Source organism: Euprymna scolopes, chromosome 23 (genome assembly GCF_053919585.1).
Source record: "Euprymna scolopes isolate OS-2025 chromosome 23, ASM5391958v1, whole genome shotgun sequence".
NCBI lineage: Eukaryota > Metazoa > Mollusca > Cephalopoda > Sepiida > Sepiolidae > Euprymna > Euprymna scolopes.
In genome coordinates this window covers 56,060,436-56,132,524 of record NC_136504.1, presented here as the reverse complement: position 1 = coordinate 56,132,524, position 72,089 = coordinate 56,060,436, and the positions used below count along the sequence as shown (strand labels likewise).

Genomic DNA, 72,089 nt, shown 5'->3' with positions numbered 1-72,089 from the left:
AAAGAAAAGGGTAAAAACTGTATGTTTAGATAGATTTTTTAAATCGGAATCGGAATCAGTAATTGTATAAGAATCGGGAATTTGGAACAGAATTGATAATAGTATCGGAATCGGAAAAAAAACCTATTAGAATTGTATTATTACTACTCTGTATATTTCAAATTTAAATAAATAAAACAATATATATATATATATATATATATATATATATATATATATATATATATATATATATGCGTGTGTGTGTTAAAAGAATATTGTAAATAGTATTCCGACGAAATAAAGACATAAAAAGGAACAAACCAAGTGATGTGGTCATTAACGTTTCGTCTTTACCACGAGACTTCCTCTGGATGAATTCATCCAGAGGAAGTCTCGCAATAAAGAAGAAACGTTGATGAATTCATCCAGAGGAATCTCGCAATAAAGAAGAAACGTTGAAGAATTCATCCAGAGGAAGTCTCGCAATAAAGAAGAAACGTTGATGAATTCATCCAGAGGAAGTCTCGCAATAATGAAGAAACGTTGATGAATTCATCCAGAGGAAGTCTCGCAATAAAGAAGAAACGTTGATGAATTCATCCAGAGGAAGTCTCGCAATAAAGAAGAAACATTGATGAACGATGAACACATAACTTGGTTTATTCCCCTTTTATATCTGATGGCTGTCTGTCTGTCTGTCTGTCTGTCTGTCTGTCTCTCTCTCTCTCTCTCTCTCTCTACACACACACACACATATATATATATATATATATATATATATATATATATATATATATATATATACATATTATGTATGTATCAATTTAAAATAATAGAATTCTATATCTATTATTTATGCCTTGATTACGTTTCTTTTTATTTTTTTCGATTTATCATTTTTTTTTACTTCACCCTAATATTTTTATTTTTGTGTTTCAGTATACTTCCTTTTTTGGCACAGTTTTAGCGAATTGATGTGACACATGTTATGCAGAAGTCTTATTCAAAGCATGTCTTGCACCTGGTACTATCGCCTTATAAAGAAGGATGAAATAACGTGACGCTTTAAGACTTTAACAAGAACACGTACGACTGACATCACGCAAGTATTAGAGGCGCCTTTTTTAAACTTAGTATATGGTATATACTCCATAAAGCTACCCTGAAGCATTCGACGCTAAAGAAGAAAAAAGTTTTCTTTTCTTTTTTTCTTAGCGTCGAATGGTTCAGGGTCGCCTGATGAAGTCTCATTGACTGAAACAGATGGTTGGCTGAAGCGATTAAATGTAACTGTTTATCTTTGAATAAATAAAAAAATATGTTGCTCTTGTTATCTTGTTATATATATATATATATATATATATATATATATATATATATATATATATATATATATATATATATATATATATGAACATTGTCTGAAGATAGCGGTTTCAATCCCACCCAAAGCGTGCCAGAGGTTAATTGGCCAAAATGTGGTGAGACGACAACAACTACGGATGGCAGTGATGGCTGAGAATGCAGTTAGGAGATTCGAATTCCTATCCGTCGCGGTTACCACCTGACGAAGGCCAGAGGAATAGTTGGCCGAAACGTTGTGAATAAACAAAACCAATAAAAGATAAAAAAAACAACAGCTAATAAAGATGAGAATAATAGTCCAAAATAAAAATAAATTAATATATATATATATATATATATGTGTGTGCGTGTGTGTGTGTGTGTGTGTGTGTGTGTGTGTGTGTGTGTGTGTGAGGGCACTTTTCAACCTATATACTCAAAGAATGTTTTATCTATAGATTTGAAATTCAATACATAGGGCAACGTGGAAAACTTTTTAATCGGTTTTCATCCGGAAAAAGGGCTGCTAAGTAGTCAAAATTGAAAAATTCGTACGTGGGCATCGTCGAATTTTGATTTGTTTGTCAGCTGGTTCACGTGTGCGCATGCGTGAATCATTCAGGTTACAAATTACTTATGTTAAGAATGAGTATGTTTTACAATAATTCTTTAAGATTGTGGCTTAATGGTTATCATAGTTGACTTTAAGTTTTGATGTCAGCTCGAGTAGATTTTTATTAACAAGAAGTGACCTGTTTAGAATAAAAAACCTGATAAACGCATGAACATGCCTCAGTTTCTTTATTAATTAAAATATAATATTTATACGTATTTTACCGCCGGGCAACGCCGAGCGGCTTGTTAGTATTTCTATAAAAGAGACATCGTTATCGAAGTTTTTGTTTGTTTGTTTCACTTTGAAGATATGCATTTCAATAAAATTTAATAAAATGTACAATTAATCATCGGAATGCATTAAATATCATAAACTTTTGTTAAATTTATGTATATTGTTTTGTTTGTTGCAAGTAAAAACAAATAGAGGAAACTATTAGTCAGAAAACCATGTTTAATTCACGCAAATGAATTTTATTTGCTATAATAAAAACGTAGCTTGCATGAATCAGTATATTACTGTTTGATTCTGTTGTTGGCATTGGTTAAGGGATCACGAGTAGGTCGTAAACATGTATAGTGGAAGTGGTACTGTGGAATCAACATAACTCGAACGAAAACTAGTACACCGAATCGTCAGTCCACCACGGTATTCATTCACACTACTTTCCATTTCACAAAACAAAATATGTAAATTGAATGGATAATAAACAGAATTTTTTTTAATTTACTACTTATGTAGGAGGTTATATTCCTCTATACACAAAAGTACTCCTCTCCACTCTTATATACCAGAATATTTTAATTAAGATTAATTTAATCGAAATATGGTTAATGTCTTTCTTTTTTATTGAGACACTGACTAAGTGGGGGGTTATATTCCTCTACCGACAAAAGTACTCCTCTCTCTACTCTTATGCATCAGGATAGTTTTAATTCAACGTAATTGTATCTCAGCAATAATTATCATTTTCAAATAATTTTAGATTGGTAAGAACTTCTTACACTATTTTATTTTTTAGATAATGTAATAATTTATATTTAACAAAAAGAATAATTTTAATTTAAATATTAATTATCTGATGTATTATATAATCTATATGTGTGTGCATGTTTGTATGTCCACTAAACGTCTGGAAGTCATAATCGACAATGCTAAATTATACTTCAAAGAGAAAGTAGCAATCCAAAAATGAATTTGGCGGTTTAGTTTCTATCTGTTTTGATAAAAATCCTTTGATGGTGAGCCATAATCCAAAGGACTCAAAATCTTAAATAGGAAGAGCCCGTTTTGTAGTGTCCTGGAAGCCTATTTGATTTTAAAGGTGCTCAATGTCTTAGACAAAGCATATAATTCTAAGAAAGAAGCTTTCTCCATGTAATTTACGTTTAGATTTAGGCACAGAGTGGGGGAAATTATTGATAGTGGTTTCAACTAAACGAGTGTTTTTCGTGAAAGTCAGGCCAAGGGAGACCATAGATTGGAGCTCAGACGAGCACTTGCCATGAAAATAACGATAATGCAGAGACAGGCTTGCAACGTCTTTTTTGTGGGAATGAGGTTGCAAGGAAGAGAAAAGGGCATCCCCCACTATGCTACAAAGTCTATTCTGAAATCTATCAAGGTATTTCTAGCAGCTCCTGCCCAGACGTGGCCAACAGTACTCTATTCTTAGACGTACCCGGCTCTCATACAGCTAGAGAATTCCATCAGTAGTGAGATATTTACTGGAGCATCAGAACGAATCCCATCATTTTTCCAGCAGCCTTGGCAACGGATTTGATTACGTATTCCATCTCAGATCAGAAATAAAAGTCAGACCCAGAAGCTTGTCAAAATATGGAGTCTCTCCAAGACGAGAGCCATGCATGTCAATTGATGCCAGACAGGATCAGAGTGCTGATGATGGAATGATAAAAACTTGGTTTTAGATGCATTAAAATTAACCAGACACCTCTTTCCCCACTGTACCACGCGATCAAAATCAGAGGAGAGAGAATCAGAGAGAACTTGGTAGTTCATGTCCGTTGAAGTTTTGCCATAGATGGTAGTGTCATCATCATAAGTGTCTACAAATGATCTTAGGATATGATTTGGGAGATCATTGATGTAAATTAGGAAGAAAGTTAGGACCAGGATGGATCCCTGAGGGACTCCAGCATTAATACTGTAAGCTTCTGATTTCTGCACATCAACCACAAGTCTTATGAGCCTATCAGAGAGAAATGACTTAATAATTGAAAAGACATTTCCTTTTTATACACTTTTTGTTTACTATACCACTGTGTTTATCTTGATTATTACGGTTTTACAAGGACACAACACTGGCGACGAGGAATTTGAAACCTACTACTCCACAATACTGGCGAATGGTATTTCGAAGATACAACACTATTTAAGATTACTTTTAAATGCTAAATACGCCACGCATGAATAGGTAGACCAAAATAAATGGCTTTTTGACTAATTTCCTAATTGTATTTTCATTAAAATAATTTATGTAGCTAAAAGTCCGTTTACCAATTTATTGTAATAACTGAAAAATGTTTAATTTTAGCATCATAAGAAAGCGAGGATATTTGACGGAAATTAAATTGAGGCCTCATTAATGCACATCCGTCGTAACAATTTTTCGTCGTCGTCGTTGTTGTTGTTGTTGTTTTTTAATATAAAACTTTAATAATTGTTCGATATAATTTTCCGGAGAACAGTTTATATAAAAGAATACAAATAAGATTAACAGCTGCTAAAAGCATTATTGTTTCCAAATTCTGACCCCTTCTGATGATGGGGGGGGGGGGTGTAAAGCAAAATAGCAGCTGTTCTCGGAGTTATCACAAACACATTCCGAAGCTCACTTATAATATGATCGATTAGTAAATCTTTTATATATTTCAGTACGTCCATCATGCCACGCATGCCATGAACCTGGCCTATGGAAGGGTAAGTTCTATTCATATTTGTCTGGGTTTATAGTTGGACTCGTTGATTTGGATTTTTTGGTGGCTATTTAATGATATAAGACTTTTATGGTTTGTTCGGTCTTTGGGCTGGAATAGGAGAACGATGTGCTTTTGTTTCCTGCACATTGTTTCTTACTTTTGTTAATTTTGCGCTGGCAGCATCCCTTCATTAATACTGTTGCAATATTTTGACTAATGAGGGGGTATATATTTATTTGCTGTGCACCATAGCAAAAATGTGGCACAAGACCGGAAGGTGCAGAACAGGCGAGCTCCCCTAAAGAAGGGGCACTCTTGCCTCAACAAAAATTGCCGAGGAACCTCCGTCGGCATTCCCGGTAGGGGCGCCTCAGGCGACAAGCAATTAACTCTCTCTCTCTCTCTCTCTCTCTCTCTCTCTCTCTCTATATATATATATATATATATATATATATATATATATATATATATGTGTGTGTGTGTGTGTGTGTGTGTGTGTGTATATTAAACGAAAGATGAGGAATAAAGGTTGGATATGATTTTATTAAATCACCATAACAAGAAAAACAAAAGGTTAAGAGGAAAGTTAAAGAAAAAAACTATTTACACCATGGTATTTCGAAGATAAATGTTTCTCCCCCGAACAGGAAAAGGGCCAGAATTACAGAAAATACAAATAAAAATAACTAGCTTAATGACATTTAGATATGAAGAAAATGAATGAGGGAATAGGATAATATAGTAAGTAGTAAGTAAAAGTATGGACTACATGTGAGAATACATCGGAAGAGTAGTATATATGTAGATAAAATATATATACATTTTCAATAAGTCGTAAAATATGCTTGAATATCTTTTAATCCATGCAGATTACGTATTTATTATTATAGAGAAAATTCTCTATCAATTATTATATTTAACATAATACATATTAGGAGTTATATATCACATGGGTACCATAAGCTAGAATTGAAACCAAAACATAACTCCCCACCCTCGTTCCTTTACCTCTAAGCCACGCCCATACGTATATATATATATATATATATATATATATATATATATATATATATATATATATATATATATATATATATATATATATATATATAAAGCTGAACGTCTCTGTGTGTGTCTAGTCACGAATAGGCTCCTGTATGGTTAACTATTATAGAAAACTGATCATATATAATGATAAAAGATGTATTGAGACACAGGAATGGGTATGTTCGATCTGGCATAATGATGATTCATTAAAATTGTGGGGTCTGCATACGCACCTGGTCCACAAAGTATAGAGATAAGAAATTTAAAAATAAAAAAAAAACGTTTACAAGTATTTTGATATAGATGTACATAAGAATACTTTGATAAGTATGTTTTAACTTAAATAGGGATGATATACTAAAATTGTGGGGTCTGTGTTCGCGCCTAGCCTCCATAAGTATGGAAATAGACACAAACTTTAATAAAGACTTTTCATATATATCTGCGTAAGTATACTTTGATAATTATGTTTCAGTTTGAAAAAATATGGTATAATAAAATTATGGGGTGTTCGTTCGCACCTGATCTCCATAGAATGGAAATATGTCACAAAGTCTAACAAGGTTTTTTAATATAGATCCACAGAATATTGTGATAAGTGTTTCAGTGTGAACAGGTATGGTATAATAAATTATGGGGTTTATCTATTTTATTTTTACTTTCATCAAATTTTGCTTTGGTTTTGATATCTCCAAATTCGAAGCTATCACTTTACAACCCTTCCTTTTCATAACCTATCATACTTTCATAAATCAGAGTCAATTTTCTGTAGGCTGTTTTTGAACCCAGTCAACGACGGGTACTTTTGCTAGTATATATATATATATATATATATATATATATATATATATATATATATATATATATATATATTATCATTACTGTTTATGATTATTAATAATATTATTATTATTAAGATAATATTATTTTACTTATTTGCTAATATTAATACTATTATTACTATTATTTTATAATTACTATTATTATTATTTTATTATTAATATCATCACTATTATTATTATTATTATTATTTATTTTTATATATTATTGATATTATTATATTTTTTATTATAACTATTACCATCACAATAACTAAATAGTTGGTATTTATTTGCTCCCCCACCGAGCAAATTAGGCACAAGGCCGATTTTTAATGTGAGGAGTGAAAGGGAAATGGGGACCAACTCCCCGGGGAGTTGAGGAGCTGGATAGTGACAATTGGTATGAAGGGTTGGTCCTACATTGACCAAGGTCTTATATGTGGGGTCTACCCCACATATGGTGTTTGCTTGAACTTTGGTGTCCAGTCCCGCATGAGGTCCGGGCGAAGTTTATTCCTAAAATAATTACAAATATATTAGGTACTTAGTTATCTCCCTTGGATCATTAAAAAAAATTTATTTTATTTCATTTTTCAAAAAAAATACAGTAATCCCCCTTGGATTTTAAAAATTAACGTCTGATCGTAACACGGGTTACTTTTCCATTAAGCCAGCGTTTTTTAAATTTAAAATAAACGATTAATAACTATTTCAACAATTTGAGCCCAAAACAGGGAGCATGCACGCAAAATTTACTGAAAGAATGAAACTTAATGAGGTATTTAATGAATTTACTTTTTTAATTTTTCTATTTTAATTTTATCCTAATTATTTTCTCCTTATTTTCTATATTCATTACCAACATCAAATTTTAAACTTCTTTTTTTTACATGGGCATCAACACTTATTAAGGCCAAGAGGATAAGGGTTAAAGAGTGTACAGTAGTCAATTGGCAATATAGTAATTGTTAGTAATGGAAATTTGGTAAATTTGTTAAATTATATGGAACAGCTCATCAAAAACTTGTTTATGTTAGACTTGAAGAAAACCATATTGTAGTCAGCTGGAAAGCAGGAAAACGGAACACAATTCCATAGGCGTGCAGTTCTAAGAAAGAAGCTTTGCTCACGGAGTCTACGTTTATGTTTAGGCACAGATAGAGAGTGGGTGAAATTATTGATAGTGTTTTCTGCTAGACGGGTGTTTCTAAGTTTAGCGAGGAGGTACCATAGATTGGAGCTCAGTCGAGCACTTGCCATGAAAATAACGAAAAAGCAGAAATGAACTTCCAACAATGAGAAAGAGGTTGCAGGGAAGAGAAAAGGACATCTCCTACGAGGCTACAAAGTTTATTTTTAACTCTATCAAGGCAGGATAAGTCCTTTCTAGCAGCTCCTGCCCAGATGTGGCAACAGTATTCCATCCTTGGACGTACCTGGCCCTTATATAGATAGAGAATTCCATCAGCAGTGAGATATCTACTGGATCGATAGAAGGATCCCACTATTTTCCCAGCGGCCTTGGCAACGGATTTAATGTATGTGTTCCATTTCAGATCAGGAGTAAAGGTCAAGCCCAGAAGCTTGTCAAAACATGAGGGCTCCTCAAGACGAGAGCCATTCATTTCAATTAATACCAGATGAGGATCAGAGCGTTAATAATGTAAAGATAAAAGATTGGTTTTAGATGCATTAAAAGTAACAAGCCACCTCGTTCCCCTTTCTTATATTTTAAATTACTATAAAATGCTAGTTTTATTTTGGTGTCTTAAATTTCCTCCCCTCTTTTGTGCTGATGAGATGAATATTCAAATGCAACTTTTAATTATGACGACATCCGGCCTTCTTGTTTGGATGGGTTTATCTGTTTTCATGCCCATCTCCCATATTTGGGTTTTGTGATTCTCATTTTCAATTACTGTTGCTGGCTTATGCTTATACCATTTGTCCGTGCGTTCAAGGTGCAGTTTTTTTTCTCAATTCTCAGTGTACTGCCCTTCCTACTTAGTCGTGCCTGTTTTTGTATTCTTTTTGGGCTAGTTTGCTGCATTTACTTACTATATTGTTTCATCTCTTTGTCCACAAAGTCTGCATTTGCTGTTTTCTTGTGCTTTGTCAATCTCTCGCTGCTTTCAATGTTTTTTATTATGTATTTTTCTAGTTCTTTTTTTGGTGCCATTTACACAATCTTCTATACAAACTAGTCCCCTCCTGCCGTTTTCCATTTTCCCGTAGAGTCGGTCAACATCGTCCTTCGGGTGTAGTGCATTATACATGCTCAAGAGTTTCCTGGTTTTCTGATCGAGCTCTCTCAGTTCTTTTTTAGTCCACCATATGAACGGTCCAGAGTATCTTATTAATGATTCTGCCCGTGTATTTATGCTTTTTATTAGGTTTCTGCTATATACTTCAGTTTCCAGTTTTCTTGTTCTCCTAAGATATTCCTTTCCAATTCTCTCTTTCATTTCTGTTGCTTTGACGGTATCTGCTTCCAGCACTCCTATGTATTTATAGGTGTCTTGTTCCCCTAGTGTCCTCATCTACGTTTGGTTGGGTAGTACCATGTCTTTTGTTGTCTCCAGTTTTCCCTTTCTTATAACTAGTTGTGTGCATTTTTCCATGCCAAATTCCATTCGGATATCCTGGCTGAAGATCCTGGTCCTGGTTATTAGTGTCTCTAGTTCATTTTCGGTCCTTGCAAAAAGTTTCCGATCGTCCATGTACATCAGGTGGTTCAATTTTTTCCTCTATATTGGAGAACTTGCGTCCAGCTTGGCTCTTTCTCAGTATATTGTTCAGGAGCATCATGGCTGTGATGAACAGTAATAATAATAATAATAATAATAATAATAATAATAATAATAATAATAATAATAATTATTATTATTATTATTATTATTATTATTATTATTATTATTATTAGCTCACAAGGAGCTTTCACACAGGTAATCAAAGATCTCTCCTTGAAACCGGCCTGTGGTGTGCCCTGGAAGCTGAGTGACAAGTCTCTCCCGTTTTTGTCTGGTCTGCTCTTGTTGCTCATGTGTGTTAGTCTCCACATTTAAGGGGTTTCCTTAATATTTCGGCTGGTTTCATTATTTGTGTTCGTTGTATTTATTATTATTATTATTATTATTATTATTATTATTATTATTATTATTATTATTATTATTATTATTATTCAAATTGATATTAAATATATTCCAGGTTTGAAATGCTGCAATGGTTGCTTTGAGGTTCCAGAAATATTACAAGGTGAGGTAAGTACAGATAAAGTTCATTTCATCAGTAAATGCTTCTATTTATAAACTGTCTGATATATATATATATATATATATATATATATATATATATATATATATATATATATATATATATATATATAGATGTCGGCAACCCGGTGAGTAACATGATCACATTATTTTTTAATATCTAGCAAATTGTTTATAGAAATAAAATGTAGATACGAAACGTGAAAGCTCTTTATTTACCGATGTAATTCCACTAATCTCAACCCTGCTCTCTTAAATAAAATTATAAATTACCAGGGGGGAGGCTTTGCCCAGGCGTAAAATATGCTTAAATATGATATTGTAGTCTGTCCAGATTTCGTATATATCATTACAGAGTTGTGATTTGAAAAGTAAAAAAATGTATTTGGGTGCCATCAGTGAGAAACGAAACCGGAGCATTCAAAGCTGGTGCCGTTACCAACGTGACATGCATATAGATTAACTAAAAATGAAAAATTAACTAAGATGAATGTACAAAATGTATAACGATTTTTTTTCAATTTTTACACATTTTGATTCCTTAAAAACTATTTTAACCGGCTAAAGACCCATAACAGAACGGTCCATAAAAATCCATTCCTTTGCGACTTTTAGTTTCGGAAGAAAGAGTCTGAAAATATGGAGACAGACAGACATATAGCGGTTTATATATTAGATTATTTTTCCTGTTTAGTGCTTCGGAAAAATTCGGCCTCGAATTTACGGCTTTTCCCGTCCCGATCTCGGAAAATAACAAAGTAGCGACAAACAAATAGAATTAACATAGAGTATCATTTTTCCCGCCAGAAGAGTAGAATTTTTTTTTTTTTTTGTTTCATAGCATTTTAATAATTTATTTAAATCAAATCACCTGGCAGTTCCAGTAGTTTAAATAGATGTTTCAGCTTTTGGGATGAAAAACATACAAAGTTCGTTCCAAAAGTAAAGCCTCCTACTTTATTTTAACAAAAAATGCTGAAGAGCTACGAAGATGGAAGTGGTACCATTAAAACTAGCGCCCTTTTGTGCTCTGGAATTTATTGTTTTCATATAGTCACTGTTTATTATCAATGCACTTTTGCCAGAATTTCAATGATGCATATCTGCTTCTGGCGCACATCCATGACTGGAGTAGCTTTCTTAGAATCTCACACTGTCAGTATCTACAACAGAGAAATAAATGCATAGGTTCAGTCATCAATTCAACTTGCAGTCCCCTCTGATCCATTCTGGTGAAATAGAAAATAGGAAACATTACTTTTGGAACTTTTCTCATGGTAAACAAATAACTATCTCAAACGCCTTAAAATTTATTTTTATGTGCTCTCCATTTGTGGTGCTAGATATTCTAAAAATATGCAAAAACGGATCCAAGTTTTCAAGTATTGATATGTAATTATCTAAAAGAAAGTTGAATCTATTTTTACATGTTTTTTTTTGCTCCCTACGAGGGCAAAGTTAAATATAAGATTATTTTTGTGTGAGTAAAATGCAGTTCCCAAAATTAAAATTGTATCAGTCTTAGAGGATTTCTCATTCAATGAATGAAAACAAAAAGTATGGCATATAGTATTAGAACAGATACTACACGTTTTTCCAAGCAAAAAGACTGCGTTCCTAACTTTACCTCTGGAAATAAAGATCACCAGTTCACTAATACTGTCCACTGGTTAGTTTAGTTGATTTTTTTTTAGTTTTTAATTAATCATTTTATTTTATTTTTCTTATATATTGTTATGCCACGGATAAGTTTATTCTGTACATACGGTTGTTTGCTATTTCACTCCTACAGTTTAATAGGTTTTGGGAGGTTTTAAAGTTTAGAATTTCAAATTTCTCATTCAAGCATGTAACACGGGTCTTCTAAATTTTCATAGTACTGGCCTGTCATGCTATTTTTCACTTGACTATACCGTAAAAAATCATATCCCCACCTGCTAAAACTTATCGTTGCACTAAATAGCCTTTAAAATAACAAAAAATAATCGTGTGCATATAAAACCTAGGTATTATCCCAACAACATATATTTTAGGTGCTAGGAAGATAAAAAGTGGATATTCTGTCGGTGACCACGTGACTAAATCAACCTATAGTTGACTGGACCCTTGTCACATAATATGGGATCACACATTATTTTTTCAAAAGCGGCTCTGACACACTCTCAAAACAAGGATTGAACATTTCATAAAATCTCATGACAGACGCGTGACGCAAAGGATAATGACAATAAAAAACTGACCCTTATGAAGGCGTAAATCTTATGGCCATAGTGATCTTGTATGACGTGTTTTGAGTCATGTTTGAGTAATATGTAATCATAAAATCATATGTAGAAGATGCCAGGGAAATGTTAGTTTTGCAGAGAAACAAAAAATCAGGTTAGGTCTCTTGTATTAGGTTGATGCAAAAATAATGTCGTTTTTTATCTTGAAGTTGAATGTAAAAAAACGATAATGGATTTCAACTTTTGAAAAATTGTACGAGATAATCGCGTGTAAATACCGGTACTCGTTAAATCATCGATGTTAAGCGACGTTGAGCCTGATCAGTACCAGCGGAGTGACTATTTGGGAATTCTAGGTGCTAGTATGTCATTTTCCGGGATTGACCGGGATATACATACGGCTAGGGACTGTTTGTGAATGTGATATTCCCTGTAAACGTTTTCCTTTGGAGGCTCACTCATAGCTAACTCAGAGCTAAGTATACCAGGTTCGTGAAATCTCCACTGTAAGAAATGGAGACCTGGAAACTAGGATCTACATAAGAAACGCATATTTTAAATATTTCTACCACAAAATGCGGTTGTTCAATGTGGACACAACTTAGTATTGTTTTTTAAACATATATATTATATATATGTATATATACATATATAAATATATATATATAATATATATATATTATATATAAATATAAATTATATATATATTATATATATTATATATATATTATATATATATTATATATATATATTATATATCTATATAATTATAAAACTCAAATGACCTTGTAACTAGTAGTGTAACCCACTTTCCAGTTTACGACATCCGGTTGCGCATGCGCGCATAAACATTAACCCATAACAACGTAAACAAATAAACACAAATCGCTTCTTTTGCAGATTTTCACCTGCGCATTGAAATATTAACGTTATTATTTCGAAATTATTATTTAACATGGGAAGATTTGGGGTGTTTTGCAACTATTCTTTATTACAACTATACTGTCGCTATTTTCTTACAACTAAACAACTTTAAGCAGTTGACAACCATAAGAACAATTGTAGTAAAGCCAAGACTGCTACTACTACTACTACTACTACTACTACTACTACTACTACTACTACTACTACTACTACTACTACTCTATCCGTCCCTTTTCCTTCCTTCCTTCCTTCATTCTTATTTTTTGTTTACATTTGTAGATACAAAATAGTTGTGTGAGAACGGTGAATTTGTTGACACATTTACTAATCTGTTTCAATATTAGTTTTATTTTATCGTATTTATTTAGGTTTTATTTTTTGCTTTAGCTTTTAATAATTTTTTTTTTAGATTTTAAGTTTCTATAACTTGGTTGAAGGATTCCAATATGGGGTTTTCATTCTTATATTTCTCATCGGTAGGTTCATGTGCGTTTTTGCTGCTAAATGACTTTTGTCGGCATTCGATTCGTAGGAAAATAATGTTTAATTTTCTATTTCTGAGCGATTATTCGAAAAATAGGTAATTTTACACGAATAGGGAGGATTTTTTTCATGTTTGAGTGACCCGTCCGGAATAATCAACCATAAAACGTATTGTTTTAATGTGTACGTTTTCAGCGGCCCAATTGTTCCTTTTGTTCGCGTTTAAATTATCCAAATAAACAATTGTTAATACTGTTTGCTTTTTTTACATCGTTCATTTCTGTATTACGTTTAAGTTATTTTAACGCATTTTTTTTTTACAAATAATCTTCTTTAACCCGTTGACAACCATAAGAGCATTTTACAACGGCAATTTTACCTACGGCTTTCATTTTTTTTTTTTTTACATTTTCTTCTTCATTTTTTAATAAACTTAGAACCTTTTTTATCTACACTCTTAACATAAATACATAAATCCGAAAACATTTTTTTTTTTGTAATTTTTCGTTACAAATACAAAAAACCGTTTCGCCCATACAACGTTCATTAAAATACACCATAAAACGTTCATTAAAATACACCATAAAACGTTCATTAAAATACACCATAAAACGTTCATTAAAATACACTATAAAACGTTCATTAAAATACACCATAATACGTTTCTGACGTCCCAAATCGGTACAATAACTGCATAAACACACGTTCTTTCCATCAATACTTTTTATAATTGTTTATTTTTTTAAACAAAATTTCCTGTCGTCGGCGTTCGATTAGTAAGAAAATAATGTTTAATTTTCGATTTTTGATCGATTATTCGGAAAAATAGGTAATTTTACACGATTAGGAAAGATTTTTTTTCCATGTTTGAGTAAACCGTCTGGATGCCATTAATCCGGAAATATATATATATATTTTTTTTTTTACATTTTTTATTTTTGTTACAAATAATCAACGCAAACATAAAACGTATTGTTTTACTGTGTACGTTTTCAGCGTCCCAATTGTTTTTTTTTTTCGCGTTTAAATTATCCAAATAAACAATTTTTTTATACTTTCTGCTTTTTTTCTTTTTTTTACATAGTTCATTTCTGTATTACGTTTAAGCTATTTTCACGCATTTTTTTTTACAAATAAAACTACTTTAACCCGTTGACAACGATAAGAGCATTTTACAACGGCGATTTTACCCGCGGCCTTCCTTTTTTATTTTTACATTTTCTTTTCCGTTTTTACTGACCTTATCATTAACATATAAATTAAATATTTTACACAATGGGTCATGAATGTTTGTTTAAATTACATGAAAAAAAAGTTACATTTTATTTTCATTTTCTATTTAAAAAGAAATTAGTAAGATGGGGAGAGTGTTTTTTTAACTATTCTGTACTGTCAACTAACAAGTTCATTAAAAAAATTTGAATTTAACTATAATAAGTATTATGATATCTGTTCAGTGCACATTTACCTATAAGTATGGCTAACCACTTATAATTCAGTAACTGTAATTTATTTTTTAAAAAATAATCAATTATAATAAACAGAACGACTCATAGAAATCTATCTATATTCTTTTTTCATTTTAATATACTTTCATAGAAATGTTTCTGTTATGTAAAAAAAAAAACTATTTTTTTACGTCACAAGTGTCATGCTCATACATGAATTCCATAGCTAATATAACATACTGACCCAACCGGTCACGTGTAGTCTAGTATATATATATATATATATATATATATATATATATATATATATATATATATAGCATAAGCCTGATGAATCCGAGCGTGGATGAAACGCGGAATATTCTGTGTAGCTTAATTGCCATATATATCGTATAACTTACTTATATGAATTCTTAGTTTCTTGAAATTTTCTTTTAAAAATGATTGATATACGTTTTTTATTTTATGATTATTTTTCAGAACCGACTTCGTTGATTTGGCAAATTTAAGATCTATCTGAAATATCGGCGACAGACGTGCATCAGAAAAGAAGGAAGTATTTTGAAAACACGAAAATTCAAGAGGAGATTTCGTATTTGAAATTTTATTTATTTATTTATCATCTATTTATAATAGTTTACGTCTTTCTTTGGCCAACTCCAAATCATGCTGGCCGACGGGTTCGGAAATGTTTAACCGTGCTTCATTTTTCTCACAAGAATTGAATTGATTCATAGCATATGGGTTTTCTGGGACTTGGCAGGATAGAACCTGTTATTGATCGATTAGAATTAATGTGAAAAATAATAAATATTAGAATTATTATTCTTATTCTGTCAAGATTAGCAATGCATGCGTAGAGAATTCAAATGAATCCTTCAAACATGTGACGTGCCAAAAAGTATTCAGTGCATTATTTGTAAAGCACGCATCGCTAATGAAATACAGTAAAAAGCTGAGTTAATAAAGATATAACACTTATGAATAGATTGTCTCAACAAACACTTATGAATAGATTGTCTCAACAAACACTTATGAATAGATTGTCTCAACAAACAATGAAAAGCATAGATGAGACATAAAAAGCATTGACTAAACATGCAATTAAAACCTTAGTCTTAATACAGATAAAATGTACAAATTGATGCTAATAGACCTAAACGTATGTACTAAGCTCAAAGACAAAAAAATTACATGGCCTCATAGCGTCTTTCTATGTTTATAGCATCTGCCTCCAAACAATGTTTGGTTCAGCAGCTTTAGACTTAATTCGTGACCATATCTTTTACGAGATTTGACACGAGATTTGATATCGATATCGACATTTAGACATTACAATTGATCCTCACGAATCCTCGCGGGTCTTTTTACGTCAACAAAAAGAGTGGTTCGTCTCTTTTAAATAGTTAGGGACGTTCTGTTGAAAAGATGGCCGTAATGCTGATGTGGCAGTCATGAAAATGTTGATTTTTAATTATTGTCCTTTTCTTTGTGATCGGAAAAATTGAATTCATTAAAAACAACACAAAACACCATTATTTGCTCTGGAGTTTTATTTACTTCTTACAGTAATTATCAGCCAGTGCATCAATATAAACCCTTAAAACACCCGTAAGGTCGAGGAGAAATAAAAACCCACATCTGATCACTTTGACCACTAATTCAAATAAATCCTTTTTTAACGCATAAAAAGTGCCACGAACCATGTAGACAAGTAGAAATTATTTAACTCCACATAGTCTGAATGTTTGTCCAATTCTGCTTTAAACCTGAATACGGTAACCATCAACACAAGCTACTCTGATAGCAGAAACACAAACAGAGACCTGTGCGCTCCTTCTATTGAGCCGAAAACGACAGTCTTACATCTTTTGGGGATGATCGTGCAGATCACTTGGCGCTGGTATTAACAACCTCGCGAAAAGTAGATTTAAATTCTGGTTTACGACGTTGTACACCAGAATCAAGTCTTCTCGCATCTTCTACTGCTACCGTGAGAATAGATGTCGTCTTTGGAAATGCTTTTCTGGAGATAAGCGAGGGGATTGCTGTCACCATCTTAGTTGGCAACCGTTGAATACACTTTATCAAATCTCAGTATTAAAGTACTGTACACGCGGTAGCTTCCGGGCCTTGATAAGTGGTGGAGACCTTGTAAAAAAAAGTGTATCATATATATATATATATATATATATATATATATATATATATATATATATATATGCTTGTAAGTCATGCTCAATAACGAGTTGTACCAGGGTTATGTATGAAATGTTGTTTTAGAGGCGGCGACCTTTAAATTAATATAAATCACAGAAAAATATCTTCATCATACAAACATATGGTTTATCCCAAAGACTAATTTTTGGTCATTTATAATTTAAATAAATTTCGGGCATATGGCCCACGGAGTTCACGTATATATGCCGTAATCGAGCTGTCTAATTTTCACATACTCTACACATTAAATAAGGCTGTATTTCGGCAAAAAATCATCATATGATGTCTTCCAATTGCTCTATTATGTCTGGTTTATCAACATAGACATGGAACTTTACATATTCCAATTGCTCTATTATTAGACATGGAACTTTACATATTCTTAAACAAAATTATCTAATGGAGTTAAATCGCACGAGTGAGGTGGCCAGTTGAGAAGTTCATTTCGTAAAATTGTTCGCTCATCTATGTTTCAGTTATTTGGTCTTATCATTTACAATTTGCAAACGCTGCTCGGTTATAAGTTTCTTCATGACGAATTGCCAAACCAAGCTGAACTCAAAATAACCGATAGTTGTCAAAGAGGCAATTGAAGAAAATAGTTTTCAATTTAAAATCAGCCACCTCTAAAATATTCACTAAGGAACGGAAAATGTCGTCTGTTTGATTGAGAAACAATCTTAGGATCGAGTAGAGAATCTTAGTTGATCATCTCTATACAATGATCGAAGAGTTGTTCGCAACCGTTCCAATGTCCTTTACGTTAGTAACAATACTGAGTTGTAGAGGCAGAAAATCAAGTCAAAAATATATTAAATAGTGCAAAACAAACTTATTGGAGTTGATTCATTATAATTCGTCCATGGATAGAGTTCTGCTGCCACATCTGTGCTAGATGAGCTGACTCTTGGAATCAAAAAAAAAAAGAATCTTAAATCTAATAGGTCCCACAGTATCAGCCAAGCTCCAGCCCCTGTCCAATCGCCGCAATATCGCATCCCTACGCCTGTTTTACAAGAACTTTAATGGAATGTGGTCTGATGAACTTACAGCACTTGTGTCCCTCGACGTACATACTCCCATCGACAAGCAGTAAGATCATACCCCTTTATTGTTGAGGTCTCTAGAGGCCGGAAAGGTTTCTACTCTAAAAGTTTTTTCTCTTGGAATGCTGGGTGTTAGATTTCCCTCCCTGTTTCCTACTGTACTAACTTGCAAAAGTTTTAATGTAATGTAAACAAACATATCGCTGCTCAATTCCTTTCAATTCTCTGCTAGACACAATCCAAAATAGTATTTCATTATGCCCATGTGGCAATACGCCTAGTTTGGGGTGAAAATGTAAAAAAAAAAAAAAAAAAAAAGATAGCATACAGGGGAAGTGTAACTTTCTGACTATATACTAGCAGAAGTACTCGTCGTTGACTGGGTTAAAAAATAGGCTACGTTTATTTTATTTCTATATTTTAGGGGCTAGGTGCATACACAGGTCCCACAACTTTAATGAACTACCACCGTTCAAAATGTAACATACCCATTTTTGATCATCAATACTTATTCTATCATTGTATGTGGTTTGTATAATAGTTAACCGTATAGGAGCCTATTCATGTACACACACACGCACACGCATACACAGAAACTCAGCTTTATTAGTATTATATATATATATATATATATATATATATATATATATATATATTTAATATTTTCTGTTTAACTGTCTTAATTATTTTTAATCTGCTGATTTTTTTTATTTTTCAGTTCGAGGCAATATTCAAGATATTTGCGATCAATTTAAATGCCACAGAGGTAAATAAAATAAAATAATGAAATATTAAAAACAGAACTGTGAAAAAAGGCAAATCCCTTTAACTCACTAAAAGCTGAAGCAAGTTAACGTAACATCTCTCCTCTTCATATTTTTCTCTTTCTCTCTCTCTCTCTATCTTTCTCTCTCTCTCTGTATATATATATATATATATATATATATATATATATATATATATTCACAAAGTATACACCTCATTCTCTTTAAGAGCGTAAACCACACCCGAATATATTTTATAAAAAAACGAATGTAATCTTGACTTTCGTTTCAATATCGCCCTTTCGTTTCAATATCGCCTGGGAGAATTTTGCTTTAGTTTATATATATATAAGTCAGCTTTAGTTTTGCTACTTTGGGAGAATTTTGCTTTAGTTTATATATATATAAGTCAGCTTTAGTTTTGCTACTTTGGGAGAATTTGTTTTAGTTTATATATATATAAGCTAGCTTTAGTTTTGCTACTTTGGGAGAATTTTGCTTTAGTTTATATATATATAAGTCAGCTTTAGTTTTGCGACTTTGGGAGAATTTTGCTTTAATTTATATATATAAGCCAGTTTTAGTTTTGCTACTTTGGGAGAATTTTGCTTCGGATGTTTTTGCTTGGTTGACTCCTCTGTGACCTTGTCAGGCCACTAATATATATATATATATATATATATATATATATATATATATATATATTTCCACAGGATCATGCCAATTATGAAGATGAACTTGTATGTGTGTGTGTTTGCGTGTGGAATGATCTCTATCAAACTACTCTGTCAATTTTGAATCTACAAACTTGAAACTTGATTTATTGAAGATTCGGATCTGTTGAACAAATTCGATTTGTTTTTTAGCCGATAAAAATATCTGCTAAGGTGTGAACATTGAAAAATTTGAACTTGGCAGGCGTAAGTCGACTAAATTTTTATTTTCTACACATACGCAAATATACATTTATACATTTAACCGCGTCAATTTTTTAAGTTTCAACATCCATGAGTCCTTAGGTGATGTCATAGCGAATATTGCTGGAGATTTAAATGTTTTGGTTTCGATTCTAGCTAATGACACCCAAGTCATATTTTTGAAACTTTTAAAATCACTACTATATATATTGCGTCACTGGCTAACAACAGATTTGTTGTCTGCGTTTTTTCGACTGATGATTACATTGGTTTTATTCAATCAGGTGTGTAAACTATAGCTATATGTTTTTACGTTTTTTGTTCATATGTACGCATGTGTGGAGCATTTTAGAAGAAATTCGTGGCGGATAAAATGCTATGTTTTGATTGGAAATAATAGCAATCTGGAATTTTCTACGAATCGGCGCAGTACATACAGCTCATAGGCTTCCCAAATTGTCATCCATCAGGTAATGGCCAGGCTTATCGTTGCTTAACTTCGGTGGTCAACGTGATTGTGCCGTATATAAAATAACATAATAACCTAAAAATTCTGAATACTGAAGCTTTTAGAAAGTAGATGGTTATGGCGATCTGTCTTTACAAGCGAGTATTTCACAAACAAAAATAAAAAAGAACAAAAACGTAATTATTAATTAAGTTTATATAATTTGAATTATCCAGACCACTGTTCTCATATTTTAAGCGTACATTCTCACATTTCGTCTGGTGTAGCCATAGAATAGTACTAGAAAAGCCAGCAAATATTCATATAGTTTCAGCCCATAGAACCAAAGATATGAGCATTTCAATATTCAATTTGGCGATGAGTATAGATATATCCATATATAGATATATCCATATATAGATATACCACTTTTTTTTTTTTAGGCAATTTTATAAGTTCGAAATCTCGGCAACTAATGATCAGAATTTAACAAATGAACGTTCGTTGGAAAGCTAATGACCTGAATTGTGTAGTGAGCTATGTGACATTTGCCCTTAAAGCCGCACATTATTGTTTAAACAAGTCGGGGATCACTTTTCTGTGTTAATTTAACGTAAAATGAGCACCTACTTTATGACCACCTTGGTTATAAAGTGCCTGTTGATCCCTACTTAATAATTTCTTCATATCTTGGAAACTACTCATTTCCTATGATTTTTTACTGTTATTTTCGTTTTTAGCACTCCCGCAAAACCTATATATAGCGGTAATTTTAAAGGATTTTTCGTGGGTGCTTGACATAACCTATTCCAATTATTAATAACTATCCCATTAAATAATTATCAATATATAATTAATATTTTACTGAATTTGTATGAATTCGTTATATTTATATATACTTTTTATGAATTCGTTTATATATAATTTGTATGAATAGGAAAAATGGTGGGATCATTCTACCGCTCCAGTAGATATCTCACTGCTGATGCAATTCTCTATCTGTATAAAAGCCAAATACGTCCAATGATGGAGTACTGCTGCCACATCTGGGAAGGAGTTGCTAAAAAAAATAGCTTATCCTGCCTTGACAGAGTACAAAATAGACTTCATGGCTTAGTGGGGGATGCCCTTTTATCTTCCCTGCGACCTCTTTCCCACAGAAGAAACGTCGCGAGCCTGTCTTTGTTTTATCGTTATTTCCATGGGAAGTGCTCGTCTGAGCTCCAATCTCTGCCCCTCGCCAATCTTTCATTAAAAACACTCGTCTAGCTGAAACCACTATTAATAATTTTCCCCACTCTTTATCTGTGCCTAAATCAAAACGTAGATTCCATGAACAAAGCTTCTTTCTTAGAAGTGCACGCCTGTGGAACTCTCTTCTGTTTGCCCGTTTCCCACCTGACTACAACTTGGATGTCTTCAAGTCCAACATAAACAAATTCCTGATAAATCGTCCCCTTAAGTAATCCATTTTATCAAATCTCCATTACTAACGATTACTATGATATTATCCCATTGATTACTGCACACGCAATAACCCTTATTCCCGAGTGGCCTCCGGACCCTGATAAGTGGTGACTACCATGTAAAAAAAAAATTCGTTATATTTATATATAATATATAATTATATTTATTTTGACATGCCTCGATTTTGACTGCCCATGTTCAAATAATTAATTAATTAATAATTAAGTAAATATTCATACATTATGAGTGCATATTAGTATTAAACCATACATCATTAAATTATAATACTGGTAAGATCTTGACATACCCTCATAACTTGTTCCAATAATTAATTATTACCCCATTAAATAATTCTACTGGTCAGATATGGAAATACCCCGGTAACCTATTAAAATAGTCAATTAATATACCATTAAATAATTATTCTGAACAGATCTTGACATACACTGGTAACCTGTTCTGATAATTAATTACTACCTCAGTAAATAAGTATGTTGGTTAAAAATTGGAACACTCCGGTAATCTGTTACGATAATTAATTACTAATCTATTAAATAATTATACTCGTCCGATTTTAGCATACCCGGTTAACCTTTTCGAACAATTAATTACTCCTTCGGTAAATGATTATCCAAGTGTTATATTGGCATACCCTGATAAACTGTTCCAATGATGAATTTCTATATCTGTATACTCCTATAATTGTTATATCAAAATCTGGTGTTATCTACTTCCAAAGCCTTATAGAGGATGGAGGGGCAATGTTGCTGAGATTCGTTCTCATGCTAAGAAAAACACCAACTGCCAACTATTCTATTGTTGTGACAAAAACGACACAAAAAGTAAGAGAAAATAGAGAGAGAGAGAGAGAGAGAGAGAGAGAGAGAGAGAGAGAGAGAGAGAGAGAGAGAGAGATGAGTACATATAAAAAACAAAGAAACCGATAAAGATAAATACTACATCCACTAATGTTCTTAATTCACAAGTTTTTGGTGGCAAGTTTACTGGGTACAACGTTTTTTTTTTACCTTCAACAGTACCTTTCAGTCCTCTATTCGATAAGCATCCGTCGAAGTCAGAATCAAATGTGAATGATGAGGACACACTTTTTTCATCAAGCTGTCAACTTTTATGAACAAGAAGTTGTCTTCACCATATCGCAATGATACTTTGCCGATTTTGCTCAGAAGAACCATAGAAGTCAGGCATAAACCTTTCAAATGTGGAGAACTGCAACTCTTCCAAAAGGTCGCTTATCATTGTACCACGCCGTAAAGGAAAGAAAAGAAATATAATAACTTCTTGAAAATCCGGTCATTTACTCAAAAAAAAAAATAAGCGATAAAGGAACAAAATAGTTGTGGATAAACACTGCTCTCCATTATAACTAAGGGAGGGAACTCACTGCCATTGGCATTTTTGAAACAAACGTTTATCAACGAAATAATGGATGGTCCCTAAACAAACATGTTTATTCAACTCAAAATAATCATCGAAATACAAAAATAATAAGAAAGTATAGTTAATTCATAAATTATCTTTTACAACGATAATATGTAAATTAGTTTACGACATAAACATAAGGAGTGTATAAGCGGGGAGGATGCTGCTATTGTGTAAATCTGCATAAGATATCTGGAGTTCACTGTTAGTCGGACAAATGCGCCCAAGTGACAAGAAGAAAGACACAACTAGGTAATTAGTGAAAACAAAATATATTAGAAAGAAAAGGAAATGCAATAAATGAAGAGTGTAAGTATACGTCAGTCTGACTATCAAGTGCATATGATTTATACATAACTTAAAAACATATTTTCCCGGTCTTTATAATAAATGGAAAGGCTCATTATTATCCGTAAAGTGGACACACCACAACAGTTATTTAATTACCATAGCTGATTCGTTCGGAGCCATTTTATGTTCGCCTTTGACTCACGTTTGTCACGCTCAAGTTAAATACTATTTCATATCACTAAACGAACAAATTTAAAGTCGTAAATCTGTTATTTATTTATTTATTCATTTATTTTGCAGGCCCTTACTACTCCCCTGCAATCAAAGTGCCTCATAACGTCAATTAAACCCGGACACATGACGGTAAACACCTTTTATTCAATTTATTTGATAATTTCAGCATTTACTTTTCTTTTCCAATATTAATTCAAAATATTTTTCGTTATTCTATTCTTGCGTCCGTCGTTCCGTCAGTCTTTTATTCCCATAATCTGCTGATATTTTTCTAAAAATGTAGTTTATGTTATCACGACATTTTGTATGAAGTTATTTGACCATAAACGCAAAAATCTCATTATAAAAATATTTTTTCAGAAAAACGTTGGTATGCCCCAAAAGGAGTGGTTAAAATTACCCTAAAAGAAAACAATGGCATTTGTTGTTGAAACTATCCTTAACATTTGCCCCATTAGCTTTTGCTAAAATTCCACTGAATTTTATAATCAATAATGATGTACATAAAAAAAAATAATTCTTACAGAAACGCTCTCGTTTTTCCTAGATGAAGACTAAAAAATGTCCCAATGTTGGTAAAACTTGTCCTTTTTCACAAATTTCGAAACATTCCCGGGGATAAATTGTAAATTGTAAATTGGAGTATCGATATCAGTTTCAATTCTTTATCTAAACTCTTTGTACTAATCTATTTCGCGTCTGTTCACGACGACATCCGTTTTCCACATTGTACTTGTCTTTTAAAACGGGCGGTTTCCACGCATGCCATATACCGGAAGCTATATAAACACAAACACTGAGTATGCGCTTTTCACGTCTTGCAAATGGCCACTAAACATACATTGAGACGTAGTTGCTTTGCGACTAGTAAGCGTAAATATATATCGTCTGTTTCTCAATTCTATGATAACACCAGTGACAATGTGGCGGATAAAGGTGACCGTTATATAATGTTATATAACAACTGTTATATAATGTTATATAACAATATAACCGTTACATAATGTTATATAACAATGTGGCGAATAAAAGTGCCTCGCTTATCTATTATCACCATACACTAATTAGTTCTTTTCCCTAAAAATCTTTTAAAAGCTGTGTTTATTTGAATTTTAAATTATTGCAGATAGTAATGAGAGCAAGGGGAGATAACTATTGCTTATTATTTTGTTTGTACTATGAATTTAGCTTTTATATACGATTTAATTCTTACATACGCTTTTTCGTTTTATCTCGTATTTTAAAACGGATCGATGTTCACGCATGTGCTTTACTGACAACTAGAAATCCACAGTGAGCATGCGATTTGACATCTTGACAAGCTAAGTATTAAAAAGGATGTGAAGGGGGGGGCTGGTCGTTTTACGCTAATATATTTCCCTTATAAACACAGTAAACTCATTAGTTTTCCCCTAATTGACAAATATTATGATTAATATTTTTAACATTAGTCAAATAGTATACATCGCAAAGGAAGTTAACTCTGACTTATCGTTTTTGTTGTTGTTTTGAATGTGGACTTTGTTTTTATCTACGATTTATGACTTAAATGTCTTTTCTTATATAATTTCAGACGAAATTTTAACGACAAGATTGAAGACAGAAGAAAATACATGTATAAATAAAAACACATTTCGAGTAGAGCGGATTCTATAAGTTAGGGTAATTCTATGATTAAGGAGAGTGGGCAGGAGCAATCCATAGTATGTAGTCGATGTCTACGAATTATTAGCTAATATTTATTAGCAGAATGTCAAATCTGTTTGCATAATATGTGCACTTGAGACATATTCAATTATATATTCGAGCGAAGATATGAAAGGTGAAAAATGTAAAAAAAAGAAAAACAAAAAACAGTCGTTTTCGGATGAGACTTTTCCCATACGACCATGTTTAACTATATTTATGTTTAGCTTACAGCGAATTGTTTTGTATGATTCATGAGAGAGAGAGAGAGAGAGAGAGAGAGAGAGAGAGAGAGAGAGAGAGAGAGACTCCTGGTTTAAACATAGCACATATGTACATCAAGTAAATTAAAAATAAAACAATTTGGGGACGAGAAAAACTGTTGTTCTTCATTTAGTAAAGTTTACTTTTTATTAAATGTCATTTAGTAAAGTTTACTTTTTATTAAATGTATTTTCCGTTAAATATTATTTTAAATAAATGCATGCAAACTTGATTCTGTGAGTGTTGGTATTATTTTTTATGTTTTGTTTGTTTTATCATCAACCATTAATATAACACCTAACAACTTGTTTTGAAGACATTAAAGTAAAAAATACATAAATATATGAATAAAAATAAGAAGTCATCTGAGTTTTCTATAATGCTCGTTGTGCAGAAAGAAAATTGGAGAAAAACCTGTTTAGCAGCGTGAACAAATTACTCGTAGTAATGTCTTCAAGATGAGCATGTTCCCGATTCTGATAGATAATTTGCAAATCTTCTAGATCATTTTCTGACAACTTTCTCTGAACCGTACTTATTCTCCGTTCTGTCTCTGCTGGGATATTCCGATCACTCGTTTGTCACAATTAAGATTGAAACAATGTGTAACAAAACCTCGAATTTAGGAAAACTCGTCCCGGGAAAACTCGTCTCGGGAAAACTCGTCTCGGGGAAACTCGTCTCCGGAAAACTCGTCTCGGGAAAACTCGTCCCCTTTCGCTAGGTAGGAAAACTGGTCCCTTATTGAATAAATATCGATTGAAAACACATTTTATGATCGTTCTTGAAGGAGATATTGCTTTTTAAAATAGACTATAGCCCCCCCCCTAATATTTTTAAAAAATATTTTTATTTGTTTAATGTTTTTTTTTTCTACCTAACTGGCTAAATTCTTAGTGGTTTCACTTATTTTAAAGCGTTTATTATGTTCATACAAAGTTAATTACAATTTTTTTTGTTCTTATTTTAACGATGTTTTTTGGAGTCATAAAACAATAATAAAAAACAAAACAAAAAAATAAAAAACAGGGAGCGTTACTTTTTTGTTTTGGTTTTTTAATTATGATAGTTTTTTGTTGTTATGTTTTCGTTTTCTCTCATACCAAATGCACTCATGCGTTATTTAAAATTATGATTTTATCAATTATCCACATTTATTGTCGTCCTGTAAAATTTTGCAAAAATTAACTAATAAATTAAAAGCGAAATATTTTTTGGCGCGAGAGATGCCATGTGCTAACAATCTCTCGTTAACTCATTTTTAATTTTTTAAATTTTTACTTCAAAATTCTAAAATCAATCATTCAGAGAAAAAGTAATCACTAAATTAATTTATTAATCAATTTTATTGAAAACTCCGCTATCGTTTATCAAGAATCTTTTTAATTTCATTTTTTGTTGGTTGTTTTTCGGAGGGAGATATAGTTTTAACCCCCCCTCTCTAAATTATATTTTAAAAAATATTAAAATTTGGGTTTGTATTGCTGTACACATAGATTCGAAAAAGTAGTTAAAAAAACAAATATATAACAAATAAATTTTATCAAAGGCAAGATAAGTTACTTTTCTACCAAACTGGATATAATTCTCGTGTTTTTATTCAATTTAACATGTTTATTCAGCTCGAAAAACATGCAGTGTTTACCGATGTATTGGAAAATTTAAAATGGCGGCCGACTCTCTCTTAAACACGGTAAGTTCGGGAAAAGGTGTTATAAATAATAAACTAGACAAAATCCTGTTAGAAATTCGCTCAATATATATTACCGTGACATATGTTGACATATATTCGGTGTTTTTTTTAATAGTATTTTGTCTAGTTTATTATTTATAACACCTTTTCCCGAACTTACCGCGTTTAAGAGAGAGTCGGCCGCCATTTTGAATTGTCCAATACATCGGTAAACACTGTATGTTTTTCGAGCTGAATAAACATGTTACATTGAATAAAAACACAAAAAATATATCCAGTTTGGTAGAAAAGTAACTTATCTTGCCTTTGATAACATTTATTTGTTATATATTTGTTTTTTTTGACAACTTTTTCGAATCTATGTGTACAGTAATACAACCCTAAAATTTATTATTTTCTTTTTAAAACCAAATCTCCCTCAGTAATTTCTTTAATTTTCTATTTTTTAGCGATTATCAAGACTCTTAAGATGTGATATACCGGACATTATTTCTCGTTCTCACGTAACACTCGACATGTTTTTTTGTTTGTTTTCTGTGTTTTTTTTTCTTTACCGAATAAACGATTCCAAATAAATTAAACAACACACAACATAGTCGGCGAAGTAGAAAACTCGATTTTACCCTTTTATAACAACAGTAAATAAGTAAATTCTTTTTATATTAGTATAAAAAATATGCGGTCTCGTTTATGAACATAATAAACGCTTTAAAATAAGTGAACCACTAAGAACTTAGCCAGTTAGGTAGAAAACGGACACTTAGAAAATCGATTTTATTTAAAAAAAAAAAACATTAAACAAGTAAAATATTTTTTTTTAATATTATGGGGGGGGGCTATAGTCTATTTAAAAAAAAAACAATATCTCCTTCAAGAACGATCATAAAATGTGTTTTCAATCGATATTTATTCAATAAGGGACCAGTTTTCCTACCTAGCGAAAGGGGACGAGTTTTCCCGAGACGAGTTTTCCGGAGACGAGTTTTCCGGAGACGAGTTTTCCCGGGACAAGTTTTCCCGGGACGAGTTTTCCGGGCACCCAAAACCTCATATGTATTTCTCTATGGCGTTTTGTATCGCTACCCGATGGCACGCTACGACAATTCCTGGACGTTTAAATCAGAAATACGCCTATGTTCTATGTTCAAAAAGGGTGTCTTCTCTATAGAATTCGACCAACCAGATTGTGCTAATAGACACATATACCCTCCAATATTATGTCTGAAACATAACATCCACCTGCAGTACACCTTTGAATGTGCGGCTGACATTGCAAACAGAAATCACTATTTTAATTTCGTTTAACAAAAAAGATATTCAGAAACTAAATCGGCCTTTACTACTGTCAGCAACCATTGCAAAATGATTATAGAAAAAGTAAGTCTTTTGCACTGACAGGCAAGTAGCTGATCAGAGGCTTGGTTTTGATGAGTTTTTTACGTATAACAAACAGGGTTCTGGAGAGATACGTATCTTCCCCGCCCAATTACATCGACGAACCTGACCGAAAAGCCAATCTCTTCGCTAATAACTTCGCATAAAACTCTACCCTGTATGATCAGGGCCGCTTGCCTCCTGAATTCCCCAAGACTGAAAATACCCTGAGAGACATTCATATATATGTTCAAGATGTTGCCAGACTTATCAGGAACCATAATTCCAACAAAACAACTCGCCCTGACAACATTCGAATTATAGTGCTCAAGAAACTGCAACCGGAACTAGATCATATACTTACAAACCTGTGTAGATGAGAGATTCTTGCTAACACCTTGGAAAACTTCGACAATCTGACCATTATTTAAAAATACGGGGAATCCGTCTTCTGCAGTTCAAGTACAGATCAATCATTCTTATGTGCGTCATGAGTAGGGCTACGAAAACAACATATTCTTTTCATTGTTTTTACTCTCGAATGTGTATCCGTTGATATCTTATATGCTTTTATATAGAGTGATGTGGTTCTCGGTTGATTAACTGTGTCGGATATATACTCGAGAGTCAAAACAATGAAAAGAATATGCCGTTGCCCTAGTTCTAGTCCTGAGTAAGTTGCTTGGGTCTGTGATGATTATAAAAGTTGTCAAGTACATTGACAAAAACAAACTATTAAACGACAAGAAAGATTCTGTTCTGCGAGATCAGCAAGTAATGTGCTGATGGTAATATCACACAGATTCAGTGAATCAATTGACGATGGCCTCGTTTCTAGACCAATAAAATTTGACATTTGATAAGGTCTACGTCACAAGATTTCCAGCTACAGTATAGCTAAACACGTCCTCTCAACTATCAAATGAATTCTCTCCGATAGGGTTATTAAAGCACATCGTTGATAAGCAGAAATCCGAAACTCACAGTATTAACGTTGGTGTGTCTAAAGCATCTATCATGAGCTCAACCCTCTTCCTGATCTTCATTAATGAATTTTCATATCATGTTCTACAATCATTCGTAGACATTTATGCCGACGATACTACCATCTACGGCAACACTTCAAAAGCCGGCGATGACCAAAACCTTTCGGTTATCACTTCTCCGAAATTGGACGAAGGCTACAATGAGGTAAGAAAATTCAGTTACATTAATGCATATAAAACATTTTTACCACCAACGCCCATATATATATATATATATATATATATATATATATATATATATATATATATATATATATATGCTCGGTAAAGATGGCACCGGTAGAAATGGCACCGGTAAAAATGGCACTAGTAAAAATGGCACTGGTAAAAATGGCACCGGTAAAAATGGCACCGGTAAAATTGGCACCGGTAAAAATGGCACAAGTGAATAACTAGGTAAAAATGGCACCAAAAGGTTCTACTGAAGCTATGGGGTCCCAAATTCTAACCTCATTTTGGGTTTTGTAAAAGTTCCTATTTTCTTGCCGTCAACGAGGGCAGAGTTAGACACAAGGTCGATTTTTAATATCCAGACCCACGCCCCCAACAGGGGCAGTTTTCATCGGAACAAAAGATTACAATTACCTCAGTTTAGAAGCATTGTTTATCTAAAGGTTCTTATCTAATTGCACCTCGCTAGGGCAAAGTTAGACACAAGGTTGGTTTTAAATTTGGGGAATATCCAGCTCCCCAAAAAGGGGCATTTTCGATCGGAACAAAAAATTACAATTACCTCAGTTTAGAAGCATTGTTTATCTAAAGGTTCTTATTTAATTGCACCCCGCGAGGGCAAAGTTAGACACAATGTCGGTTTTTAATCTGGTGACTATCTAGCTCCCCAAAATGGGGTACTTAGGACTAATGAATCGTAACTTATCAAGGATAAAACACACTCGAGGATAACGGTTAATGTGGAAGTTTTCAATTACACTAAACAAAATGCATCTTTTCTGGACAAGTTGTAGTTGTATTTTTGGGTTCTTTTTTCATAATGAATCGCTAGTTATCAAGGATAAAACACACACGGGGATAAGTTTTTTTTCCCCCTAAAACAAAACAAAATAAAAATGATCCAGAAAAGATGCACTTTGTTTAGTGTAATTAAAAGCTCCCTGGTTGACACTTATCCTCGACTGGCTTTTATCTTTGATAAAAGAAAAAACTAATTTTGGTGCACTCTAAATTTATTTTATCATTGAATGTATTTTATCGTTGATAAGTTGGGCTTTGCCATTTTTTCTTATTTATCCCAAACTGCTATTATTGAATAAATATTGAACTCTGGAATGTTTCTGTTGAACTCTAGAATCTACACAGAATTTCTGTCGGAGGTTGCATCGACTGATACGTTAACAAAGTGTAGTATCACTTCTGATGCTACACTCCACCTATTATCTCCCCGTTTACTGAAGAATTAATAAATCCTTTCAGACTGAGACAATTTTAATTTTTGTTCTGATCCAGAGTTCCTCTTGTAGGAGAGCTGGATATTTCCCACATAAAAAAAGACCTTGTGTCTAACTTTGCCCTCTTGGGGAAGCAAGTAAATAGGAATACTCAAGATGAGAATAGTAGTCCAAAGCTGGAATGGGAACAGTAACACAAAATTCTCAAAGCTAAACTGTATCAATGTTGTTAATTACCAAAAATAGTTTTATTGCCTTACTAGCATGGGTGCCCGGCGTTGCCCGGGTGTTTGGAGGTGTATGCTGAGCAAAAAAAAGGGGTAATTTTTTAAACTTTGACCCCTATTATGACCCCTGAAAATGTATTTTTTTGGCCTCAAATCAAGTTATTAAGTTAGATCCATGTCCACGGAACCTATATCTAAAATTTCAAGGGTGTAGACCCAAAATTGTCGGAGAAGTTTGCTAGAGTTCTCAAAGCTCAAATCGTTTAACTTTGACCCCTTAATCGCCAAATTTCTGGCTAAAAACCGATCACATAGATTTTTCCAAATCTCAGTACCCTGTATAATTTCGAGTCTGTAGACTAAAAATTGACAGAGTTATTTCGTAGGGAAATGTACACAGACACAGACACACACACACACACACACACACACACACACTTTTATAGATATGTAGATTTAAAATTTGAGTCTGACAGAATGACAAAGTGATATTGCAAACCGATATATTAAACAAACGAACTTCAAAGAGACAAATGAACACATAAGTAAAAAAAAAAAAATGTATTAGAAAACATTTCTTGATTATTCCACGTTTTTTTTACAGACCTGACGACTGAGGTTCGCTCTTAATAAAAATTGTTTTTTATAGTCTTAATTTTGACTTCCTTTTTCATAAAAAACTAAAAGAAATCAAGAAGGAAAAGAAATTTAATTTTATTCTTTTTTCATTAATTTCTTTCTGTGCAAAGCAATTCTTTCAAACTTAATCTGTTTCCAAAATGTTTTTATTTCATTCCCCTCCCCCTTCATTCATTTTCCTCCGCATCCTGGCAAGTATTAAAATAAACCATTTATAATATTTATTTATGGATTTATTTACTTATCATTTCTTTTGTATCGGTAAATGAATTCTATGCACCCACCATGTTTAAGTTTGGGAGTAAAAAATGTACGATGAACAGAAGGATAGGGAAAATAATGTATATAAATACGCAATCATAGGTCATTATAAACATCATATACATTTACAAAACTTCCAAATTGGATTGAAATAAAGAACACGATGATTTATACTGAAACTCATCTAATATTAATAATAAAAAAATAATAAAAAAAAACACAAGTTGTTTGTTTAAGTATTATAAGCAATTAAATATTTCGTTGTATTATAGATTTTAAAGATTAGAATGCGTTCTTTAATTACTTATAAATTACATTTTAAAAAGTGAAGGAACACGATTTGATTTGTAGTAAAATTGAAGTTTATTTAATAAAATTAAATGAAAATTATGCATGTAAGAATATGAATATTTGAAGCAGAACACAAGCAAAACATTTGATATGAGTTAAGACAATAAACAAATATTAAAATTAAACAATTTTTTTAATCAAAATGATTTTTTTTTAATCAAAATGAACCACAATATTTTTAAATACAAATGAACCACAATATTTTTTCAAAATCAAAAACAATATTTTTAATGGGTTTGTATTACTGTACACATAGATTCGAAAAAGTTGCCAAAAACAAATATATAACAAATAAATGTTATCAAAGGCAAGATAAGTTACTTTTCTACCAAACTGGATATATTTTTCGTATTTTTATTCAATGTAACATGTTTATTCAGCTCGAAAACCATACAGTGTTTACCGATGTATTGGAAAATTCAAGATGGCGTCTTAGTCCCTCTTGAACACGGTAAGTTTGGGAAAAGGTGTTATAAATAAAAAACTGAATAAAATACTGTTAAAAACTCGCTCAATATGTTACCGTGACATAGGTTGACATATATTCGGCGGGTTTTTAATAGTATTTTTTCTAGTTTTTTATTTATAACACCTTTTCCCAAACTTACCGTGTTAAAGAGGGAGTGAGGCGCCATCTTGAATTTTCCAATACATCGGTAAACACCGTATGGTTTTCGAGCTGAATAAACATGTTACATTGAATAAAAACACGAAAAATATATCCAGTTTGGTAGAAAAGTAACTTATCTTGCCTTTGATAACATGTATTTGTTATATATTTGGTTTTTGACAACTTTTTCGAATTTATGTGTACAGTAATACAAACCCGTTTTTCGAGCTGAATAAATATGCTACATTGAATAAAAACACGAAAAATATATCCAGTTTGGTGGAAAAGTAACTTATCTTGCCTTTGATAACATTTATTTGGGTAATCTCCAAAAATACCGTTAGGGCTTACAGCATGGCCGCCAGAAGAGTCAACAAAAAACTGCGAATAAAATATATAAAACTCGTAATTTCTGTTTTTAAAGTGGGTTGTCAATTTTCTTTATGAAATATACTTCCAAAATAAACTATTACAGTCGTTTAAAACATAATAGAAGTATTATTTTTTATTTTTTAAAAACAATGTTTACAAAATGTCTACGAACGTGCGTAGACATTTTGTAAACATTGTTTGGTTGCCATAACAACGTGACGGTAGTGAACGTGTGTGTGTGCGTGTGTGCGCGTGTGCTTGCTAGTACTACTATTAAGTTTGTCGGAGCGTTTGATTTCGTGTAGTTTAGTTTCGTATTTTTTAAATTTGTGAATAACAAGTTATTAAAAAATTAAACCCTTCCAAGATGGACAATAAATAAAGCCATAATATTTTATGGTAAAGGTAAGAGCGTAGAAACCATTGTTTTTTAGGAGATGTGATTATTGGATTAACCAATCAGAAATCGTCTGTGGCACACACATCTCTGTTTTTATAGATATATAGATAGAAGATAGATAGATAGATAGATAGATAGATAGATTAACAAATTCAACAGACACATAAACTAAAGTGAAAGATAACACGTGTTGTCGCGTATATGTGCGAAAAGGTTTTATGACCAATTCATTTCACAGTTTCATGCTCACAGTTGAGTATGAAACCGTTCTGGGGGACATTTCTGGGGTCAATCGGTCACTGAGTATATTCCTGACATAAAATTATAAACTGTTTACAATATAAATAACAGCTTACTGACCAAATATGACAGAGTTCAGTTTTGACTCACTAAAATAGGTACTTATACATGTTTGACACCCCGAGAGTACAAACAACGTTGAAATAATAACTATTTAGAAAGCCATTCTTAACATGGAGGTATCCATAAGTACAATACGTTCGGTTGTTTACAAAATAAAATAAAGTTTATTTCCGCACAAAGGGGAGAGGTCATTGAATATTTAGGCTGTGAGCTATAAGACTCAACGCACAAGGAGTACTTAATTTTAAAGTATAAAAGTGTATCGAACTATAATTTTAAAGTTTTAATATTTCTTTTTAATGAGTGATTCATAATTGAAAAAAAAATATGCTAAAAACATTTATAGATTGTTTTTAGTATTTTTTTTTTTTTTTTACATTAAGGTTGTATAAAATGTATCAAAATATAATTTTAATTCATCAATGTAGTAATTTAAAAAAACATGAAATATTTATGAAGAAACTTCTTTATATTTGAGTTTCATAAAGGGGTCGATAACTCGTCTCCATTGCCGACATGTTGCAATGCAGGAGTTCCATAAAAAAGAAACAACACTAAGTGTACATAAATAACGAGGAACGAATAACATAATGTTGATTTCTGATTTCAATATCAGAAGCCGTCATCAAATGGACTGTTCCTCGCTATAATTGTTTATGCCTGAGTTATTTTGTTTGTATTTTTGAAAAATATATAAACTGCTTATTTTTATTATATATACTTTTACTTTTAGCATATCTTGCGTTTGGTAACATTTATTTGTTGTATATTTTACTTTTTCATTTTATTGTCTATAGTAATAAATGTTCGATAATTCTTATTTTTAAGGCATTTATTAGTATAGACATCGAATCGAATATATGATAAAGAAACAAATAAATAGAAGTAACTAATTAAAATAAAAGGAACTTATTTGTAAATAAGGGAGATTTTTTAAATTTATTTCTGCCCAGTGTTCAACTTATAATAGGGGAGAAGAAGAGGTGAATGAATTGCCACACAGATGAAAAAAAGTTATTTCTGACACCTGTGACGTAATAGCACTTTGGGAAATCTCAAAAAAGAGATTCGCATTTAGGATCTATTTAAATTTGACACACTTCTCATTATTTTCTGTAACACCGGTGACGTAGGTGTATCAGAATTTTTGTAGGAATTTTTGACACCTCTAACACGAAACTGCGAATAAAATATAAAAATCTCGTAATTACTCCGTTAAAAGTGGGTTGTTTATTTTCTTTAGTGATTATACTTCCAAAATAAACTATTAAAGTTGTTTTAAAAATAATAGAAATAGTTTTTTTTTAAAACAGTAATGAATTTTCCGAACTCAATATTTTTCAATTTTTAAACTTTAAAAATCTATCAAAATTTTTCTATTGATTCTATTTTTACGATATTTTCAGGGTCAATGTGAAATTTTATGTTCTTTCCAATAAATCGAATATAATATTTTAGACAAACGTTTTTATTTTAATTCACGCCCCCCCACTATTTTGAAATGTCTATTAAAAAGTAAATAATTTATGTGCCAAAGTTTTATATATCACAAATTGAAGATAAAAGATCAATAAATAATATATTCTAATTTAAAACAAAAAAAAGTATTGTTTTTCAGAAATTTACCTGTAAAGTCCGAAGTTTAAAACCTTTTTTAAAAAAAACACGTTTTTTTTTTGTTTGTTTGTTTTTTTAATGAAACCTTGGTCCTTGCTCCTTTAATTGAAAAAAAAAATAAGGACTTGAATTGCATTTTTCGAGGAGTTATAAGCTTAGAAAGACAGGGGGTCGAATAATTCACGCCTCCCATTTTGAAATGTCTATTAAAAAGTAACTAATTAATTTATGTACCAAAGTCTTATATATCACAAATTGAAGAGAAAGGGTCAATAAATAATAATTCAAATTTAAAACAACAAAAAAGTATTGTTTTTTAGAAATTTACCTGTAAAGTCCGAAGTTTAAAACCTTTTTTAAAAAAAACACGTTGCTTTTGTTTGTTTTTTTTTGTTTTTGTTTTTTTTTTGTTGTTTTTTTTTAATGAAACCTTGGTCCTTGCTCCTTTAAATGAAAAAAAAAAATTAGAAAAAATTAGGGCTTGAATTGCATTTTTCGAGGAGTTATAAGGTGACGTCGCAGTACATGACCTAACTTTTGTAAAACTCAAAACGAGGGTAAAATTTGAGATCAGATCGGTCGTCTAGCACCCTTTTTAATTCGACAAACTTCGCACGTTTTCCCATTTTAATATACTGTGAGATATTCATGCATGTTCTCGTGTTGTCATTTTTCTCATTAATCCATTACGTGCCATTTTTACCGGTGCCATTTTTACCTATTAATTCACTTGTGCCATTTTTACCGGTGCCATTTTTACCGGTGCCATTTTTACCAGTGCCATTTTTACCTAAATTCATATATATATATATATACTAGACCACCCGTGACCCGTTGGGTCAGTACGTTATATTAGCTATGGAATTCATGTATGAGCGTGACACTTGTGGCATAAAGAAAATAGTTTTTTTTTACATAACAGAAGCATTTCTATGAAAGTATATTAAAATGAAAAAAGAATATAGATAGATTTCTATGAGTCGTTCTGTTTATTATAATTGTTATTTTTTTTTAAATTACAGTTACTGAATTATAAGTGGTTGGTCATACTTATAGGTAAATATGCACTGAACAGGTATCATAATCCTTATTATAGTTAAATTCAAATTTTGATATATCATCTTTTAAATGAAATTGTTAGTTGAAAGTACAGAATAATAAAAAAAAACACTCTCCACATGTTAATAATGGCTTTTTAAATAGAAAATGAAAATAAAATGTAACTTTTTTCATTTAATTTAAGCAAACATTCAGTACCCATTGTGTAAAGGAAAACACTATTTAATGTGTTAGAAATGTGTGCATTTACCGATTCAGCTTTCCGTTTGGAAATGTAAGCAGACGACTTTAAAAAACATGGGAAGAAGAAAAAGAAATTTTTTTGTAATAACGCCCTCTAGTAAAAAGGTCTGCATTAGTTAAGGGGGGTAACTCTATCCAGTTTTACATCGCTTCCTTTTTTCTCTCTCTCACACATACACGTAACTATTTCTCGCGTACGTAACGAAAACAGAGGGAGTAGGAGTGTTGAAATCTATTAGAGGGAAAGTGAGAGGTGTTTTCTTTCCATAAATTGTATAGGGTAATATTTCATATTATTAATAGATTCATAGATAAATAGACTTTATAATATATATTATAATTATCTACGAATCTATGTATTATTTGTATATATAAATAACTATTTGATCAAATTAAATGAAATTGTTTGTATTAAAAGCGATAAAAAAATTCCGGAATTGGAATAACGGATTGAAGACGTTGCTATTTACGCATGTGCAACCGGATGTTGAAAACCGGAAATCTGATTGCAAACATACAAGATCCATAGACTTTTAGTATTATATATAGATATATATATATATATATATATATATATAAATAGATAGATCAATAATTTATAGCTATAGTATTGCTCTGTTTTGCTCTATTAAAAAACTTTATGCATATTTGAATACAAAATAGAATCATTTTCATTCCTAATGGTAATATATATATATATATATATATATATATATATATATATGCTTCATTTAATCACATAAATTAATATACAAAGCTATAATTTTATGCGTAAATTTTCAGTATTTACTTCAACAGTGCTCAATACATAGGAAGAGCTACGTAGTAAGTTATGAAAATATATATGGCAATTAAGCTGCACAAAATATTCTGCGTTTCATTTTCGTGAGCAATTCGGAATATTCTGTGTAGTTTAATTGCCATATATATTCTCATAACTTACGATATATATATATATATATATATAGATAGATAGATAGATAGATAGATAGAGAGAGAGAGAGAGAGAGAGAGAGAGAGAGAGAGAGGAGATGACAATTTTGAATAGATAAAAAACTTTACAACAAATTTATTATTTTAACTTTTTCCTTAATCCACATATTTTCAATAAATTGCTCATCCCAGCAGAGAAAATGTTTATAGCAAAGTAATGTTTATAGGGAGTTATAAATTTTGCTCTTTAACACAGAAATTAAAGAACTAAAAAGATTGTGTGAAAAGCCCAAAAGAAGCCAAGATTAAAAAGGGATATTCCATGGTTAATTCAATATAAATGCACCATTGTAAAATCCAAAAAGCAACAAATTAATGCATCATTTCTTATAAAGTTTGTTATATAAAGTTTACTGGAAAGTTTCCCTATGCTATTAATATATTTTAAAAATTAGGAAAATAAAAAGCATTGAATTATTAAAATTGTCATAAAATATATCGCACTAGGAGGAAAAAAAAAACCATGAACCCATCAACTATTTAAATATAAATGAAATATAAAATCTTATCTAAACTAATTAGAAATGGTAATTGGGTTATTGAGATCACCGTAACCCAGAGATTTACGTCCAGTTAATATTTAGCTCAAAATGACATGAAATAAAAAGAGGGATTTTTTATTTATAATATCGATCTATCTCGTATATTGAGTTTCTTTATATGATTAGGTTTCTTTATATGATTAGTTTTATTTATAAATATTGATACTAATATTTATATGAACTTTAATTTTGCAGTATTATAAAGGCTGTAATCTTAAGTCATTCTAAAATTTCAATTAATTTATATCGGAAGTTATTTTTAAATTTCAATTAAATGTATATATATATATATATATATATATATATATATATATATATATATATATATAGTAAAATTATTTCAAACCTGATTTAATATTTTGCTAAATACTTTTCCTCTGAAGAGATGAGACTTCATCGAAAATTCATGGGTTTAGGAAATTACTTACAATTGTATTCTTTGTTCAAATAATAGATTTTTGTTTAGAAAAATTTTGTTTTTTCTGAATTAAATTTAAATATAAAAACGACTATAAATTTTATTTTGCTCTATCTAGTATATTGAGCTATTCCTTTTTGACTGGTTTTGTCTGATATAAGAATATTACGTTCCAGAAATATGTTGTAAGACTTTACACCAAAAGCATTTCTTACGCAGAAAGTTGTCGAGATGCTTAAAAATAAGCGGTAGTCAAGAGATAAGGAGTCTGGAGAGTATGGCGGATTAGACAGAGTTTGGTAGCACAATTCGTTCAACTTCTGCAGGGTCGGTTTAGCAACGTACTGTCATCGAGGTGAATTAGGCCTTTTCTGAAGACGAATGCTGGGTGTTGTCGAAGTTTCTGATGCATTTTATCCATTCGTTGATAGTAATTCTCCGTCGTAATGGTTTCACCTGCATTCAAAAACTGTAATAAATGAAGCCGGTCGCAATCAATTCTTTACCTATATGAACCAAGTGCGTCTTAGGATGGAGTACTGTTGCCATATCTGGGCAGGAGCTGCCGACTTAGTCATCTGGTAGGCGATGCTCTTTTCTCTTCTCTGAAACCTCTTTCCTACAGAAGAGACATTGCGAGCCTGTTTCTGCTCTATTATTATTTTAATGGCAAGTGCTCGACTGACCTCCAATCTATAGCCCCCACTTTGCCAATCTTTTATGAAAAGCACTCGTCTAGCCAAAAGCACTATCAAAAGTTTCCCCCACTTTCTATCGGTGCCTGAACCTAAACATGGATTCCATTAACAAAGATTCTATCATAGAACTTGCCGTCTGTGAAACTCTATTCGGCTGGTTCGATTTCCAGCTGGCTACAATATTATCGTCTTAAAGTCCAACGTAAACAAATTCTTATTGAACCGTCCTCGCTAATAATCCGATTATACTAAACTTCAGCAACAAATGATTACTACACTACTATCCTAATGACTACAATATACACATTAACTCTTATCCTCGAGTGGCTTCCGGGCTTGATATGTGGTAACACCTTTGTAAAAAATATAAAAAGAAACAGCCAGTTATAAAAATGTTTATTTTACCTGTAAACAGTCAGAGAGAATTACAGCAAGTCAAAGAGACTAATTGTATAATTAACTGGTATTACTTGAGTTCATCGGACTACTGTTCTCATCTTGAGTATGATTTTTCTCAACGCTTCGGTCGATGTAACCTACGACCTTCTTCAGGTGTATGTTGTAAAACTTAGGAATGTTTCTGTCGAACTCTAGAACTTTGACGGAAGTTCGAACGGAAACCTTTATTTACTTTGCAGGGGGGGGGGCATGCTCTCGTTCTGTCAGCCATGACTGGATAGAGGTCCGAAGTAATTTGCAATTGTATTTTTCGGTTGCGAAATGAATCTTTAACCTTCAGGAGAATATCACTTTTACAATTGATTTTTCCAACTATTCTAACCACTGCGCCACGGCTCCTTGCGGACAGTTCTAGTACAAATTTTAGGAGCCTTACACCTATTTTTATTTCTATTTCTTACTATTTTATCACTACGTATTATATACACTTTTGGGTGCTCGGTAAAAATGGCACCGGTAAAATTGACACCGGTAAAAATGGCACAAGTGAATAACTAGGTAAAAATGGCACCAAAACGTGCTACTGAAGCTATGGAGTCCCAAATTCTAACCTCATTTTGGGTTTTGTAAAAGTTCCTATTTTCTTGCCGTCAACGAGGGCAGAGTTAGACACAAGGTCGATTTTTAATATCCAGCCCCCCCCCCAAAAAAAGGGGCAGTTTTCATCGGAACAAAAGATTACAATTACCTCAGTTTAGAAACATTGTTTATCTAAAGGTTCTTATTTAATTGCACCTCGCTAGGACAAAGTTAGACACAAGGTTGGTTTTAAATCTGGGGAATATCCAGCTCCCCAAAAAGGGGCATTTTCGATCGGAACAAAAAATTACAATTACCTCAGTTTAGAAGCATTGTTTATCTAAAGGTTCTTATTTAATTGCACCCCGCGAGGGCAAAGTTAGACACAATGTCGGTTTTTAATCTGGTGACTATCTAGCTCCCCAAAATGGGGTACTTAGGACTAATGAATCGCAACTTATCAAGGATAAAACACACTCGAGGATAAGGGTTAATGTGGAAGTTTCCAATTACACTAAACAAAATGCATCTTTTCTGGACAAGTTGTAGTTGTATTTTTGGGTTCTTTTTTCATAATGAATCGCTAGTTATCAAGGATAAAACACACACGGGGATAAGTTTTTTTCCCTAAAACAAAACAAAATAAAAATGATCCAGAAAAAATGCACTTTGTTTAGTGTAATTAAAAGCTCCCTGGTTGACACTTATCCTCGACTGGCTTTTATCTTTGATAAAAGAAAAAACTAATTTTGGTGCACTCTAAATTTTTTTTATCATTGAATGTATTTTATCGTTGATAAGTTGGGCTTTGCCATTTTTTCTTATTTATCCCAAACTGCTATTATTGAATAAATATTGAACTCTGGAATGTTTCTGTTGAACTCGAGAATCTGCACAGAATTTCTGTCGGAGGTTGCATCGACTGATACGTTAACAAAGTGTAGTATCACTTCTGATGCTACACTTCACCTATTATCTCCCCGTTTACTGAAGAATTAATAAATCCTTTCAGGCTGAGACAATTTTAATTTTTGTTCTGATCCAGAGTTCCTCTTGTAGGAGAGCTGGATATTGCCCACATAAAAAAACGACCTTGTGTCTAACTTTGCCCTCTTGGGGGAGCAAGTAAATAGGAATACTCAAGATGAGAATAGTAGTCCAAAGCTGGAATGGGAACAGTAACACAAAATTCTCAAAGCTAAACTGTATCAATGCTGTTAATTACCAAAAATAGTTTTATTGCCTTATTAACAAATTCAACAGACACATAAACTAAAGTGAAAGATAACACGTGTTGTCGCGTATACGTGCGAAAAGGTTTTATGACCAATTCATTTCACAGTTTCATGTTCACAGTTGAGTATGAAACAGTTCTGGGGACATTTCTGGGGTCAATCGGTCACTGAGTATATTTCTGACATAAAATTATAAACTGATTCCAATATAAAGAACAGCTTTCTGACCAAATATGACAGAGTTCAGTTTTGACTCACTGAAGTCGCCAGCGCCACTACTTAAAGTGAACTACAAGAAGAAAAAACATCAGCCCCAAAAGAAACTAGGAAGAACTATCATAAATCTATCATGGAAATTATAAGGACGAACAAAGGAAAAGAGAAAATTTTCTTCCAAGGGTATATGTATACCAAACAGGTTGCACGTTCAACTATTATCAGATGGAGATGTGTAAAAAGAACATCTTTTTGTAAAGGTACCTTGAGCACAAGCTGTGAGATGACTAATCCTGTACCAGCTAATGACCACAACCACGCTCCTAGTTATGCAGAAATTTCATCCGCAAAATGCATCGACAAAATGAAAAGTAGAGCATCAGAAACAGAAGATAAACCTAGCCAGATTTATAGCAACAACCTGGATTACTTACCGGTCGATGCAAAAGCACTACTTCCAAGTGAGGATGTTATAAAAAGAACTTTACGTAACCAAAGAGCAAAACAGTATCCACAAATTCCAGACACAGTGGAAGATCTGCATCTTACTGGAGAGTGGACAACTACTTCTGCTCCTGAGCCCAAACCATTTTTGTTCTTTGACAGTGGTCCAAACACTGCCAACCGCATCATAGCATTTGGTTCTGATGAATCATTATAGTTACTTGCTTCTGCTGATACATCGCTGATGGATGGCAACTATACAATGGCGCCACGTGGATTTCTGCAGCTTTATGTAATACGAACTCCAATTGGGAACACTGCAGTTTCTACAGTTTTTGCTTGTCTGCAGAATAAGACCCAAGAAACATATGAAACACTGCTACAAGCAATTATAGATCGCTGTCATAATATTAATATTTTTCCTGATCCGTCAACAATAATTGTAGACTTTGAACGGGCGACAATCCAAGCCATCAACAATGTATTAGGACCAGAAACACGCACACAAGGATGTTTCTACCATTTGCTCAGAGTACTTGGAGAAAAATACAGGAACTTGGCCTCACGAAGCATTACAAACAGAGTGAAAACTTTCGTCAATTTTGTGGACAGATTGACTCATTGGCATTTGTGCCCGTGGAAGATGTTCCAGCGGGAATGCAATTGCTCAAGACAAAATGCCCTGGTGAAGCAGTTCCTTTACTGCTGTATTTTGACCAAACCTATGTTTCTGGTACATATATTCCACGGGGAAGACAAAACAACCAGTCAGGACTTTCAGTAGTAAACCTTCGGCGTATCCCGCCCAAATTTCCACAAGAACTTTGGAATGTACATCAAGCAACAATTAATAATTGTTCGCGAACTAACAACTTGTGTGAAGGGTGGAATAATAAATTTTATCATCTTGTTGGTCATCGGCATCCATCTATTTGGAAACTGATAAAAATGATCCAAAAAGAAGAGGCTGTTGTGAGTACAGTAATAGCAAGAAACGCAATTGGTAAGCCACCAAAAAAGAAAACAAAGAAAATCTATGCTGATTTGCAACAAGGACTAAAAGATTTATGCAGGGACTACACAGAAGGCAGGAAAGATTTGAATCAGTTCTTATGTGGACTTGGTTACAACATAAGATTTTAAATTATTGCTTTTTGTTTTGTTTTGTTTTTGTATTATTGTAAATTGAGCTTATTCTCCTCCTATCTCCTAAAAAATAAGAATGTACTTTCTTTTAGATGATAACTTATGAACTGCTTAAATAGAAAAGAAAAACGACTACTTTAAAATTTAGCATGGGGATCAGTTTTGTATATAAATTCCATGTAAAATTATTATCCATATTCTGACTAGATAGTATCTTGACAAAATGCAACCGTTTTGTTTTTTATCTCATTTTTTTGTAGTGGTTCAGTTAAGTAAGCGTTTTTATGGGGGTACTTGTATTTATTTTTCAGTTGCCAAAGTCAACAATGTTATCTCAAAATAAAAAAGATGACAAATAATTTGATTTGGTGTTACTAATTTAATGCAAATAAATTTTCAAAAATTATAAGCAAATGAACTGAGTGTGGGTCTTAAATTTACGGAGACGAATTATCGGCACCTGTTCTTTGACCGGCAGTTCTGTGAAACTCAAATATAAACAAGTTTTTCTGATAACACAAAAATATACAATAACGAAGTAAATAACATAAAAAGATGAAAAGCAAAACATGTATTGTATAAAAACGTAAAAAATATAATTTCAGGTACTCCTTGCGTGTTGAGTTCCATAGCTCCCAGCATAAATATTTAATAACCGCCCCCTTTGTGCGGAAATAAAAAGTTTTTGTAATGAATTTGTTTCCCAATTTTACAAATATCTTTTTAATTTATTTACTTATTTATTTACGCTGGTTTATTACAAACATTTTTTCGCACCATTCAACATTTTTAAATGATTAAATAAATTAGAATTAAAATAGATACTTATACATGTTTGACACCCCGAGAGTACAAACAACGTTGAAATAATAACTATTTAGAAAGCCATTCTTAACATGGAGGTGGGGTGAACTATTTTGCACTTTCACCTAACAATTTAATGAAATAAAAGTAACATTATTTTTTTTTAAGTTCATATTTCTTTCGGTATCAAACATCCATAAGTACAATACGTTCGTTTGTTTACAAAATAAAAAAGTTTATTTCCGCACCAAGGGGGGAGGTCATTGAATATTTAGGCTGTGAGCTATAAGACTCAACGCACAAGGAGTACTTAATTTTAAAGTATAAAAATGTATCGAACTATAATTTTAAAGTTTTAATATTTCTTTTTAATGAGTGATTCATAATTGAAAAAAAATATGCTAAAAACATTTATAGATTGTTTTTAGTATATTTTTTGTTTTTTGGTTTTTACATTAAGGTTGTATAAAATGCATCAAAATATAATTTTAATTCATCAATGTAGTAATTTAAAAAACATGAAATATTTATGAAGAAACTTCTTTATATTTGAGTTTCATAAAGGGGTCGATAACTGGTCTCCATTGCCGACATGTTGCAATGCAGGAGTTTCATAAAAAAGAAACAACACTAAGTGTACATAAATTACGAGGAACGAATAACATAATGTTGTTTTCTGATTTCAATATCAGAAGCCGTCATCAAATGGACTGTTCCTCGCTATAATTGTTTATGCCTAAGTTATTTTGTTTTTATTTTTGAAAAATATATAAACTGCTTATTTTTATTTTATTTTTACTTTTAGCATATCTTGCGTTTGGTAGCATTTATTTGTTGTATATTTTACTTTTTCATTTTGTTGTCTATAGTAATAAATGTTCGATAATTCTTATTTTTAAGCCATTTATTAGTATAGACATCGAATCGAATATATGGTAAAGAAACAAATAAATAGAAGTAACTAATTAAAATAAAAGGAACTTGTTTGTAAATAAGGGAGATTTTTTTAATTTATTTCTGCCCAGTGTTCAACTTATAATAAGGGAGAACAGGTGAATGAATTACCACACAGATGAAAAAAGTTATTTCTGACACCTGTGACGTAATAGCACTTTGGGAAATTTCAAAAACGAGATTCGCATTTAGGATCTATTTAAATTTGAAAACTTCTCATTATTTTCTGTAACACCGGTGACGTCGCAGTACATGACCTAACTTTTGGAAAACTCAAAACGAGGGTAAAATTTGAGACCAAATCGGTCGTCTAGCACCCTTTTTAATTCGACAAATTTCGCACGTTTTCCCATTTTAATATACTATGAGATATTCATGCATGTTCTCGTTTTGTCATTTTTCTCATTAATCCATTACGTGCCATTTTTACCGGTGCCATTTTTACCTATTAATTCACTTGTGCCATTTTTACCGGTGCCATTTTTACCAGTGCCATTTTTACCTAAATTCATACACACATATATCACTATTTTATTGCTACGTATTATATATATATATATATATATATATATATATATATATATATATAGAGAGAGAGAGAGAGAGAGAGAGAGAGAGAGAGAGAGAGGGAGAGAGAGAGAGAGAGAGAATATATAGGTTCAATATATAGGTTCAATCCTCGACTTGGGAAAGGTGCTTGTCTAGTGGCACTGATGAGTTGTGATACAACGAAACAGGACCGTATGTCGATGACTACAAATATTTTAAGCCCCCCTTTTTAGGTAGAGCACTGTCGTAAGTAATCTCACCCGCTACTTAATTGGCTGAAAAATGCAAGGCTCGCTCTTTGTTTATAAACAAAGCGATTAGAGCACTGTATAAGTGGTGGACGGATGTTTGTTTAAATAGACATTTGGCGAGATTATTTACGGTCGTCGCTTCCGTGGGTCGGTTGGTAGAAGAACTGCTGACTGTCAACGCGATGCTTCTGAGTTCAATCCTCGGCTTGGGAGAGGTGCTTGTCTGCACTGATGAGTTGTGATACAACGAAACAGGACTGGATGTCGATGACTACAAATGAATATATATATATATATATATATATATATATATATATATATATATATATATATATATATATATATTTACCTTTCTCCTTCCAGATATGGTCAGCCATACCCAATTTTTCAATCTCTCCTCGTATAAAAAAAAAATGAATTGTGAAAGTGATATTCTCTTGAACATTGAAGGTTCAATTGTCAGTGTAAGCAACCGAAAAATACAACTACGAATTACTTAGGCCCTCTATCCAGTCATAGTTTACAGAACGTGAGCATACTACCCCCGTGATTTAAATAAAGGGTTCCGTTCGAAATTCCGTCCAAATTTCCGAGTTCGACAGAAACATTCCAAAGTTCGACAAGATACACCTGAAGAAGATCAAAGGTTACATCGACCGAAATGTTGTGAAAATCACACTCAAGATGAGAACAGTAGTCCGATGAATCCAAATAATACGAATAACCAATCCTCATCTCAAAAATACTGAAACTTAGAATTAACTGATTTTGCGCACTCACTTTTCCTGATTAAAACAATCCAACCCAAGCTCATTAAGTGAATCAATAGGTTTTGTGAAAATTCGGATACTTTGTGGTATTGTGTACTTTTAAGGATGTGTACTAGACATTAATTAATAAATATTTCCCTTTCTTTGGGTTATTTTTAAGGGTTTACATGAAATGATATGAGAATAACCTACTATTGAAAAGTTCAAATATTTCAGATTTACCTTGTATTGGATTCATAGACAATCGACACCAATTAATTAAGATCCACTGGATTTCAAATTTCTCTTTAAGATGTGTTAAACTTAAGCCCTAATTTTCAGACATTTTCTAGGATAAAAATGATGTAATGGATTTTGATTAAAATTGGAATAATTTTAAAATATGGGGATAATATGGGAAAATTCACTATTTCAAATTTTAAATTCGTAGCCCAAACCCTAATCCAATCAGTGGACGAAGCCGAACGTAGCAAAAATGTTGAAACGCTAAATGTTTTGTTTTGTTTGTTTTTTTTGTTTTACAAAAATGTGAGTTAGTAATTAATATTTGGTTGATGGTGGGGGGAGGGGGTTACTATACACAGATTCGAAAAAGTTGTCCAAAAACAAATAATGAAAGCAAAGGTAAGGTAAGTTACGTTTCTACCTACTTGGATTATTGTTTAGTGTTTTTATGTAATGTAAAATGTTTAATCGGCTCAAAAAACAGAAATGGTCGCGGACTCTGTTTAATACGTTAAGTTTGGGAAAGTTAGTTGAAAACTAAAAACTATACAAAACAGTGTCTGAAACTCACCGAATATATGTTACCATGACATAGGTTGGCACAATCGGTGGGTTTCTGACAGTATATTGTATAGTTTTTTTTAATTTTAACTCACTTTCTCTAACTTAAAGTAATCAACAGTGTCCACCACCATTTGCAGCTTTCAAATACCCCGATAAACACTGTTTTTCGAGCCGACTAAACGTTACATTAAATGAAAAGGGTTTGTATTACTAAACACAGATACAAAGAAGTTGTCAAAAAATAAATATATAACAAATAAATGTTATCAAAGGCAAGAAAAGTAAATGTTCTACCTAACTGGATAAGATTTTAGTGTTTTTATGTAATGTATAATCGGTTCAAAAACATTCAATGTTTATCGGTATATCTGAAAAATACAAATGGCGGTAGACTGTATCGAACACGTTAAGTTTGGGGAAATTTTGGGAAAATGAATTTAAACTAAAAAACTATACAAAATACTGTTAGGAACTCACTCAATATATGTTACCATAACGTAGGCTGGCATATAATCGGTGGTTTTAAACTTTTGCTCGATACAGGTGACGACTTTTAAAAGTCCCTTTTAGTGATTACCTGGTTTGAGGATATTTGTACAACTAAACGGCAAATCTGCTCCAAAAAATCCGGTATTATTTTACTTTAAGGCCCGTTTCACGTTCATATATAACGAAATATTTTATTGTAGATTTCGGTGTGCTAAAAACGAATCTGCAAACCGTTTACGTAGCAAAAAGAAAGTTTTCATGATATTCATGAAATTACTTTTTCGAAAAGTGGGTGATCACTTTTCAATGTAAATTAAACTTGGAATGAGCACCCACTTTCTGGCCACCTGAGAGAGAGGGGCATTTTTCTGTGTTTCGTGGCTAAAAAGTTTTTTGTTTGATTTCTTTTGCATGGTAATAACCCCTGAACTCTGGGACTATTTTCCATTTCACAGCCGTAGCCTTCGTTTACGCTATGCGTGAGCATAAACGAAAGCTGTTTAGCCAATAAACATGGGAAAAAATCCCCCTCTCTCAGGTGGCTAGAAAGTGGGTGCTCATTTTAAGTTAAATTTACATGGAAAAGTGATCGCCGCTTTTTCGAAAAAGTAATTTCTTCATATCATAAAACTATTTTTTTGCGACGGAAACGGTTTGCAGATTCGTTTTTAGCATACCAAAATCTACAAAAAAAATGTTGTTATTTACGAACGTGAGACGCACGACCCTTAATGGAAAATCATATAAAAAATCCGGGGGATAATAGTTTTCAATAAAAACAGCAAATGAATTCGATAGAAAAAAAATGGATGCTATTTTTTTTCTTTTTTCTGTGTGTTTCTTGGCTAAAAAGTTTTTTGTTTGATTTCTTTTGCATGGTATTAACCCCTGAACTCTGGGACTATTTTCCATTTCACAGACGTAGCCTTTGTTTATGCTATGCGTGAGCATAAACGAAAACTATTAAATATGCATTCGCGCACCAAACTGCCTTGTCAAAAAACCTTTAAGCCAATAAACACGAAAATAAATGCCCCTTCCTCAGGTGGCCAGAAAGTGGGTGCTCATTTTAAGTTAAATTTACATGGAAAAGTGATCACCCACTTTTCGAAAAAAATTCTTCAGATCATGAAAACTATTTTGGTACTCCTTGGGCGTTGAGTTCCATGGCGACCCGCAGAATTATTTAATGGTCGTTCCCTTAGTACCCCCCTAGTCAAGGCTAACGCATGCGCACGTAACATTTTTTTTATTTATTTACTTACGTGGTGGAGTTTCTATACTGATAGGTTTTTTAAAATTTTTTCACTGGATTATTATTGATTGAACACTAACCAGATTATGAAAAAAAAAAATTGAAAAAAAAAATCATTTCAACATTTGAAAGGGGTACTCACTTTTTAGTTACCATGTTCTGGTAAATCGGTCACTCATTTTTTTTTTTTTTTTCTAAATACGGAAGTGTCTTCGGGAAATATAAAATGGTCGCGTGTTGACGAAGCAATGTATCGGGAGGCGTACGGGATGAAAAATTATTGGTAAATTTTTAGATTAGGTCCACCTCCTCAATTTTCTTTTAAATGACGACTTGAAATGGTTTTCGACTATGCTGAATACGAAAATCGCATTGAAATTTTGCAGAAATATGTAATTATCAAGATATAAAAAGTTGTATTATGCATTGTAATCTTTGGTGGCCATCTTTTTTACGTGCGTGTATTTGTTTATGGCGCGTGTGCACGTAAAAAGATGGCCGCCGAAGAATACAATGCATAATACAACTATTTATTTCCGCAAAATTTCAATGCGATTTGCGTGTTCAGCATACTCGGAAACCTATAAATGTCGTCATTGAAAGGAAAATTGTGGAGGTGGACCTAATTTTAAAAAATACCAAATTATTAAACATTTCTCCAGCATGTTAGTGAAATTTATAATACTTTAAAAAAAAATTTTTTAAAACAAAACAAAAAACTCACCTTTCATAAAAACAATTTTTAAAAAAACACTCACAAACTGACTTTTAACTGAATAAGTAAAAAAAAAATAAATAAAAAAACTCGAAACTTTATTTTCATAAAAACAATAAAAAAAAAGTCATGTTCAATCTATTTTTTTTCTTTGAGAAACAAATATATTTCTGACTCACAAATGCGGTAGAGGCTCATATTTTTACTTTCTATGGTTTTGATATACCGCGTTTTTATTGGTTACAAAATGGGTGACTGATTTATCAGAACGTTGTAACTAAAAAGTGAGCACCACTTTCAAATGTCGAAATAATGATTTCGTTTTAATTTTTTTATTTTTAATAATCTGTTTAATTAGTGTCCAATCAATAATAATCCAGTGAAAAAAAATCCAAAAACCTATAAGTATAGAAATTAAGCATGGGAGTGATGGTTGTACAACGTCGCCTTTCGCACTCTTACAAACATTATTTACGTTAACTCTTTTCATAAATATTTTTTTTTAAAAAGTAATTAAACCATTTATTGATAATTTGTCACGTGTACAAACATTTATTTATTTACGTAGGCTTAACTCTTTTCATGAATAAGAAAAGTTTTACTTTTTAAGAATAATAAAAGGAAAAAGTTATTGAACATTTATAAAAGGACTTACTTTTCATGAAGGCCAGAGGAATAGTTGGCCGAAAAGTCGTGAAACAACAACTAATAAAGATGAGAATAATAGTCGGCAATAAATAAAAATGGTGCTAATGCAGAGAGCGATCCGCGCTATTTTTTAAATCATATTTCCACGTTTAATTAAAGTTTTACGATATGCTTTTTTTTATTCAATTGTAATTGACAGAATAGGTACAAAACATCCTCCCCTCCCCATGTTAAGAATGACTTTTTAAATAATAACATTATTTCAGCACGGATCACTCTCTGCATGAGTATCATAAAAATTAATACAAATAATAATTATCTCAATAAGTGAAAGGCTAATTTCTACCGGAAATAAAATGGCGATAATCTCGCAGTTACGAAAAATATTTTTTATTTAATTTAATATTTTTATAATTCGCAATGTTAAATTATTTGGGTTTGTATTACTGTACACATAGATTCGAAAAAGTTGTCAAAAAACAAATATATAACAAATAAATGTTATCAAAGGCAAGATAAGTTACTTTTCTACCAAACTGGATATATTTTTCGTGTTTTTATTCAATGTAACATGTTTATTCAGCTCGAAAACCATACAGTGTTTACCGATGTATTGGAAAATTTAAGATGGCGGCTCACTCCCTCTTTAACACGGTAAGTTTGGGAAAAGCTGTTATAAATAAAAAACTGGATAAAATACTGTTAAAAACTCGCTCAATATATGTTACCGTGACATAGCTTGACATATATTCGGCAGGTTTTTAATAGTATTTTTTCTAGTTTTTTATTTATAACACCTTTTCTCAAACTTACCGTGTTAAAGAGGGAGTGAGGCGCCATCTTGAATTTTCCAATACATCGGTAAACACTGATTTTTTTCGAGCTGAATAAACATGTTACATTGAATAAAAACACGAAAAATATATCCAGTTTGGTAGAAAGTAACTTATCTTGCCTTTGATAACATTTATTTGTTATATATTTGTTTTTTGACAACTTTTTCGAATCTATGTGTACAGTAATACAAACCCAACCAAACATTACATTTTTATATATATAGATTTTGGATAAACAAATGAAATAAAAAATGTAAAAATAAGAGATGCCTATTATACTTAGCGATGAAACACTGAAAATGTTGTAATGCCAAATCGTCAAATCGTAGTGAAATCATTCCCACGTGCATTCTACCGGAAATAAAATTTGACAACAGGTTCGCATTTAAGAAAAATATTTTTATTTTATTTTATATATTTTTATAATTTGGGATGTTACTTTATAGACTGTCTGAAGCTTTCAAATAAATTGGTAATGTACAAATATGGTTTTATTGATAACGAACGAACCCAGAATTACATTTCTAATTCGAAATCGTCAAATCGTCGTGAATTGCCTGCAAACCGGAAATAAAATGGAACATAGTTCTGCATTTACGAAAAATATTTTAATTTCATTTAATATATTTTTATAATTCGCGAGGTAAATTTATTTTAATAACATAAAAACATCCCTCGACTCTAAAGATGGGTTGTCTGAAAATTTCAAATAAATTGGTAACGTAGAAATATGGTTTTATTCACTTTTAACGAACCAAATTTACATTTGTATATATATATATATATATATATATATATATATATATATATATATATATATATATATATACGCACACAAAAGAATAACCAGTGAACGACACGTGAAATTAATACTCTGGTTGTATGGAACAGTTTAGTACGACATTTAAGTTCCCTTAAAAATATTAAAATCAAGATATGATTTTAATAAAACTTAGCCCCTAAGTGAATACATAAAAACAGGAAGTAACATCGACTTCGCGTAACAGCCTGACGCATACTCACGAAGATGAAACGCAAAACATTCTGTTTAGCTTGTCATATATATTTTAAAAACTTACTCCCTATCTTAGATTGAGCATAATGGAAAGTGATGTGCAAATTACCATTAGCGTATGGATCGATGCTCTTTGTGTAAACAAATTGAGCTTAGGTATTTGGACAATGTAAAAACATTGTTAATTCACTGCCCGCATAGCAGCAGCTAGTTAGAAGCTCCGATTGGTTTGAGGTAGTTGCTTGTCTAGCCGCACTGATGAGCTGTGAAACAGCGAAACAGTGCTTTATGTGGATGACTATATATTAAGGGTGAGCAAACTACGGCCCGCGGGACGCATGTGGCCCGCCAAAGGAATTCATGCGGCCCTCCAAGTACTGAATATTGAATTGTGGTTTTCTGATAGCTGTGCGGACTACCGGACACAAGTACGGGCAGATCCTTGCAAAAAATGAAAATTTGGAGATGAAAAAATACCTTCGTTAACAATCTAACTAAATTTCTGAAGAAAGAAAAACAAATAACGTAAAAGAAAACGAAGAAACCTTACGAATTACACATTAAAAATGACTGTTTTATAGGGACTGGTAAGTTTACACTTGGTTCCCAGCTAGACTGCCAGGCGTAGCTTTATTGGATCCTTTTTTTGATTTGCCGTGCCCGAAACTTTTGCCTGGCTGAAAACAGGCAATAAATTATTTTGATATACTAAAAATATTGTCGGGACAATAAAATCTGGCGCTTGTAGTCTGGGGTACACCGACCGACCGGTCAAGTCTTAGCGAACTCTCTCTCCCATCTCCGTTACTCCTAAAAGACACTAAAATTTTCATATGATATTTAGAATTTCCAAAGAAAGGACATCTTATAAATTCATTGCCAAGCATTTTCGTAAGTAAAAATATTGACTAATTATTTTGTTTACATCTGTAATTATGCTAATTTGTTACAAAAATTTAGTAAATTTAAATTCGCATTATGTAATTTCGTAAGTCAAACTTTTTAGAATATCAATAATAGGGTTTTATGCAAATTCAAGCAAAATATTAAAAAAAAAATGTAATCAATATTGACCCGTTTTGTCAAATATTTACTTGTTCAAAATATCTTGATTGAAATAATATCTAAAATTTAAAATTTTACAGGACCCCTATATATATATATATATATATATATATATATATATATATATATATATATATATATATATATATATATGAATTTAGGTAAAAATGGCACCGGTAAAAATGGAACTGGTAAAAATGGCACCGGTAAAAATGGCACTGGTAAAAATGGCACTGGTAAAAATGGCACCGGTAAAAATGGCACAAGTGAATTAATAGGTAAAAATGGCACCGGTAAAAATGGCACCGGTAAAAATGGCACGTAATGGATTAATGAGAAAAATGACAAAACGAGAACATGCATGAATATCTCACAGTATATTAAAATGGGAAAACGTGCGAAATTTGTCGAATTAAAAAGGGTGCTAGACGACCGATTTGGTCTCAAATTTTACCCTCGTTTTGAGTTTTCCAAAAGTTAGGTCATGTACTGCGACGTCACCGGTGTTACAGAAAATAATGAGAAGTTTGTCAAATTTAAATAGATCCTAAATGCAAATCTCGTTTTTGAAATTTCCCAAAGTGCTATTACGTCACAGGTGTCAGAAATAACTTTTTTCATCTGTGTGGTAATTCATTCACCTCTTTTCCCCTACTATAAGTTGAACACTGGGCAAAAATAAATTAAAAAATCTCCCTTATTTACAAACAAGTTCCCTTTATTTTAATTAGTTACTTCTATTTATTTGTTTCTTTACCATATATTCGATTCGATGTCTATACTAATAAATGCCTTAAAAATAAGAATTATCGAACATTTATTACTATAGACAACAAAATGAAAAAGTAAAATATACAACAAATAAATGCTACCAAACGCAAGATATGCTAAAAGTAAAAATAAAATAAAAATAAGCAGTTTATATATTTTTCAAAAATAAAAACAAAATAACTTAGGCATAAACAATTATAGCGAGGAACAGTCCATTTGATGACGGCTTCTGATATTGAAATCAGAAAACAACATTATGTTATTCGTTCCTCGTAATTTATGTACACTTAGTGTTGTTTCTTTTTTATGAAACTCCTGCATTGCAACATGTCGGCAATGGAGACCAGTTATCGACCCCTTTATGAAACTCAAATATAAAGAAGTTTCTTCATAAATATTTCATGTTTTTTAAATTACTACATTGATGAATTAAAATTATATTTTGATGCATTTTATACAACCTTAATGTAACCCCCCCCCCAAAAAAAATACTAAAAACAATCTATAAATGTTTTTAGCATTTTTTTTTCAATTATGCATCACTCATTAAAAAGAAATATTAAACTTTAAAATTATAGTTCGATACATTTTTATACTTTAAAATTAAGTACTCCTTGTGCGTTGAGTCTTAATATTCAACCTAAATATTCAATATTCAGCCTAAATATTCAATGACCTCTCCCCTTGGTGCGGACATAAACTTTTTTATTTTGTAAACAAACGAACGTATTGTACTTATGGATGTTTGATACCGAAAGAAATATGAACTTTAAAAAAATAATGTTACTTTTATTTCATTAAATTGTAAGGTGAAAGTGCAAAATAGTTCACCCCACCTCCATGTTAAGAATGGCTTTCTAAATAGTTATTATTTCAACGTTGTTTGTACTCTCGGGGTGTCAAACATGTACATTTTACTATTTTACTGTTATTTATATTGGAATCAATTTATAATTTTATGTCAGAAATATACTCAGTGACCGATTGACCCCAGAAATGTCCCCAGAACGGTTTCATACTCAACTGTGAGCATGAAACTGTGAGATGAATTGGTCATAAAACCTTTTCGCACGTAACGCGACAACACGTGTTATCTTTCACTTTAGTTTATGTGTCTGTTGAATTTGTTAATAAGGCAATAAAACTATTTTTGGTAATTAACAGCATTGATACAGTTTAGCTTTGAGAATTGTGTGTTACTGTTCCCATTCCAGCTTTGGACTACTATTCTCATCTTGAGTATTCCTATTTACTTGCTTCCCCAAGAGGGCAAAGTTAGACACAAGGTCGTTTTTTTATGTGGGCAATATCCAGCTCTCCTACAAGAGGAACTCTGGATCAGAACAAAACTTAAAATTGTCTCTGAAAGGATTTATTAATTATTATTAATTTAAATTGTCTGAAAGGATTTATTAATTCTTCAGTAAACGGGGAGATAATAGGTGGAGTGTAGCATCAGAAGTGATACTACACTTTGTTAACGTATCAGTCGATGCAACCTCCGACAGAAATTCTGTGCAGATTCTCGAGTTCAACAGAAACATTCCAGAGTTCAATATTTATTCAATAATAGCAGTTTGGGATAAATAAGAAAAAATGGCAAAGCCCAACTTATCAACGATAAAATACATTCAATGATAAAATAAATTTAGAGTGCACCAAAATTAGTTTTTTTCTTTTATCAAAGATAAAAGCCAGTCGAGGATAAGTGTCAACCAGGGAGCTTTTAATTACACTAAACAAAGTGCATCTTTCCTGGATCATTTTTATTTTGTTTTGTTTTAGGGAAAAAAACTTATCCCCGTGTGTGTTTTATCCTTGATAACTAGCGATTCATTATGAAAAAAGAACCCAAAAATACAACTACAACTTGTCCAGAAAAGATGCATTTTGTTTAGTGTAATTGAAAACTTCCACATTAACCCATATCCTCGAGTGTGTTTTATCCTTGATAAGTTGCGATTCATTAGTCCTAAGTACCCCATTTTGGGGAGCTAGATAGTCACCAGATTAAAAACCGACATTGTGTCTAACTTTGCCCTCGCGGGGTGCAATTAAATAAGAACCTTTAGATAAACAATGCTTCTAAACTGAGGTAATTGTAATTTTTTGTTCCGATCGAAAATGCCCCTTTTTGGGGAGCTGGATATTCCCCAGATTTAAAACCAACCTTGTGTCTAACTTTGCCCTAGCGGGGTTCAATTAAATAAGAACCTTTAGATAAACAATGCTTCTAAACTGAGGTAATTGTAATCTTTTGTTCCGATGAAAACTGTCCCTTTTTGGGGGGGGGCTGGATATTAAAAATCGACTTTGTGTCTAACTCTGCCCTCGTTGACGGCAAGAAAACAGGAACTTTTACAAAACCCAAAATGAGGTTAGAATTTGGGACCCCATAGCTTCAGTAGCACGTTTTGGTGCCATTTTTACCTAGTTATTCACTTGTGCCATTTTTACCGGTGCCAATTTTACCGGTGCCATTTTCACCGGTGCCATTTCTACCAGTGCCATTTTTACCGGTGCCATTTCTACCGGTGCCATTTTTACCGAGCACCTATATTAGTCAGTTTTGTACATTTATTACTGATTAAAATACATTAACTGATTTATAAAATATTTATTAAAACACACTTTTAATCTTGTTTTCCATTTTTCTATAAATGACCAAAAATTAATTCAATATATGCAAAAAGTTTATAAAAGGTAACATTTTGTGTGTGTTTAAAAAAAAAATGCAAAAATGTGTGAATACCAATCGAAGATTCGATTTGTTTCATGCGGTTTCTAATATTTTTGTTATGTTTTCGATAACTATATTTTGAAGTACTCATTTTACTTTTTTTTTAATATTTTCGTAAATTGTATCAACATAATTAAATCCTTCTTAGATAAGAGAAAAAATCCAGGTTGTCCTCGACGGTCGTACATCTAAACAATATGATATAAATGCGGGAGTGCCCCAGGGATCTATCCTTGGACCTCTGCTGTTCCTGATATTCATAAATGACCTCCCTGACAAAATTGCCTCTGAGATGGGTATATATGCTGATGACACCACACTCTATAGCAGGCACGACAGGAAAACAAATGAACATATATCTAAAGTAATGGCAGAAGCACTAGAGGATAACCTCCAATCAGTAGTGGAATGGGGACAAAAATGGATGGTCACGTTCAATGCCGCCAAGACAAAACTGGTTTCATTCAATAATTACAAGAAACCTTCTCTACCACCTATAGCAATGGCCAACGACTCTTTATCTGAGAGTACGTCTCTCAAGCTCCTTGGCCTAACGTTCACAGGAAACATGAGTTGGAACAATTACATCGAGGGCATTGCCAGGGCCGCTGCGAGGAAGGTGGGCTCTCTCTACCGTGCTAGAAAACTTCTAACATCCGAAAGTATTCTGTACCTCTATAAGGCCACTATTCGCCCATGTATGGAGTATTGCTGTCATATTTGGGCTGGTGCATCGGCTACTAGTCTCTCGCTCCTTGACAGGGTTCAAAAGAGAGTCGCAACTCTGATAGGCCCTAAACTGGCATCTAAGCTTCAGCCTCTGTCCCATCGTCGAAACGTTGCATCCCTCTGCCTGTTCTACAAGTATTATAATGGTGAATGCTCTGAAGAACTGCAAGCACTTGTGCCCCCACGACGTGAACACCCTCGACAGACCCGACAAGCTGCAAAATCCCACCCCCACACTGTAGTGATCCTTAGATGTAAAAGATCTTTCTACTCCAGTAGTTTCTTCCCCAGAACTGCTAGACTTTGGAATTCCATTCCAGGTCACTGCTTCCCCAACTGTACTGACATGCATAAGTTCAAGTGCAACGTGAACCAACATCCCGCTGCCCTAATCGCTACATAATACCCCAGTAGATGTTTCCCCTGATAGTAGCCCCCTACACCAAAGTGGCAATGTGCCTTGTTTGGGGTGAAAATGTAATTAAAAAAAAAAAAAAAAAAAAAAAATTATAGTAAATATGGATAAGCACACTGTTGTTCGGTTGTAACATAAATGGAACGGAACTTCTAATTTCGTTCTGGTTTACTGATTTTTTGTTAAAAACTACGAATGCGTGAAATAAGTCAATTTTAATAGAAAAAAACAAATTCAGCGAAAAAATAATTTATCGAAAAAAATATAAAAATCCAAATAATTTAAAATAAATTTATAAATTCTATCGTTTCATGTTAATACCAATCAAAAATGGCTTCATTTCCCGTTAATTTTATAAATATCAACAATTTCAAATAAATTTATAAATTCCATTTTCATGTTAATAACAATAAAAAAAATATTATTGCCGTTAAAATTAAAAACAAATTTTATTTTTTCGTTTAAAAAATGGGGGTTGTATTATTGTACACATAGATCCGAAAAAGTTGTCAAAAAACAAATATATAACAAATAAATGCTATCAAAGGCAAGGTAAGTTACTTTTCTACCTAACTTGATATTCTTTTAGTGTTTTTATTTAATGTAACATGTTTATTCATCTCGAAAAACATACAGTGTTTACCGATGTATTGAAAAATTAAAAATGGTGTCCGATTCTCTCTTTGACACCGTGGGTTTTTAACAGTATTTTGTTTAATTTTTTATTTTTACTCCTTTTCCCAAACTTACCGTGTCAAAGAGAGAGTCTTAATTTTCCCATGCATCGGTAAACACTATGTTTTTCGAGCTGAATAAACGTGTTACATTAAATAAAAACACTAAAAACATATCCAGTTCGGTAGACAAGTAACTTACCGTGCCTTTGATAACATTTATTTGTTATATATTTGTTTCTTTTTTGACAACTTTTTCGAATCTATGTGTACAGTAATACAAACCCCACAAATGTTCGTTTCCTATAATTTTTTGTTTATACTTCTTGTTTCTGTAAATAAAATCACAATAGTTGTTCCTATTTACAATGCCCCCCTCGGGACAGAGTTAGACACCAGGGTCGTTTTTTAACACGGAGAAAAGGAACAAAAATTAAAATTGTCTCAGTCGTGAAGGATTTCTCCTCCACTGACAGAGAACAAGAAATTGAAGTGCAGCATCGGAAGAACAGATACTACACTTTGATCTTGTCCCGAAGACCAAATAAAAACATTGTTTTTTTGGTTATCTGTGAATAAATTCAAACATTCATTTTCTTATTTTCGTACGATTTCTTGATCACATGTTCAATTAGAAAATTATTTTTAGCCCTTGGACGAAATTAGAAGATCCGTAGGCACCTCCAAAATTCCCCACAGAATTACCCCCCTGTATATGTAACACGATGTAACTTTATTATAAATTAATATTATCAATATAACTTCTGTACCATTTTAAAGAAGAAGGGCAAAATAAACTAGTAATAATTAAAAAAAAAATTCATCGTACGAAAATAATGAAATTGCGAGACGAAAATCGTGTTTACATAATTGGCGCTTTAAAATAACGTTCCCCCGTAGTAAGCATTGAAAACATATCCGTTTAACAAATCTAGCAAAAATCAACTAATGGTCAGATTTTCGTGAAATTTTCGATCCTTATTCATTTTTTAATTGACAAAAACTTTGAAATTACAGAAGAATTGCTATCCATGGAGTCTTTCAAAGACACAACCACTGGAAACGATTTATACAACAGTATCATTAGCAGTCTAATCAGGTCTAGGTTAAGTCTGGATAAACTGACAAGTATTACAACTGATGGCGCTCCTTATCTCATAGGCCTTGTGACGTTGATGAATAAAAAAAAAATCAAAGATTTTCCATCACACAGTGTGTTGTCTTTTTACTGCATCATACATCAAGAAAACCTCTGTAAATCATCTTTGAAACTCAAACATGTTATGGATCCAGTAGTGCGTGCAGTGAACTTAAGAGCACGGGGACTGAAACACAGGCAGTTCCAATGTTTCTTGTAAGATATCGAGGCAGATTTTACTGATGTGCTGTATCACACAAATATCCGATGGTTAAGTGTGGGGGAAGTACTGAAGAGAATATGGGACGTTAAAGCAGAGGTTGTCATGTTTTTTAATATGAAAGAAATTTCTTGTGACTTTTTAAAAGAAATGGAGTGTGACGAATGGGTTTGTGATTTTTGCATTTGCTGTAGACATATTGCAAAATCTGAGTGAGTTAAATACAAAACTACAACACTAAAGTGTATTTGCTCATGAATTGTATGTTGAAGTGAAAGCGTTTCAATTTAAACTTTTTGCCAAGCAGCTTAAAGAGCAAAACTTTGTTCATTTTCCTCTGTTGAAAACACGAGCTGTTACACAAGCATTATCAGACAAATACAGTTCCCACTTGATGGCTTTAAAAGAGAAATTTATCAGAAGATTTGCTGATTTCAAGGCAATTGAAGGACAGTTTGATTTGCTCAGCTTACCTTTTGCATGTGACGTGGAAACAGCTGCCGAAGAACTACAGGTAAGATCTTATTGATTTGCAAGCCGACAGCTCTTTCTCTTTGAAAATAAACCACTAATCGAATTTTATGCATCTCTGCACACAGAAAAGTTAAAAAATATGAAAAAATTTCCAAGGAAAATGTGTGGGTTATTTGCTTCAACTTACATATGTGAGCAGACTTTTTCCATATTGAAAGTTAACAAGTCAAAGAACAGATCACTTTTCACAGATTTAAATCTTCAGTCAGTGTTAAGAATCAGTACAAGCAACTTGACACCTAATTTCAACAAACTGGTAAATGATTGCAGTCAGTTGCATCATTCTCACTGAGTCATTTTGATCCTTCTGTTGCTCAGTTGCTGAGCTATTTTGTTTTTCAAATAAATATGTTTCATATGAAGTTACTGTTTTAAAATATCAATAGACATATGTTTTCCACTTAAAATTGAGTTACTTTATTTTTAAATAAATGTGGTTCATGTGACGGTTCTTTTTTCATATATAAATTCATTTTTGTCCTTTGAGTTACTTTATATGTGTATCTTTTAAAGATTTTATTCTAAAATATTAATTAATAAAATATTTTTTAATCTCTTTAAACAGAGTTACTTAAGAATTGCTTTTATTCTTCAAACAAGGTTATTTGTTTTTCAAATGTGTTTCATATGAAGCTCATACTTAAAAATACATATTAATAAAATTGTTTTCTTTTAAAGTTTAAAGTTACTCTATCTTTCAAATAAATGTGTTTTATGGGAATCTTCCATAGTACTTTAAAATGCTAATAAATGAAAATTAACTATATTTTTTCTTTGAAATCCTTTTATTTTGTCTTTTTTTAAATATCAATTATATTGGAAAATATATTATGCGGCCCAGTAGCATTTAGAATTTTTTAATGCGGCCCTTGCACTGAAAAGTTTACCCACCCCTGCTATATATATATATATATATATATATATATATATATATATATATATATACTAGAGTAGACCACCCGTGACTAGTTGGGTCAGTATATGTTATAGCTAACTATGAAATAGTGAGTATACATAATTAATATAAATGTATAAGCATGCAAAAATTGAGTGCGCGCGCGCGAAAACAAACGTGACGACCAGTGAAAACAATACGCAATTTTGCGCACAAAAAAATGAATCCATGGTGTAAAAAACAAACATGGCGACTTGTGAATACAATACGGAAATAATACAGATAATAAAGGTCTTAATATCATTACCCTTACATTAAATGAAAAATCGTTTATATAAGAGGGGTGTAATCTGTTAAAAAAAAAACAAAAGAAAAATATACAAGGAATGAGTGTGCATTGTAAGCATGCACCCTAGTGTGTGTGTGTGTGTGTGTGTGTGTGTGTGTGTGTATGTGTGTGTGTGTGTGTGTTAACAGCATTAAAAATAATAATTAACTGATTAAATAATATTTAACGGTGAGAACTTTTCAAAGCAAATATTAAAAAAAAAAAAAATGAAAAGTCCCCCACACACCTTTTGAAGTGCTTCTACGTATTTTTAAAATGTTTAGAACTTATGACCCCAACCAAATTTTCCTTTTTTGCCTCTACCCCTCCACCAAACTTGACAAATGCTTATGATTACAGGTCTCGCCGCGTCGCCAAAAAGTGGGGTCTCATTTTACGTTAAATTAATATAGGAAAGTGATCCCCCAAGCTAAAATGTTTAATTTTTATTATTCAAAAAAAAATTCCTTCTTTCATATTATCTTTAAAAGCCGTTGAAACGTATTTGCTCAAGAAAGTTGATTTTGATTTCTTAGGGGGTAAACTACGCTGGGTTAGATCGTAAAATCAAATATTTTTTAATATGTAAATTGATGAAGTAGAGTAGTTTTTTTTTACATTAGAAAAAACATATTTGCTTTGTTTTATTATTTGAAAACAATTCCAATTTGCAATGAAAAATACAAATAAAATAATCGTAAATAGATAATTTTGTACACAGAAAACGTAGTTTTTTTTTTTAATCAAGTTCTAGTTTTAATCACGCACAACTTGGGTAAAGAAAATATTTTTTTTAAATATGTAGGTTCACCTGAACAATCCACACACCCTTACAATTTTTTTCCTTTTCGTCTTTTTATTTTAAACTATTTCTGTGGATTATTGGACACTAACCTACCACATTATAAAAAAATGAAAAAAAAAATCAATATTTAAAGATTCGGGAGAGAGTTCAGTTTCACGTACAAAGTTCTAGTAAATCAATTCCCCATTTTCAGAACCAATTTACAGCCCTGATTTAACGTTGGCGCCTTCAGCCACCACACCCCGCCATTATTATCATTATTATTATCATTATTATTATTATTATTATTATTATTATTATTATTATTATTATTATTATTTGTTGTTGTTTTTGTTTTTCGATTTTTCACTTTGAGAAAAGTTCGTATTCAGTATTATTGGCAATTAATAATTAAAAAAACTGTAAGTCGACACACTATATATATATACAGTCCTGGTCAAAATCATAAGACCACTTAAGAAAATAAGCGATTACGCATATTATCGAATTTTTAATCAAACAAATGGTTGAAACGATTGCCAAAAGGGAAAATATGATGAAAAAAAAATAAAATCTGCTTCATTCGAAACATTAAACCTGATCTAATAATTATTTTTTGAAAAACAAACATTTTCACCTGGTCAAAATGATAAGACCACTTTAATAAAATCGGCTAGTTTTGAAAAAATGAATACAAAACGCTTTCTATGTTATTAAAAGCAACTTGTTAGTGGATAAAAAACATCTTATTAAATTATAAATGGCAAAAGGGAAATCATTATCAGAGTTTGAGAGAGGAAGGATCTTTGAGCTTAATAGGGGTGGAATCTCTCATAGATCCATTGCAAACGAAGTGAATCGTAGCAAAACGGTCATCACAAATTTTTTAAGAAATCCAGATCAAATGTGCACAAAAAGAGTCCAGGTCGACCAAAAAAATACCCCCATCACTGGATATCAGAAGAAGTTAAAAAAAACTCCAGTATGAGCTCAAGTCGATTGAAAAGCCAAACAGCAGCAAAATGTAGTCCTAAAACCATCAGAAGGCATCTGAAAATGAAGAGTTTCAATCATTTAAAGTGACTGCAGAAACCATGTCTTCTTGAACAGCACAAAACTAACCTACTTAAATATGCTGGCAAATACCAGACTTGAGATGAAGAGAAGTGGGAATATGTAATTTTCTCCGATGAGAAAAAGTTTAATCTAGACGATCCACATAGATTTCAACACTATTGGCATGATAAAAATTTGCCCAAAGAGACTTTTTCAACTCAGCATAGTGGAGGAGGGTTTTTAATGATCTGGGGTGTTTTCTCGTCAGCTGGGACCCTAAAGTTGCAGGTAGTGAAAGGCCGGCAAACATCATTGAAGTACATTTCAATGCTTGAAAATGCTTCTATCAGGACTGAAGGTCCACTTCTGTGTGGAAGAAATTGGATTTTCCAGCAAGACAACGCTGCGATACACACTTCTTGACAAGCACGAGAATACTTTTCTTCAAATAATATAGAATTGTTAGATCATCCAGCATGTTCTCCGGACCTTAATCCCATTGAAAATCTTTGGGGATGGATGGCAAAAGAAGTGTTCAATGATGGAACCCAGTATGATTCGATAAACGAACTTCCTGATTCAGTTTTCAGTACATGGGATAAAATTCCTTCGCAACTGATAAAAAAACTTAGTCGCAAGCATGCCGAAGAGAATTTTTGAAGTAATTCGTAATAATGGAGGCTATACTAACTACTGAGACCCTTTTTATTAATTTATAATTGCCTTTTGTTAGATAAATTATCAGTGGTCTTATCATTTTGATCAGGTGAAAATGTTTGTTTTTTTAAAAATAATTATTAGATCAGGGTTAAGGTTTCGAGTGAAGCAGATTTTATTTTTTCCATCATATTTTCCCTTTTGGCAATGGTTTCAACCATTTGTTTGATTAAAAATTCGATAATATGCGTAAACGCTTACTTTCTTAAGTGGTCTTATGATTTTGACCAGGACTGTATATATTCATCTATTTAAACATTACTAGTCACAAAAAATATGGCTTTTAATGGCTTCTTGTTCTTTGTGCAAATATCAAAATGTAGCATCTATTCAGCACACAGTACCTGGGAGCTTTCATGTAGTTATCTCCCTTAAAACTTCAAAATACGAACAGACATAAAGCAGAGAAAGTGCCGCTTTTATTGTTAGTGTGTAGCTCATCATTTTTACCTGTTTATGTTTTTCTTAAATATTAGACGTGACCTTTTCTTAAGATGCATCTATTTTATCTGCGTATTTAGCGAGAAGAAATTTAATTGCACGACAGAATGAAGGGAATTCAATTTCAAACTTCGGGTGTGACAAACCAACGGAAATTTATTGTCAAACTTAGGTATTACAGAGCAACGGAAATTCTTTTTCAGACTTAGTTATGACAGACTAACGGAAATTTACTTTCAAACTTAGGGATGGCAAACCAACGGAAATTCTTTTACAAACTTAGCCGTGACATACTAGCAGAAATTATTTTTTTCAAACTTAGTTCTGACAGACCAACGGAAATTCTTTTTCAAACTTACGTGCGACAGACCAACAGAAATTATTTTTCACACTTACTTATGACAGACCAACGGAAACTCTTTTTCAAACTCAGGTGTGACAAAACTATATTTTTCCCACTTAAGTGTAACAGACCAAAGAAGTATTTTATTTTTGGGTGCGACCGATCAACAAAAATTGAATTTGAAACATAGTTGTGGCAAACAAATGTAAATTCAATTTCAAACTGTTGTGTGACAGACCAACGTAAATTCAAGTTCGAATTTAAATGTGACATATCAACGGGTATTTTTTCTTACTTAAACAAACGAACGAAAATTGTACTTCAAATTTATGCGTCACAAACCAACAAAAAGTCTATTTTAACCTGATGCCTTCCAGACAGACCGATATATAAACACTTTTAATAAGTTTGTTAGATGTGTCTTAGCAGCGAAAATACTATTTCAAAATAAAGCGCGACAGACCAACGAAATTTCTATTTCAAATTTAAATATAACAGCTCTATAAAAATGCTATTTCAAAATTAAGTCTTACAGAACAACACAAATTCTATTTCCAAATAAACCGATCCAGACCTACAAAACTTGCTGTTTCAAACTGAAGCGTGACAAACTAACGTAAATTCTATTTAAACTAAAGCATTGCAAACACAGATTCCGACGGACGGAACTATTCATAGGCATACAAGGACGCATAACTAAAAAAGAAAATGTGTAGGAGCATATGGTTGTGTAATAAAAGATAAATGCGCTGGTTGAAATGTGGGGATGGTCGATGCATACCAAATTTGTGCTAGAAACACTAATTATGATTAGGAATATTTAATTTAAAAGATTACAATACGTCTATCAAAAAAAATTATTTCATATGACCGGCTTTATTGATCAAAACATGTAATAAATACTACTTACATGATAAAGAAAGAGATAATAGGAGTCACATTGTATTATGTAACGAGGTTATTATCACCATTGAATCTTAGATTTTATTTTAGTTTCCTGGGGGTTTTTTTTTTTTTATTGTTTCCATTTTTAACGATCGCAAACTCAGAATGGTAGCCATCTTGTTTGTTGAAATGATCTCACTTCATGTCGGTAAGTGGCGTCTTTTCATCTCCCATATGTATATACATTTCCATGAAAATAATACGGATGTACTAAACTTTTGCAAAATAGTCATTTATGATCATTATTATTTATCTGACCTGTATCAAACTATATTTTTAATAAAGTTTTGCATCAAAATCTTTACCAACAACACAAACAAAAATCACCGCCACACTACAAACTTTCCGTTGCTTTGTATATATAAAGCAATATCTCAACATATAAAAGATTAAAAGCTTCATATATATATATATATATATATATATATATATATATATATATATATATAGAACTTCCTTCAGTTTTGACAGACTATGGATATCCACTGTAAGGATGTCTGCGCGTGAAATTTTTGAGGCAAGAGTTGCGCAATCTCTAACCACACCTTTCCTGAGTTGACACTGTTGAATACCAGTGGCAAGGGGAGGTTCAGGACGACTGGAAACAATGCCGAGATAAGTGGGAAGCACATATAGCGTCTAGAATTCCCAAATGGTCACCCATCTGGTACTAGCCAGGCTTAATGTTGCTTAACTTCGGTGATCTGACGAGAACCGGTGTGTCAACGTAATTATGCCGTTCCGTCGGTGTGTACGTATTTGTGTGTGTGCATATATATATAGTTTGTGTCTATGTGTGTGTATATATATATATAATATAAAGCTGAATGTCTGTGTGTGTTGCGTGTGTGTGTGTGCGTGTGTGTGTGTGTGGTCACAAATAGGCTCCTATATGTTTGACTATTATAGAAAACTATCACATATAATGATAGAAGATGTATCGAGACACAGGAATGGGTATGTTTGATCCGGCAGAACTGTGGTTCATTAAAATTGTGGGGTCTGCATACGCGCCTGGTCCACAAAGCATGGAAATAAAAAAATTAAAAATTTAAAAAAAAAACACGTTTACAGATGTTTTTGATATCGATGTATATAAGAATACTTTGATAAGTATGTTTAAACTTAAATAGGGATGGTATAATAAAATTGTGGGGTTTGCGTTCGCGCCTGGCCCCCATAGAATGGAAATAGGCACAAACTTTAATAAAGACTTTTCATATCTATCTGTGTAAGTATACTTTGATAATTATGTTTCAGTTTGAAGAAATATGGTATAATAAAATTATGGGGTGTTCGTTCGCACCTAACCTCCGTAGAATCGAAATAGTAACAAAGTTTAACAAGGTTTTTTAATATAGATCCACAGAATATTGTGATAAGTGTTTCAGTGTGAACAGGTATGGTATAATAAATTATGGGGTTTATCTATTTTTACTTTCATCATATTTTGCTTTGGTTTTGATACCCCCAAATTCAACCCAAATTTACAACCCTTCCTTTTCATAACCTATCATAAATCAGAGTCCATTTTCTGTAGGCTGTTTTTGACCTCAGTCAACGACAGGTACTTTTGCTAGTATATATATATATATATATATATATATATATATATATATATATATATATATATATATATAGTTGCCTGTCAAGCCGCACTGATGAGCTGTGAAACAGCGAAGCAGTACTGTATGTGGATGACTATAATGCTCCTCATCTTGGGTTGAGCATATTGAGAAGTGGTACACGAATTACCATTAGCATATAAATGATGCTCTTTATGTAAACAAATCGAGCTTAGGTATTTCGGACGATGTCAAAACATCGTTAATTCACGACTCGCACAGCATCCGCCGATTAGCTTTATGGTTAAGAGCCTTGACTGTCGTACAGGCGGTCGGATTTAAATCCTGGCTTGAGGTAGTTGCCTGTCTAGCCACACTGATGAGTTGCGAAACAGTACTGTACGTGTGTGTGTCTCCATATTTTGAAACTCAATCTTGTCCGAAAGTAAAAGTCGCAGAGAAATGATTGGATTTTTAACGGACCATTTTTTAATGGATCTTTAGCCGATTAAAATAGTTTTCCAAGGGATCAAAAATGGGTCCAAATTAAAAAAAATCGTTATACATTTTGTATCTTCATCTTAGTTTATTTTTAATTTTTAATTTTTAATTTTTAATCAGTTCATATGCGTGTCACGTTGGTACAGTGGTAACGTCACCACGAACATGATTTTTCTCAAGAGGTCACCACTTATAAGTAGTGATGCCTATGTAAAAAAAAAAAGGATACTTTCGGGCGTTAGTAGTTTACTAGCACGGTAGAGAGAACCTAAATTCCTATCGAGTCGTCCATTTAGATAATCTTACTCCACCCAAGTTTTCACTGTGACTGATATTCAAATATAATGGTCAAGTATCCTTTTTTTACATAGGCATCACCACTTATCAAGGCCAAGAGGCCACTCGAGGATAAGGGGTTAAAGAGCGTACAGTAGAAATTGGACAATACAGTAATCGTTAGTAATGGAAATTTGGTAAATTTGTTTACTTATATAGAAAAGCTCATCAAAAAATTTGTTTACGTTAGACTTGAAGACAACCATATTGTAGTCAGCTGGAAAGCAGGAAAACGGAAGACAATTCCATAGGCGTGCAGTTCTAAGAAAGAAGCTTTGTTTATGAAATCTACGTTTAGGTTTAGGCACAGATAAAGAGTGGGTAAAATTATTGATAGTGTTTTCTGCTAGTCGGGTGTTTCTTGTGAAAGTTTTGCGAGGGGAGGGGCATAGATTGGAGCTCAGTCGAGCATTTGCCATGAAAATAACGTCACCATTAACCCATGTATGGAGTATTGTTGTCATATTTGGGCTGGTGCATATGCTATTAGTCTTTCGCTCCTAGACAAGGTTCAAAAGAGAGTTGCCAACCTGATAGTTCTCTGTCCAGCCTCTGTCCCATCGACGAAATGTAGCATCCATCTGCCTGTTCTACAAGTACTTTAACGGAGAATGCTCCGACGAACTGCAAGCACTCGTACCCCCTCGACGTAAATACCCTCGACAAACCCGACAAGCAGCTAAATCCCACCCCTTCAGAATAGAGATCCCTAAATGTAAGAGAGCCTTCTACTCCAGTAGTTTCTTCTCCACAACCGCTAGACTTTGGAATTCTCTTCCGGGTTCCTACTTCCCCAACTGTACTGATATGCAGAAGTTCAAGTCCAACGTGAATCGATATCTTGTTGCCCAACTACCTACATAGTACCCCTGTAGCTTATGTCCTGATAGTAGCCCCCTACATCAAAGTGGCGATGTGCCTTGTTTGGGGTGAAAATGTAATAAAAAAAACACGACTACGTTATAGTCAGCCGGGAAGCAGACAAACGGTATTATGCTCCACAAACGGACGAATTGTGTTAACTCTCGAAATTCGCATAGGCCTGTAAAACGTATATGGTTGATGGTTGTGCGGGTGGAAATTCCACTGCATTAAATTATAGACCAATCTCTTAATTAAATGTCTACGCGAAGTTTATTTCTTTCTCAACAGATATATGTTCTAACCGACTGCCGTGGAGACGAATTGAACAACAGGACTCGCCACGCAGTACTTCTTCAACAGTCTTGATCTATTAATGATGCGCCAAACCGTGAACGATCGCAAATTGACTCAGCTTTATGAGTGCGTCACCATCGTCAGTATTCGCGAAAACGATTTGAACCTGCTCTCGGCGTGCTTAATCCAATGAAACTGCTTGATATTTGCATATTGGTTGTGAAAAGTGACATTTTATTAATTGACACTTATTTATTGTGATTTATTGAATAATCTATATTATATTACATAGAAAAATGTGAGCATGAAACGTAATATGGTTAAGATTAAGCTTAGAAAAGTAAAAAGACAGGCTGATAAAACTGGAAAAGAAAAGGACAAGTTATTCTAATAAAAAATATAATAAAACATTGCATCATTAAGATTTTTTTTTTTTAGTTCAATTTAACATTATATATAAATTCTTAATGCTGCAATATTTTAAGTTATAAATTCACTATATTTTTTACTAGAATATCTTGTCTTTTTCTTTTCCAATTTTAACAACTAGTCATTTTTACTTTTCTAAGTTTAATCTTAACCATATTACTCTTCATGCTCGCATTTTTCCATGTAATCCATGACTTTTCCAGGCTTTGCTTTGGAAAATTATTTTCTCTTTGTGTTCAATATCATACGCGTGGTTAACAACCCATAAAAATATTATTACTAACTTTTTAAATAAAAAAAAATAATGCAGTGAATAAACAGAAAGAAGAGACAAAAAAGAGAGAAAACAAAATTAACGAGCGACGACGAAAAAGTTGCTATTGTAAGCAACAGCCAATCAGAATAAATCGTCTCTAAAACGTCAATGTTGAAAAAGATGCAATGGTAACCAACAGCCAATCAGAAGAATCCATCTCTCCGTTCCTCACTAACTCTGAGGATTTTTTGAACACTAGTAATTTTATTATAACTTTTCTATCATTGAACGAAAATTGAAAAGTTTTTTATTTCAAAATATAGCTGAGAAGGTGACCTATGAACTGAAAAAATTGTTTGAAATTTGATCGCAAAATGAGTGAGCGGTGAAGCTTTAAAGCAGTTTTAAATAAGTAAAATTAACACTTAACGATATATTCAAACACAGTAGTGTTTGAATGATTCCATTAGTTTGTCTTTTTGTTGGTTTGTCAATCTATCTACCACATTTTTTTTCGGAATTACTGGTCGATCTGGTTGAAATTTTGTATGGACCCTTGTTATGCTAAGGTGCAGTGAACTAAGTGTTATGATATCCGTTCGATGCATAATTTAAGATTTATCGATATTAGTACTTAAGTTCCACTTTTTTCTCAAAAACTATTGGGCCGATCCGGCTGAAATTTTGTATGGGTGTTTGTTATTGAAAATTCAAACATGGCGTAATAAAAGAAAAAAATAAAAGGTAATTGAAACTTCT

The 72,089-nt window shown here is 32.4% G+C and overlaps 1 long non-coding RNA gene across 1 annotated transcript; it reads left to right on the top strand.

Annotated features, from left to right (window-relative positions):
- Positions 1–19,086: 19,086 nt before the first annotated feature.
- Positions 19,087–25,981, top strand: LOC145245700 (uncharacterized). Its single transcript, XR_013863014.1, has 3 exons — positions 19,087–19,136; positions 24,001–24,063; positions 25,508–25,981. It is a non-coding gene; the product is annotated as an uncharacterized LOC145245700 (long non-coding RNA).
- Positions 25,982–72,089: the final 46,108 nt, after the last annotated feature.